The 72,089-nt window shown below is 48.7% G+C and overlaps 1 pseudogene; it reads left to right on the top strand.

The window, feature by feature from the left end:
* Positions 1-43,429: 43,429 nt before the first annotated feature.
* Positions 43,430-44,370, top strand: LOC149334699 (amine sulfotransferase-like; annotated as a pseudogene).
* The last annotated feature ends 27,719 nt before the right edge of the window (positions 44,371-72,089 follow it).

Raw genomic sequence — 72,089 nt, 5'->3', positions numbered from 1 at the left:
ATGTTAACATCCAAGCCCCAACACCCTTCGTGTGAACCTGCTACTACATGTGTACAATGCCACCTGCGACCCGTTCCGAGGAAGGCGGTCGCATAGGAAAAGGTCCTGTTGTGCTCGGTCATCCCTGTGGCTGATAGTGAAATCGTAGAGTATGCATGGCGGCGCAGCTGTTTGCTTGATCCGAGGCAGCCCCGCTAATTTTTTAAACGACACTTCTAACATCGCATAGTGAACTTGGGAAAGGCGTGAATTACGCTTCTTAATACGCGTTATCTTCGTCACAATAAGTTGGCCCAATTCTGTAGCACCTCAGAAGAGGCTTCAGAAGGCCTACGCAATGTATAGAAGCATTGTGACCCGGAAATTATCACTCACTCTGGTCGAGATTTGCCATAGACGAAGCTGTGAAAATAACAAACAAATAAGTTACACGAAAGCAACCGATCTTTAAACATAATATAACTTCTGCTTTATATATGACGACACCGGTCGGAAAAAAACTCTGATTAGCATAGAATGACTGTGAGGACAGTGCTATGTTAGAAAGACTACCTCTGTGGCGCGGAATCAGTGTTGGATGACGCAACAAAAACATTTCACAGAGAAACCTCGTCAGCGCCGCCAGACACCAGGAGGGTCAACGCTCTCCCTTTTTGTAAAGGTGGGGCAACCACTTAAGACGCTTAATGGCATTCGCAAATGAAGGCCCTCAGCATGGCCTTCCGCTACCAACAACTAAAAGGAAAACTAGGCGATCCTCAAAATAAAAATTTCGCCTTAAAGAAGTATTAATACCTAATTTTGGTCCATGTTTTCTTCTCTACAGTGATGCCGAATACATTACTGTGCATGAAACACCATGTGATATTTGCCTACAACCGCTAAATAACTCATAATCGAATGTTCCTGTCCTGCTCTTTGGGTTTCGATTTCAACAGCCGAACGGCAGCGTCAAAGTGTGGCTATAAGTCACGTGAGGCATGAAAATCTGAAATACAACCTCCTGAGACCACTCTATGGAAATTTGTCCAATATATCCGACCTTTGCTATTAGGCGAGTACTCCTACACCGAAGCATTAATCTTCATAAAACCCGGTTGCCCAATACATTGGAAAAATGGTGGTGTCACCTGTTAATCTTTTTTTTAACTAAATTTTTCACAAGGTAGAGCCAATAAGGTCCTTTGGAGTGGCGTTCTACGCCATCGCCCGCAGAAGTAGCATAGTTTCTGCTATTTTTACCTTCTCTCTGCGCATAAATTTGGACTTATATAAACAAAAATATGAGACGAAACACACAGACAGCAGAATTTTAACTCTTCTCGCCTTCACTTTTCTCTTCTTTTAACTTGATTTCACGTGCCCAGTGCGTTGGACACTGGAACTCAACCCGGTTATTTCAACCGTGCTTTTGGTAGTAAGCGTAAACGAATACTCCTGATATTTAATGCCCGCGGACTCTACTGGCCTGCACTGTATTGTACTGGACTGTACTGGCTGTTTTATCGTACTGGCCTGCGTTTATAAATTTTGATGTTGTACCCACTCCTATTTTAGTCCAGCTAAACTGATAGTATGTACAAACGCCGCGGTGGCTCAGTGGCTATGGTGCTCGGCTGCTGTCCCGAAAGACGCGGGTTCGATCCCGGCCGTGGCGGTTGAATTCCTTTGGAGGAGAAATTCGAGGCCCGTGTACTGTGCGATGTCAGTGCACGTTAAAGAACCCCAGGTGGTCGAAATCTCCGGAGCCCTCCACTACGGCGTCTTTCATATTCTTAGTCGCTTTGGGACGTTAAACCCCTTAAACCAAACCAAACTAAATAAATCAGACCTTGTTTCTTTCTAGGAGACAGGCGTCGCTTTCTAATTAGACTCCCGAAGCAGTTTCGGAAAGAATTGCACGAGGCAACTGACTGGCACATCGGGCACTGACCTGTCGGATAACGACGACGACACTCTTGTCGATCAAAACTTCAGTGTACCACCTGACAAAGGCACTGGCGAAAGCAGCGATGACGACGGTCCCTCAATGGTGACCTTCAAATTCATGTTGGCCACCCACAAAATTAGGTGCATCGGGCCCTTAAAATTTGATTTTCTCTGAATTTGACAAATATTGGTGTCCAACCTAATTTGAGTACGGCCAATTCAGTGGTGACCTCCAAATTTAGGTGCGCCACCCCTTAAACTTGGCCCATCGAACCCCCGAAATTTGACTTCGACCGAATTTGACAAAAATTGCTGCCCAAGTGAGCATGGCAAACTCAATAGTGGCCTTAAATTTAGGTAGGCCACTCGCGAAATTTGCCTTCAGTCGGATATGAAAAAATTGCTTTCGAAGCTAATTTGAGTACCACCAATGGTGACCTGCAAATTCTGAGTACTTTTTCGCGCAGCTTTCTCAGCTATATCTCAAGTATTTTGTTGCACGCCCACTGGGTGCCAAAAGTAGGGCTAGAGTCCTGGTGTCAAACATATTCGACATTGTGCTGAGCTTCATCCATCAGTGCTGTTGAAGAAATATCTCTCACTTTTAAACTTTGCATTCCAATTGGCTTCTTCTGAAACACTACAAAAAATGTGATTTAAATTGCACCTGGGTCTTAAGAGGATAATCGCTGCTTCAGTGTTTTAATTCACTACAGCGCTGAAGCTACCCTTGCCTAAGAGCCGGAAGGAGAACGAGTGTAGAAGCACCGATTACATTTCAGTTTTTCAAGAGACCTATAATCAAACTTCAACGTCACATTCATCGCTCAGCTGTGAAAACCAATACCGAAACAGCACGGGAAAAATTCGATAATAGATTAAGTAGCGGTGGCAGGAGCATACCACGTGGTAATCAATGTATAATAATGCCTGGCGCATCATTACAAACAAAACAAGCACCCACTAGTTAGGTATCAATAATGCTTTAAAGAAACGAGGCATAGAAGTAGCCTCGTAGTTGAGCAGATCTGCTTGCGTCACAGATTTTTGCAATGTCCAAGCACATAAGTGCAGCATTCCTAGGAGTTTTGTATTTTTTTGCATGCAGTGCGGTTGTAGTACGCAGTAACGAATAGTGAGTGAGCTGTCGGAGCTGGAGCTTATTTTGGCTTTGTCTCGAGGTACGCTTGATATTAAAGGTGACACCGTGGGGCCCTGAGGTTGCGCAATCCTCGATTAAAAGCAAAGAAGTAAAGACCATTAAAGTTGAAAGCTGCCCACTTTTCAATGAGCTAGCAAAAACTGCAGGGTGGAGAAAATCTACCCGAGAAGGCGCACATCAAGTATCTAAAAATAAAACCACTGAAGGCTTTGCTAATTAGGTGAAGCTAGTTAGAGTAATTGGCACTTGATTCATGCTCTCTCCTGGGAGCAAAAATTAATTGTCGAGTCAATTGATGTTCTAAATCTACACTTGATGTGGGTTCCCTAAAAGCAGGACGACGGACGAAACGCATGCGCGCAGCAACAAGCAAGACATTAGAAATGAAATACATGCTAGGCCTAGCTGAGCAGATCTAGGCAGTGAGGGCAATTTACCTCCGCCTGTTTTCTGAGACTACATATTACCGACAGCGAAAATTTCTTACAGATTAGGTAAATTTGCCGCAGTGTATGTGTCCAGAAACCAACTGCGAGCGACTAATCCTCCAGGAACCAATGAACACGTAAGAACTTTCCACCAGCCGGAGGCGTCCGCGCGAAGTGAGCTTAGGGTGCAGAGAAGCAAGGCCAGTTTGCTACAGAAGCCCGTTGCGAAGCTTCTGAAGCTCATCCACGTTCGCTACACGTCGCGGCCTGCAATCTATGTGGAATCCAACGCCGACTACCAGCTGACGCCTCAGAGGGAGCGCTGACGAATCAACGATTGGATCTCTGCACAGTGGGCTGAGTGGGCTGGTGGTGCACTCGCTACTCAGAGCCGCGTAGTTAAAGGAACAGGAATCACAAAACTCACTCATCGTAGAGGCAGCCTAGAGGAGACAGCTCAAGAGGAAACGCAGTAGAGCGGGCAGCAGGCACGTTCGTTCGCGTGCAAGTCCTCTTCTTCTTCTGCGCGTGCAAGTGCACGTCTTCGTCTTCTTAGTCGGTCGCCCTTCGTCTTCGCCTTTTCTGGGCCACGGAAAGGCGAGGAAGAGGACGTACCAGACAAAAAACTCTAGATGCAGACAGACTGGGTCAGCAACATGTAAATAGAGCAATCAGAACGACAAGGTTCAGCTTTGCGCCGTACAAACGATACACTTACGAATGTCCTGGTTAATGCCGCGTATATAAGACGCACACTTCGGCGGGCTGCTTCAGGCACTCTTTAGAAGCGGCTACGAGCGAAAAATTAAGCGTCCCAATGCAGCGCGGCCTAACGCTCCTCCTGTAGGCGCTCGTTCTGGCGACAGCGGCGTGGATCCACAATTCCCAACGTTATCGCCACTTTGCACTTTAGGGCTTGTCGAGGGCACGGTCGAAGGGGAGGCAAGGCACCACACTGGCGGCCGGAGATGTGTGGGCGTACGCTCGGCGTCGACACTATTTCCCTCTTTCTGTTAAGCTCAACAAACCCAGAGGCTTTTTATTTATTTTACGGGAAGCTCGATGGTCTCTGAGGCAACCCCTGCCTCTCCTCAGCTCTTTCCATTTCAAGTTTTTGTAACCACGAGGAGAATACACTTGGCTCATTGGTTAGGGCACTCTTGGATCTCTGCCCGACCGCCGCCCGACCGCCGCGGTCGGGCTTTGAGCCCGACCGCGGCGGCCCCACTTCGAAGGAGGCGAAACGCAAAAGGCCCAAGGAGCGGCAGTAGCTTCGATCGTCAACGCCCGACAGGCACCAGTCTCCGCGGCAGCCATCCGAGGGCGCAACATAGAGACTGCGGAGGAAGTTGCTATAGCCTTCGCTTGCGTAGGAACAAACGCAAAATTCATAGTAAGCGACGGTAAAAGAGAGAGGGAGAGAGAGCAAGCTTTTAATAAACAAATATAAAGGGTGAGCCGGAGCAGGCAGTCAATGCTGGCATCTTTTTTTGTCCGCGTCCAAGTACAGGATGCGGAATGATCTCGCCGCTACGCGAGCCGGCGTGCAAGGGCAGCTTGTGCCGTCGCACTCGAGCACTCGGGGAGGAAGATCGCCCAAGCATCTTGACCTAACTTTCACTCGCAACATAAGAACAAGCAGACTGGATCAAAACCGAGGACACCCTTGGCAGCGTCCACTGCATCCTCAAAACCACTGTTTGAACGCGCCCCCTAAAGCGCCCCACCACACAAGCACGCATCCCCAATTGGACCATGTTTCGCCAAAATTTCCCGTCCGACGCCAACACGAACATCACAAAGAAGGGCTACACGAACTTTTCCCGGTCAGTCATATTGCACCTTTACTCCCACGAAAAGCAGACACAGCTCACAGAGGTGGTCACGGACATGGACAACCTCCACATCTGCAAAGTCCGCCGCTGCCTTAAGCGCCGCTGGAAGCGCCAGAAACACAAGATGGTCAAATAGCGCGTTGCGTACCTCACCCTGGCTGGCAGCAGAGTACGCGGCCCAACTTGCTGTCTTCTACTGGATAGACCGCTGCAACACGGTGGCGAGGCGGATCCGAGCCTTCATCCACCCAACATAGACCCGCACAGAAACGCAGAACCAACTACACAAAGCATTGCACTCATTCCAAGGAAATACAACGCCGTTGGCACAGGCGCTCCGGGATCGCTGCCTGTGTCCGGAATCGCTGCCTCAGGACGCCCGCAGATCGGCCTACTCCTACGCAGGCAGAGAAAACTCGGAGTTGGACAAGCTTTTTAAGCTGCACGATCTGTGGGCCAGTTTGACCAAAATGAAGAGGGGCACCACGCCGGGCCGGGACAAGGTCACCGTCAAACTTTTGACGAGCCTTCCTGATTCAGCTTACTAGTCAGTGCCTTCTAGAATGCATTAATGCGATCTGGATAGTGGAAACCCCCCTCTCCGTTGACTGGAAGATGGCTCTCGTCACCTGCATCCCGAAGGCCGGGAAACCGATCGACACGGACAACCTGCGCCCCATCTCTCTCACCTCGAGTGTGGGCAAATTGATGGAGACGATGGTGCGGGATCGGCAGTCCGAATACCTCGAACACAGCAGTTTCACGGACACGATGTTCGGGATTTCGCCCAGATGGATCCATACAGGTGTCCTGCTCCAACTTTACCGCAAAATCTTGAACCCCATCACACCCACAAAACGACAAAATTGTCCTCGCGCTCGACCTGAAAGGAGCGTTCGACAACGTAACTCACGGGGTCATACTCACACATTTGAGTCAAACTCATTGCGGTAGCAATACCTTCAATTACGTGAAACAATTTCTCACGGACAGACTGTCCTACATCCGAATATAGGACCAAGAGCACGGACCTTTCCTGCTTGGCACGCGGGGGACTCGACAACACGCCGTGCTGTCCTCTCTGCTGCTCAACATTGCCATGATGCGCCTATCGGCCATGCTGGGTGCTGTCTAAGGGGTCCAGCACGCGCTGTACACCGACGACATCACCATCTGGGCTACGCAAGCATGCCGGGGGGGGGGGGGGGGGGGCATGGAGACCAGCCAGCAAACGGCCGCCAGCATAGTGGACCGCTATGCCCGAGACTGTGGTCTGCAATGCTCCCCGGCGAAATCGGAATTCGTACATCTGTGACCCTCGCGCACATGCCCGACCCAAATCAATCTCTCCTTGCAAAGCGGTCCCATTCACAAATCCAAGGAAATCTGAGTCCGCGGACTCTTTATAAAAAGCAGCGAAGCTGCGACAAAGCAATAGCCAAGCTACGGCAGGTGGGGTACCATGTGGGCTGCATGGTACGCCGACTTTCCTACAGACGCGGTGGGTTACGATACCAAGACACCTTGCGGCTGACGAACGCATTCGTGACCGGTCGAATCTTGTATTCGACTCACTGCCCGAGGATGCCCTCGAGGTCACAGAACGAGCGCTATACCTCCCGGTCTCTACCTCTACCAGCCGCCTGATGGCACTGGTGGTGGTGAACACATTCAGGTAGCTTCCAGAGGCCCACCTCAACAACCAACACACTCGTCTCACTAAGACAGGGTCGGGTCGCCGCCTACTAGCCCTACTTCACATTGAGCACACCCAGTTCACAAAGGAGACATGCCGCCTTCCCGTACACTGAAGACGCGCCCTCCACGTGTGGCCTCTCCCCACCAATATGTCCAAAGAGGACCATAATGGCAGGGGTCTAGCATGGGCGGAAGCCCTGGGCTACCATTTTGTCGCAAAGCAGGAGTCGTCTACGTGGACGCCTCCGGCCCTGAACCGAGGGGATGGAACACGGGCGCGGTCGTCCACGAGGGCAAAACAGTAGACGCCCTTGCTTTCAAGGCACTGTCAGCAATTCACGCAGTAGAGGTTTCCATCGCCCTGGCAGCCTCCGACTCCTCCTCCAAATACATAATCACCGATTCAAGAGAGGTTCGTCGAAACGTCGACCAAGGGTGACCTACTCCCCTGGCTTATCGCTTCTACCAAAATTGTAGCCGAGACTCGGATCCCCCGCACCGATCTCTCGTTTGGGCTCCAGGTCACCAAGGCCTCCACGAAAACGAGGCAGCCGACGCCGCCACCCGCGCTCTCTCTCCGGACATTTCCCACAGGACCCGACACCGACCAGGACTCCGGTTTCAATCCGGTTTACCCTTTTGAGGAAATATGCGATTATTACAAATCCACGCACCAAACTATCCCCACCCCGTGCAAAGGGCTGGGGAAGGCCAACGAGCGGGTACTTCTGCGCCTGCTCACTAACACAATGGTGTACCCGGCAACTCTAAAACATTTCGGTCGTCAATTCGACGTAGGGTGCTTGCACTGTGGGGAGATTTCTGACACCTAACACATGGTGCGGGCCTGCCAGCAGAACCCATCCCAAACCCCAACCGAGAGGACTAAGAAACGATCCTGTCCGGCTGCTGCACACTCGAGGCCCAAATGGCCTTAACGCAGCGCGCCCGGGCTGCGGGAATCGCCAATGGGGTGCCTGTCTAGGCATCCCGCCTAGTGCTAGTAAGGGCGTGAGCCTTCAGGTCACGACCCCCCTCAGCTTCACCAGGGCGGAAATTTGGGCAAGTCGGTAATTTTCCATAACATAAGAGTAGCGCTAAACTAGGACGACGGACAAAAGGGGAGAGAACGCAAACCCACTGGCTTTCCTTTGGCTTTCTTCGGCACAAACCCTTTGGCTTTCTTCGTCAGTCGGAAGTTAGCGCCTGTGTTGTGGGTTTGTGTTCTCTCCCCTTTTGTCCGTCGTCCTGGTTTTGCGCTGCTCTTATGGTATGGACCCTCACAGCTGTCATAATTACATAAATGTTTTCACCACACCACTTCACGAAAATTGGACGATTTTCAGGGCCAAAGTTCCCGAGCTAACAAACAAGTATATTCCGGTGGCTAGTTTCCGTGTTAACCAGCAAAAACCGTGGTTTACTACGGCCCTGAAACGCCTGGAAAACAAGAAAAAGCCTCACTATCGGGCAGCAAAGCGGAACTCAAGCCAAGCATCATGTTAAAAGTACTACACTGCCGAAGCTGATTACCTTGCTGCTATCCGCAACGCAAAACACACCTTTTTCCACTCTGACTTGCCAAATATGCTAATACACAACCCTAAAAAATTCTGACACGTAGTAAACCCGAAGGATACACGTACAATCGTTCTTACTAACGATATGGGTCAAACCATCAGCGATTGTGAATGTGCTGACATTTTCAAAAGCATTTGTTGGGCGAGTTGGTGTTTTCGATGATCCATAACTACAGCGCAAACGACAGGACAGACATGAAGAAGGGACACCACACAGCGCTGTGTGGTGTCCCTTCTTCATCTCTGTCCTGTCGTTTGCGCTGTAGTTATGGCTGACATTTTCAATAGAGCCTTTTCAACTGTTTTTGCGAAAGAGTGTGATTTACCTGCTAACGCCTTCATAAGTTCCTTCACAGCGTCAACCATGGATCCAGTTTCTTTCTTCGCAGATGGTATATCATCTCGTATCGAAAATATCAAGCTAACGTCATCAGCCGGGATCGATGAAATTAACTCAAAATTTTTGAAAAATACTAAGCACATTTCCGCGGCCTACTTATCACTATTGTACTCTCAGTCTCTCTCTTCAGGTAACATACCGGATGACTGGAAAGTGAGAAAGGTCGTCCCAATCTTCAAGTCTGGTAACAAAAACTCTCCCTTAAATTATCGACCCATTTCCCTAACAAGCATTCCTTGTAAAATCATGGAGCATGTAATTTATTCTCAAGTCATGAACTTTCTCGATTCCAACAATTTCTTTCATTCATCACAGCATGGCTTCCGTAAAAACCTTTCCTGTGAGACACAACTGGCTACATTTGTTCATGACTTACATGCAAACCTTGATTGCAACCAACAGATTGATGCTATTTTTTTAGATTACACAAAAGCCTTTGACAAAGTACCACACCAGAGATTACTACTTAAGCTCTCTTACCTAAATATTCATCCTAGAATTCTAAACTGGATTAAGGAATTTTTAACAAATCGAACCCAATTTGTCCTAGTTAATAACGAATTTTCTGATTACTTTCCAGTAACCTCAGGCGTCCCCCAAGGATCAGTGCTCGGACCGTTATTATTCTTAATATACATTACTGACTTGCCCCTTCACGTATCATGTCACATTCGTATGTTCGCAGATGATTGCGTCATTTATCATACTATTAATAACTCTTCCGACCAAGAAGCCCTCCAGACTGACCTAAGTAACGTTCAGAAATGGAGCGACCTGTGGATGATGACACTTAACCCTCAGAAATGCAAGATTGTATCCTTCACCCGTCGCACTAAACCATTTATTTTTTCGTACAATATAGCTCAGATCCCAGTAGAAGCAGTTAACTCATTTAAGTACTTAGGAGTCACGCTATCTTATGATTTATCTTGGCGCACACATATCTCTAATGTAATATCATCCGCGAATAAAACACTAGGCTTTTTGAAACGCCACTTACGTCACGCTCCCCAACAAGTTAAACTCCTGGCTTACCAGTCGCTAATCAGACCGAAACTGGAATATGCATCCCCCATATGGAATCCACATCAAATATACCTCATAAATGCCCTCGAATCCGTCCAGAACCGTGCCACTAGATTCATCCACAATACCTATTCATACCAAGTCAGCGTGTCGTCTTTAAAAGCAGAATCCGCCTTATCAACCCTTGTTATTCGTCGCCGCATTGCCAGCCTAAACCTATTTTATAAGTTATTTTGCAGCACCCACGGTTACACACGCTATATCACATCACCAGCTCGCATATCGCATCGCACTGGCCATATTCTTCAAGTTGCCCGGCCTCGGACCCATACGACCACGTTCGCTGCCTCCTTCTTCCCCCGAGCAGCATTAGATTGGAACGGCCTTTCCCACAGCATCGCCGCTATCACCTGCCCATCCAACTTTTCCAAAGCACTAACATATCATATTGTATGTTGAACCCACATGGCAACCATTGTACTTAGTTTTCTATATAATCCACCCCTTATGTAAACCCCTACGGGGGTCTTTAAGGTAATAAACTGAACTGAACTGAACCAAGCCTCTTTAGTGGGTGTGGGGTGTTGAGAGATGTGGGGACTGTGTTCAAAGGCCCACACCATGTGGGATAGACAGCAGAGCTCGTCACAGTGTGGGCACACAGAAATCATGTTAGGGTCATAGCGAGCCTTCATTGCGGGACATCAGTAGGTGTTCGTGTGTTGCTGTCGCAGAATGCGTTCGTCTGCCTTCGACAGCCCCTTTGCCGATGGAAGAAACTGGCAATGCCAGTTTTTGTAATAGTCGATGATTTCATGAAACCGCAGAAGTGGTCGGCTACGCTGATCGGCTGCAGGAAGGAGGCGGGAGTAGGTGCCCGCAGGATAAGTACTCGGGCAGCCGCATTCGCTGCTTCGTTTCCAGGGAGTTCCGATGGGCCGGCGCACACACGATGCGTACAGGCGTGGGTTCGGCGTCTTTAACGGCGGTGTATAGTATTTCATAGGCTAGAAGACATACCTCGCCTTTGACATAGCTCTCGCCAGCGAACGACGAGTCGGAAATAAAAACCTTGCATATTGGGTCGCAAACCCCCGATGTTACAGTAAGACGGCCATTCAAAATTTTGGACGAGCAAGGATCTCGCCGGAAGTAGCCAAGATCCTCAACCAACAACCACTGAATAGGAAATTTCAGTTTATTTGGACACCCGCATACGCTGCCGTCCACGGTAACGAGGCGGCTCACGGGCTAGCCCGGGTTCTCTACTTCCTGGTGGCCGTAGAGCCGCCCGAGCACTGGGGGAAAGTGAAGGCTCGGCAAAATTACGAGTAAATATTTGACTATTACAAACTGGGATATAGGCTGGAATCCCCGCCCCCAGACTCATCGCCTGGAGGCTGCTACAAAGTAATACATTTATGAACCAGATTTGGGCGTACGAGGTGTGCCCCGACATGAGGTCGCATGAGGGATGCACACACTAAGGGGCGAGAGGGACCCTCGTCCACATCATTTGGGAGTGCCCAAATTCTCCCGGTGCGGGCAAAAATATTCACAGTAGAGGAGCTTGGGAGATGCTGCTTAGTAGCCCGGATCCTGAGCTCGAGCGCAACACCATCCATCTGGCAGAAGAGTCCGCTACCAGTCATGGGCTGCCAGCCAGCCTGTACCGGCGGACGCGCAGCTCCCCGTATCCCACGCCTGTTTGCCGGGGGCGAGGATAAACGTCTTTCGTGATGGAAATCAAAGTGGTTCAGTCAGTCAGTCAGTCAATCAATCAATCAATCAATCAATCAATCAATCAATCAATCAATCAATCAATCAATCAATCAATCAATCAATCAATCCCTGAAGCGCGGTCGAGGTTCCGCCAAAAATTGAGACAGCAACTGCGCCGTTTTTATAAGAAAAAAAAATACTGCAGACTAGGACACGCGACTGGCAACAACCCTCAGTTGGTCTTACGGGGCTAGGGCACTTCGTCTTTTTTTAAATGCTTGGTTACGACCCGCCGCGGTGGCTCAGTGGTTACGGCGCTCGGCTGCTGACCCGAAAGACGCGGGTTCGATCCCGGCTTCGGGGGCGGAATTTCGATGAAGGCGAAATTCTAGAGGCCTGTGTGCTGTGCGATGTCAGTGCACGTTAAAGAACCCCAGGTGGTTGAAATTTGCGGAGGCCTTCACTAAAGGTGTTCCTTATAGCCTGAGTTTCTTCGGGACGTTAAATCCCAATAAACCAAACCAAAGCTGGGTTACATTTAGCTGGGACACCCTGTATATACTGTCCACACAAGAGTACTGTTACCCTCCTGTAGCGTAAACCTGCCCACTGAAAGCTGACCCATGCGGTATAAGCTGTAGCCTTCCTTAAAGTGCAGGCAGCGTCGAAATATTGCGACAGCTCTTTCTTGTGAGGTGGGCTGTGTCGTCTGCCCTCATGTGAAGATACTGGCAGCAGAATGCACACAAAGGATTCATCGAACAATCGCAGAAAGAAACATACCGTCTTATTGATTTTGCCACAAGCTACAGCATATTGCAGCAATGGCCTTGGCAGTCTTCTCTATACAGGGGGGAAGGGGGGGGCAGTATGCACCGTGTATTTGATCTGTATAGAAAAAAAATAAATTTTGCAACTACAAAGCTAACTGGGACGTGGCCATGAGCTTAGTTAGTTTATGTCTAAAATGTAAACTGCACAAAAGGCAATGGTAAAGGAAGACCATAAAAACTATGCCAAAAGTGCAGGCTTCTGTTGATTAATGGGGACAAAAATCAGAAAATACACGCAGAAAAAACAAAACATATCCCAAATGACAGCAAATTGGCCGCTCACATACTAACAAGGACACTGCTTTCTCAGGAAAAAATTCACGCTTTGAATAACAAAACAAAACAACACTGAGTAATCAGAAAAATACAGAATACTGTTCCCAGGTGCAGGGTCAAACTGTAGGCATTTTCGATGCTGAACTACTTCGAGGGTCATGTCGTGCAACAGAACAACAACTGTATGAAACGGAAACGAGCAAAAGGTGAGAAAATGAAATGCAATTTAACAAATCCCTCCCTCCATTCACATGCGTTTAGCCCTCCGTATTTGCATTTGATTTCGTTGTTATATTATGTTTTACTCTCTCACCTGCCCCTCTGCTCTTGTTCCGATGCGTTTCTATTCCATCATCAGAGCATTTTCATTTCTGCTTTGAGAATTTACCTTCCCAGTAGTCTGATTTCTGGAGTGGCTAAGGTTTGACGCTGCCCCTGGTAACAATATAGCTCTGGTCACTGATGCCACTTTTCGTGCTTATGGCGTGTGTTTTTTTCCTGAAAGAGAAGTGTAGGTGATTATCTGAGCGTGAGTGAGTGACATCGCCAGCTGTAATTTTCTCGTGTGTTCTGTTTTCCCTGTGAAGTCATTTCCTATTAGTAAACAGCATGAAGCTTGTGCCTTTGATGGAATTTCTGGGTGCATCCCACTGTCGCTACCTTTGATACAGTTTAAATTCCTGGAGAAAGGCCTGGACATGACACAAAGGCTATGCAAAAAAAATTAGGGTACCACTCCTAGAAAACGAGGAAAAGCTGGTGTAAAGGTGAAATATTAGCAAGGCCAATTTGCACATTTAAATAGCCATCTCCACATATGTGGTAATGAGGTGACGTCATACCCACACAATTTTACGTGCCTAATATTAAAACCTTTTATTCAGGTTAATATGCTCTTTCACACTGCACCTCTACATTATGCTCGTACAGAAGACGTTGGTTTCCAGACAGGCCTTCACTGAAAAACTACAGTAAGTCCAGAAGCAACGTAAATAATTCTCTTTTTAAAGTACTATATTTGCTTGAGCAAATCCCAAACCTCGACTTTTTATATGCATGATGCAACTTCACCTAATCTTTTCAGCATATGGCGCAGTAGTAATTCTCATGAATTACATTTCACCACAACAGTAGATGCAACCTCTATATAACATTTTTCCATATGCTTAGCATAATCAAATTCTTAATACTGTCTGACAGCATGCAAGAATGGCTAATAAAGCTGTTGTCTTCCATAGCTGCTGTCACGTGCAGGCCACCTGAACTTAAATTTTAAGTTCTTTTTGAAAATACAAAATAGCAGGGGTTTTTCATGTGAGCTGTCGGAAATTATTCACATCAGTGAACACCACCTTCCTGCTGAGAAAGAAAGCGTGAGGAGTCTGAAGAAGATTAGAGGCCTCACTCACACAGCAGCACATGCCATTTAGCTTCCTATGCACAAACGGTGCATGCCACCTTGCCAAGCATTACCATAACTTTGCGTTATTCTTTGACTTTTCCAGCACATGAATTGCGGGCAGCGCCTCTCAACGTAACTCAGTATTAAATGTTTGCTGAAGTCCAGCCTACTGGAAAAAAAAACTGCTTTGGTACTTCCCACAATAGAAAGACATAACAATTATTTTTTCACTACTATGTCCTCCAAAATCTCTATAGAATGGCTGTAGCTGCACAACATAACATGCTATGTTAATTTACGGACGTCAAGCAATAATGGACTTGCTACATTGTCACAATTACGTAACAAAATCTAGTCTCCTCAAGCAGTCACCTCATGCATTTTCTCCAGCCTGAGAAGAAGGCTGAGGTCTTTGTTTTGATGTGTTGGGCTTCGCAGAGTATCTTGAATAAACAGCGCGAACGAAGACGAGCACAAAAGACAAGAAAACGGACGACACAGCGCTGTTCTCAGAGTACTTTTCCGCACAAGAACTGTCGTTAGGGGACACCAAACTTTTGAATATTTATACCCTGTGTTTGGCGCATGATAGCCTGGGTTGCTTATGCGCCAAAAAACCCAATACAATACAATAATGCACTAATAAACAAATTGATAAATGAAAAACGAGTCACCTAAGTCACTTTTGCCCTCAGGTTCTGAAATATGCCATACATAGAGTCAGACAGTACTTGATGCCGTCAATCTTCTAACTACTTAAAAGAATTCTATGCTTTAAAGTAACCGCGGCTGTATGCTGCAACTTAGAGGCGGTAGATTTTAGCGTTTTCATTTTGGGATACTTTCGTAGCACAGTCATATTCCGACATATCTCGCCGCAAGTTCACACCTCATTCCCCACACCTACGTAAGCAAGACAGCCGATTGAGAAAAAAGGAAGCTTTTTAGCTTGTGTTTCACCTGCCAACTGTGATGGAAGCAGCGCATAATTGCTCCCTTGTCATACTCATCTCGCTAAAACCCAAAACCGCCATGTAGAACAGCTTTGTTACTCCAAGGAGGCGAGTACTACCACTCAACGCTATGCTGAATATGTGGTTATGCAATTGAAGTCGGAAATGTGGAATCTGAGATCTGCGTGAAAAATTCTAACGCACCAGTCAACAAATGCGACCTCCTGAGAACTAGGATTATCCTCAGTCACGCTAGCTGCGATGATTATAAAAAATTTGCTGTTTGATTTTACTCGAGTCCGACGTTAACAACGACAACTGCCACCGCAATTTGCGTTCCCAAGAAAGTTTAAACGACTCCTCGTAATTGCTATTGTGAGAAGCTCTGAATACAATCTCCGATTTGGCATAGTCACGAATATTGTCACGTTGTAGAGACGGTGGTCCAGCGGCAGGAAGACACCAACAAGTCTTCGAAACGACGCTCTTTATTTGGGCTGACTTGCGCCCGCAAAAGAACTGAATCACTCGGCGGCGGCGTAACCAACAAACGTGCTCGTCAGTCGTCGAACTATGAATGCCCGCCGCTCGCGGCATCGCTCAATTTAAAGCCGACAAGGAAACTTCCAGATAACAGGTCAAGATCATCTGCAGTAATCTGGAAACACGTAGATGGAGCTCTTCATGGCTGTGATCAATCGACATTAATCCGGTCGCTTCTCGCGTCACGAACAAAAATGATAACACCCCTTTCCTGCGGCCTTGAGCGAACGAACGGACACTACAATGACACGTGGCATTACCCCCCTCCCCAAGATGCATCGTCTCGATGATTTAAAATGAAAATAAACACAGATAAAGCAAACTTCGAGTCCCTTAGCATTCATAATAGGGTTTAAGGCGTACGACATGTACGACTTCTGGGCGTGTGCGTCGTCGCTGAGACACTGTCGTGCCGTCGGGGATGACTTCATAGTCGAGGTCACCGATGCGGCGGAGAACCCTATACGGGCCAAAGAAGAGTCGCAGCAACTTTTCACTCAATCCACGGCGGCGAATTGGTGTCCATATCCAAACACGATCACCTGCCTTGTAATGCGTGGCTCGTCGGCCCAGATTGTAGCGTCGGGCGTCGGTGTGCTGCTGGTCTTTAATGCGAAGCCGCGCAAGTCTTCGGGCTTCCTGGGTGCGATGAAGGTAGTGTTGGTTTTGTTGAGTACGCAGGGTGACCAGATCTTTTGGAGTCGCGGATTGAGTGGATTTGGCACGAAGCCAACGGAAGAACACACACTGTCAAGCTGCCATTTATTATTCACACACACACAGAGCAAAGAAAAGGTGAAACGGCGACGGCGCACCAACGGATACGTAGCGCCCTCTCGTGACTGGCCATTACACTACTAACACTCCCCCTTAATGGACAGTCATTGCGCCCACACTTTTGATGCCCAAACATTCACAGTGCTTGAGAGTCATTCTTCCATTTAAGGCCTTAGTGAAGAGGTCAGCACAGTTGTTCGACGACTCGACGTACTGGAGTTGTAACTTTCCCTCTTCGACCTTTTCTCTCAGGAAATAATACTTGAGGTCAATATGTTTGCTTCTATCTGAAGTAACTTGGCTTTTCGCAAGCGCAATTGCACCCTGGTTGTCAGCCATTAAAATCTGTGGTTCGTGCATGAATTCGTGCGCATGAAGTTCCTTCATGAGATTTTGGCACCACATTACTTCTTTTGTAGCGTGACACATTGATACATATTCTGCTTCGACTGTTTACAATGCAGTGCTCCGCTGCTTCTTGCTACTCCAGGAAATCGCAGCACGAGCTAGCGAGAACACGTACCCGCTGAATGACTTCCTGTCAGCCTTGTCACTAGCCCAGTCTGCGTCGCAAAAGGCTTGTATGCACTTCCCAGCTCTCTGGTAGACTAGTGCACTATTCTTTGTACGTTTCACATAGCGAAGAATATGCTTTATCCCATTCCAATGTTCTTCTGTGGGATGTTCATTGAACTGGCTCATGTAAGTAGTCGCAAAAGCCAAGTCCGGCCTTGTGCCTCCGGCAAGGTAAAGCAATGCATCAATTGCATGTCTGTACTTGCGAGGTAGGTCTTTACTTGATGGATTATTGTTCTCTCCTCTTTGGTACTTGCGTCCAGGATCCAAAGGGGACGATGCTGCCTTTGCGTCTGACATGCCAAACGTCTCCAGTATGTCGTTAGCATAGGCCGTCTGGTCCAGCGTCAGTTTTCCATCTCTTTTTCTCTTCAGTCGCATGGAAAGAATGTAGCTAGCCTCACCCAACTCTTTTGCATCGAATACTTGACCCAAGCGGCTTTTGAAGTCGGCAATCTCTTTCTCATCTTCTGCGATGATCAGCAAGTCATCAACGTAGACTCCTACGATAAGGTTCTTCTTCCTGTTAACATAAACACAGGGTTCTGCTTTTCACCTTGTCATCCCTTCTGAGTTGAGCATTTTGTCCAAAGCAAGGTTCCACTCCTTTCCAGACTGTCGTAGCCAGTAAAGGCTCTTCTTCAGAAGGCAGACTTCGTCCTTCTTACAGTCATTCAAAGGCTGCGGTAATTCCATTTAGACGGTCTCAACTGCTATGGCCAGCAGTGTCCTGATGGACTTCAGTTACACCACAGGAGAGAAAGTTTCCTTGTATTCGGTACCTTTCACTTAAGAATATCCACATGCAACCAACCGTGCTTTGTACCGCTCTAGGTCACCATTTTCATTGTACTTCTTGCGGAACACCCACTTGCATTTTACGACTTGTCTGTCTTTCGGTCGTGGCACTAGGTGCCATGTATTGAAAGCTTCGAGGCTGCCCAGTTCACTCTGTATAGCTGCTTTCCATTCCTCCTTGTCAGGTGGAGATAAGGCTTCATGTAGAGTTTTTGGATCTCTTTGGCTGTTTCGCGTGGCTATGCAGCAGCCGTGACAATAATTTTGACGTGGTTTCTTGTTTTCTAGTCTTTCCGACTGTCTCAGTGCCTGTGTACCACAATCTGCTACGCTGGACAGTCGCTGCGTAGCTCCTTCGTCCTGTGTAGTTGCGTCGTCTTCATCAGCTGATGAGCCAAATTGTTCAGCATAGTTGTCATCAGTATGATTGCGATCTGAACTACCAAGATCATGTGGCTCGTTCAAGCTGTCTTCAACTTGTAACATGACAGTGCAATCAGTGTCGCTATGTGCTTCAATCTTGGTACTTGTAACTTGGGTAAGCTTGCATGGGAAGGACTCTTCTTCAAAGGTGACGTCTCGACTTACAAAGAAGCGGTCTTCCTTCTGGTTCCACAGCTTGTACCCCTTCACTCCTTCTGGGTAGCCGACCAATATGCACTCTTCTGCTTTCGGGTCCAACTTGCTCCCCTTGCACCGTCTGTTTCGCACGCTCCATGCTCTGCACCCAAACACTCTTAGGTGGTCGAGTATCACTTCTCCCCCTGTCCATAGAGCTTCTGGTGACTCCCCTAAATCGCCTTCGATGGGCACTTGCTTCTGATGTGACCTGCAGTGACAACGGCATCAGCCCAAAGCCTTTTGGTGACACCTGATTCGATGAGGAGGCACCTCGTCATGTCAAGCAACGTTTGGTTCATTCTCTCTGCGACTCCATTCTTCTCAGGTGTGCCAGGAATGATCAGCTGGTGCTTTATGCCATGCTTGGCCAGGTACTTGTTGAACTCTTTGCTTGAGTACTCTCCTCCATTGTCACTGCGCAAGGTCTTCACCTTCATATTGTGCAGATTTTCCGCCATGCGTCTGTACTGGTCAAACTTCTCAAGTACTTTGCTCTTGGCCTTCATGGGGTACACAACAGTGTATCTGGAGTAGTCGTCTGTGAAGGTAACAAAGTAATTGGAGCCCCTTTTGGTCGTTGGTGTGATCTTTCTAACCACATCTGAATGCACCAGCTCCAGTGGAACCTTAGCCCGTGTTGCTTCGCCCTTTGGGAAACTGCTTCACCTTAGCTTCCCCAGACAACACGTGTCACATTTGTCCTTCACAGGATCTTCACTAGCTCCGCAGAGACGTCGAACAGCATCCTGGTGAAGGTGGCCTAGTCGTCTGTGCCACAAAGCCGTGTCTTTGGTCTTCGCCATCTTCGTTAACATAATCTCTTCTTTGTCAGAGTAGAGTCGTCCTTCTCGAGTTGCAGTAAGGATCAGTTCAGCAGTGTCCTTTGTAACTTCAGCTTTGCCCCTAGAGAACGTCACGTGCAAACCTCGCTCTTCAATTCTTCCGACTGATAGTAGGTTGCCGTTAAACTCGGGCACATAAAGGACATCTTCTAGCGTGAGGAATGACCCACCACACCCTTCAGATAGTTGAATCTGAACTCTTCCTTTCCCCATGACACTCATGGATTCTTTGTTTGAGGTTTCCACTACTGACTCGCAAGGCTTGAAGTCAGTGATCTTTGTCTTGTGCGATGTCATGTGATCTGTAGCACCGCTATCAAGATTCCACGCATGAGGAGGCGCTGTTATCACTTTTTTGGCACATAAAGCCATCTGTGTTGCAATCTTTGCCTGTGATGAGTTTCTCTTCTTCTGGTCATCCCCTTCGTCTTGAAACTGGTCACAATCTTTGGCTATATGACCAATTCTGCCACAAGCAAAGCATCGCACCTTCTTCTTTTGCATACTTGAGGTGCATTGACGAACCTTCTCGTCCTTCTTGACAGTGAGTTGATGATGCACCCTCTCATTGGGTTGCTTGCTCTCCGTCCTTAATCGAGCTTTAGTGACTAGGGCCCTTGTCTGACTCTTCGTCGCTTAACCGATCTTCATCACGACGCAGCTTTCTCTTTTCTTCGATCAGCAGCCTTGTCTTCACTACTTTGGCCGAGAGGGTTTGTTCGTCTTGCTCCAGGTTCAGAATGAGCGGTTCATATGAGTCAGAAAATTCCATTAGCATCACTAATGCAACCTCTCTGTCTGTAAATGCATAGCCTGCACTTGACAACTTCCTATGCAGCACCATCAATCTTTCTAGGTAATCATGCATTGACTCGTCTATCTTCATTTTCACATTGAAAAAATCGCGCATCAACTGGAGTATATGCAAGAGTCCACACTTTGAGTGCATTTCCTGCCGCGTATTCCAGGCTTCTTTTGCAGTTCTGCAGGTCCCGATGTCATCCAGGTAGCTGTCCTCGACGACAAGGAACAGAAAGGTCAGGGCCTTGTTGTCAGTCTGCTTTTCTCGCTCGTTCATTTCTATTCGAGAATCCAGGGTCCATCGCTTCCCAGCATCCCTTCTGTACGAGAGCAGCTCTTGCTCTTATCGACCACGTGTGGTAGTTATCTGATGACAACTTCGGCAGTCTAAACTCGTCTAATGCCATGTTCGGTGATCCTCGAACGCAAGAGGGACAATGCACTTCTTTTTCGTGGCTGTTTCGCAGTTAGCGTACGCGAAAACAATTTTTCAGCCACTTCTTCCCGAAAAATTTCGCCACTAACACCCACTGAAAAGCTTTTTCAGTCACTTCGTCCTGACAATTTTGCTGTACTCACGCCGGACGAGTCGAAGCGCCTTCCGTACACATCCGATACGGAGTCTGCAGCAACGCCGGTGTCGCGTGACGGTCAGTCTTTCTTCCAAAAAAAAACGCACTTCTCCCTTCACGGGCACACACCACTTGTCAGTCACTTCTTCCCGACAGTTTCACGACGCTCACGCCTGTCTAAAATTTCTGAAGACATCGGCACGACATGTTGAAGGTGGTGTGGCTTGACGTTCTCTTCTTCAACGTGGTCGCACCTTTTCATCCCTCAGTCAAGGCAATCAGACTCATTTCTTTCAAAAATGCGGTCGATGCGTCGTCCTGGGCCCGTAACCTGTTGGTTTGACAGGAAAATGGCGCAAAAGACGTGGACAAAAGAGACAAACACGACAGGACCAGCGCCAACTTACAACTGAATTTTATTTCGCACCAAACCCGCCTTTATGTAGGCCAACACGCCCTAACATCCGTGTAATCACGCACAGGCAGTAGAAAAGATCACAGTAAGATATCTAGCACATGAAGCGCAATAGCGACCACGTAACATACTATCATGGCTAAAAAAACAAAAAAAAAACAACAAAAGTATAGCAAACAACACTAAAATGGTCATGGCCAAGCAACTCTTCAACACCAAAAACGATACACACTCATGAGTGATACCAGATGACCAACAAGAAACGTGGAAAAAGGTGAAGAATGAAGCGTTAAGACCAAAGCAGTGTAAAGGGAAAAAAAAAAAAAGGTTGAAATGGATGAAGAGTGCAAACCTTAAAAATTGGAAACCAAAAACCAGCAGCCACATGAATGATAACCGATGACCAACCAGAAAAAAGATGGACGCGAGGCTGAGACCAAAGTCGGCGTCAAAGGTATAAAAACGAGAAAAAAATTGGAAACTTATTTACCTTTGACCTTTAATTGGAAATTTTATACCTTTGACGCCGACTTTGGTCTCAGCTTCGCGTCCATCTTTTTTCTGGTTGGTCATCGGTTATCATTCATGTGGCTGCTGGTTTTTGGTTTCCAATTTTTAAGGTTTGCACTCTTCATCCATTTCAACCTTTTTTTTTTTTTCCTTTACACTGCTTTGGTCTTAACGCTTCATTCTTCACCTTTTTCCACGTTTCTTGGAGAAGTACTATTGGCAGCTAGCCGCAGCCAATAGTACTTCTCCTGGATGCGGTGCAAAGTGTGAGAAATCCCGAGATGCCCTGCGGTCGGCTCATCATGGCATGCCTGCATAATTTCTTGCCTGAGATTTTTGGGCACGAAAAGAAGATGCACAGTCCTGTTGGGCGCAAAGTTCTTCTTCAGGAGGACATTATTGTGAAAGGCGAAGGACGACAGTTGGCGCTTGAACCCTCGGGGAGGCGATGCGGTCTTGCCTTTCAGATAATCAACTAGGCTTTGCAATTCAGGATCAGAGCACTGCTGCTGCGCGAAAAAGCTGACGCTTACCGATTACGATGATGATGAGGTCCTCAGGCTGAATGGCACATACCCACGGCGGGGGATTGGCGCATACCGGTCCTAAGAAAGCGTCGTCGTGTTCCTCTTCGGGTCCTGCATCGACAGGGGCTCGCAACAAGCAGTCTGCGCCGGAATGCTTGCTGCTAAATTTGCAGAGTACAGTTATGTCGAATTCTTGAAGACGCAGGCTCCAACGAGGAAGGCGGCCGGATGGATCTTTCAATTTGGTTAGCCAGCACAGAGCATGGTGATCGCTCACAACCTTGAATGATCGTCCGTACAGGTAGGGGCGAAATTTCGACGTGGCCCAAATAATGGCGAGACATTCTTTCTCGGTCGTCGAATAGTTGGCTTCGGTTTTCGATAGTGAACGGCTAGCGCACGCGATAACTTTCTCCTGTCTACCATTTTTGTGAACGAGGACCGCTCCTAAGCCCACACTGCTTGAATCGGTATGAATTTCGGTTTCGGCGTTTTCATCAAAGTGCCCGAGCACAGGAGAGGACTGTAAGCGGCGCTTCAGCTATTTGAAAGCTTCCGCTTGCGGCGTTTCCCATTTAAAAGGCACGTCAGCCTTGGTAAGTTGGGGCAATGGTTCACCGATGCGCGAAAAGTTCTTGACGAATCGCCCGTAATAAGCGCACAATCAAAGGAATCTGCGAATAGCTTTCTTGACATTAGGCTGTTTAAACTGTGCGATCGCAGCCGTCTTCTGAGAATCTGGGCGAACTCCATCCTTGCTTACGACGTGACCAAGGAACAGCAGCTCCTCGTAGGCGAAGTGGCACTTCTCTGGTTTCAGTGTTAGGCCTGAAGACTTGATTGTTTCCAGCACTGTGCGAAGCCTTCTTAGATGATCTTCAATCCTTGAGGAGAAGTCAACAACGTCATCTAAGTACACTAGACAAATTTGCCACTTCAAGCCTGCGAGCACCGTATCCATTACTCGCTGGAACGTCGCTGGGGCAGAGCAGAGGCCGAATGGCATCAACTTGAACTCGAAGACTCCGTCTGGCGTGATGAACGCAGTCTTCTCGCGATCTCTTTCGTCGACTTCAATTTGCCAGTAGCCGCTTTTAAGGTCCATGGATGAGAAGTACTTAGCGTTGCATAGCCGATCCAATGTGTCGTCGATGCGGGCGAGGGGGTAGACATCCTTCTTCGTAATGCTGTTCAGGCGGCGGTAATCGACGAAAAAGCGAAGGGTGCCGTCTTTCTTTTTCACTAGGACGACTGGTGTTGCCGAAGGGCTCGTCGATGGCTGGATGACGTCGTCACGAAGCATTTCCTCAACTTGCTTGCGATTAGCTTGGCGTTCTAGCGGCGATACGCGGTAGGGGCTCTGTCGCAGTGGTCGGGCGTGTTCGTCTGTGACAATGCGATGCTTGGCAAGGCTAGTTCATCGCACATTCGATGCTGATGAGAAGGAGTCGCTGTACCTCTGAAGAAGACTGCTTATTTGGTCTTGTCTGCTCCGGGTTAATGCTGGGTTGATATTGTCACGTTGTAGTGACGAGAGTCCAGTGGTCAAGAAGACAACAGCCAGTCTTGGAAACGAAGCTCTCTATTTGGGCTGACTTGCGCCCGCAAAAGAACTGAATCACTCGGCGGCGGCGTAGAAAGAGAAGTTTATTTTATCTGTCATAGCATAGAAAATACAACAAAACAGATGAACTTAATTCTCTGATCATTCAAGCACATGCGCAGTGACGCAGCACTGAGCATGTCAGTAATGCAGTAAAAATGCCGATACTCGACCGCCGCGCAGGACGATAAAGTATGTCGACCATTTGCGCAAGAACTCAGCCTCGCTCATTGACAGAGCGTCCATGCATGCTTGTTCAAAGAGGCGCGTGCGCAGGCGCTGCAACATTGGGAACATTGTTCTTTGCGGACGCCCATTTAAGGATGCCACTCCACGCTGCCGCCACAAAACGAACATGCCGACACACAAGAGCATATTTTGAAACACTTCGCGAGAACTAGTGCGCGCTTCCAGGCGGGTTAAAAACATGCGTGACACTAATGTCCAAAAAGTGCGCGCAACTACACACTCAAACATTGCGTGCTGCAAAGTTTCAAGCAGACCGCACTGCGGGCATCGGGCGGAGGGCGCCACGCCCCACGCCGCAAGGCGGTCTCTTGTGGGCAGGACCCGCCAGCCTCGCAGCCAGCCGAAGTCCCTGACATCTGCAGGAAGCGTAGCTGAGGTCAGTTGGCGCCAGCGTGCCCGTCTCGTTTTCTGGAGTTGTTCGCGGGTCAGCGCAGCGACCGTTAGTGCTTCACACATTCTGGAGGGTGGGGTTTCATCAACATCCAGATCGGGCACGCTGGCAGTCAACGACGTCAGTGTGCGACGCACATTAACGAAAAATGCCGGCGGCTGCTCGGCTGTAGGGCCAACCACGTGTTGTGAAAAAAACACGTTACGCGCTGTACCCAGAAAATATGTGAGGAGTGTTCTCCCGGGATAGTCTGGGTTGCGTACAAGATCTCGTACTCCTCGCAAGGCGAGCACATTGCACATGGTGCGGATACAAGGTATACCAAACCCACCCATGTACGATGGAAGGCGCATGAACATTCGTGACACAAGTTCGGTTTTGCCCGCCCAAACGAAAGAGCCACAGGCCGAGGTTAGCCTGCGCGCAAACGTGCGCGGTGGGTTTGCGACGCGGGCGACAAAAAAACATGCGGCTAGGATTGTGGACTTAACTATATAGCAGCGCTCTGCCGTTGAAAGGCGGAAAGTTGACGCCACCGAGAGGCGTTTCTCAGCGTTCGTGCGGAGGTTAGTCCAGGTTTCGCGGGCTACTTCTCCGCTGGCGAGGAATACTACTCCCAGGACTTTCAATCCCTGCACCCACTCCACCTCGCCCGCAAGGTTCGGTGTGAAGGTGCCAAACCTTAGTGCCTTGCTTTTTCCCCTGTTCAATAGGGCCCCAGATATCTCGCTGTACTCGAGAAACAGCCGCGAAAAAGCGGCGCAGCTATCCACGTCCTTGAGGAAAAGCGACACGTCATCGGCGTAGGCCGATACCTTGATTTGGCCCTGGCCAGGCAGAGGGAAGCCGCGTATGGATGGGCTGTCGGTAATGCGCCGGATGAGTGGATCCAGGCACAACACGAAGAATGTTGGGGAGAGAGGGCATCCTTGCCTTATGCCCCTGGTGACTGAGAAGGGAGTGCTCTGGTGGCCCTTTACGGAGAGACGAGCATTCAGGTCTGCGTAAAGTAAGCGCAGCCTGCTGACAATTTGCGGAGGGAATCCGAAGGCTTCAAGGACTCCGAACAGATACCAGTGTTCCACCCGATCGAATGCTTTCGCCTGGTCTAGTGAAACAAAGCACCCGCTGAAGCCCGTCCTGCTGGCAAATGTGAACAGGTCTCTAGTGAGTGCCAATGCATCAAACACAGAGCGGTCAGGCACGCTGCTGGTTTGAGCCCGGTGGATTAGGTGAGGTAGGATCGTCCGCATTCTTGTGTTCAGTAAAGATGTGACTATTTTGTAATCTGCGTTTAAGAGGCTTATGGGCCGCCATGCTTGCGGGTCGGAGGGGTCACCGCCCGCTTTCGGAATGAGTATGATGCGACATTCGCGGAAAGAGTTTGGACGTAACCCATCCGCGAGGAAGCCGTTGACCATCTTCAGGAGCGCTCCTTGGATCTCGTAAAAAAAGTTTGAATAAAAACTTGTTGGAATGCCGTCTGGACCGGGGGCAGAGGCTGCATTCATACTCTGCAGGATGGCGTGCAGCTCTTGGCTTGTGGCTGGTGCGTAAAGGTTTTCATGCAACTCTTCAGCTACTCGTGGCAAGTTTCCAAAAAAACTTTGTAGAAGCCCGTCATAACCATCTTGAAGATGTAGCCAACTGTCCGTAGAGAACAGGTTCGAAAAGTGGCTTGCGAAGATCGTGCAGATATCGGCCGTGGTTTTGCTTTGGGTGCCGTCTGGGAGTGTCACGAAAGGCACAGTAGCGGGAGCGAATTCCTCTGCCGTGCCTGCGCGTACGTGTCGTAGCACAGCCGGGTCTGATATCGGCCGCCCGAGCTGGTGTGCACGACTAGCTGCCCGTGATGACTGGCAGAGCAACACGTGGTAACGTGCTTTAAGTAGATCAGTAGCGTGGCTTTTTGGGCTTGTTGGTACATACTTCAAAGCGCTCGTGGTGTTCGTCTCTCGTTTCTTGTGTCCTCGTCTTTTGCTGCGCTACAGTGTCTTTAAGTAGAGTCAGGTAATCGCTCATGGCAAAGGTTAAGGGTGCTCCCCTTTGCACTATACGGATGCGCTTGAGGGTGTCATTCAGTGCATGAGTTATCCGGCGTCTGCGGTCTTGACCGGCCGCCACCAGGGTTGCTTGCCAACGAGCCTTGAGTGTGTCCCATGAATCAGTCGCAACGAAGCTCCTGCACGATGCTGCCAACGCCGTACGCAGCGACGCCACGCTTTCCGGGTCCGCCAGTAGGCTCGTGTCCATGCGCCACGTAACAGTACGTGGGGTGTCCTCACCAAAGTCGAGCCTGACTGACAAGGGGTGGTGATCGGAAATCACCGGCGTGCCTGCAGGGAACGCGAGAACTTCGCAGCTAACGACAAAAGAAGCGAGCTCTGGTGGAAAATAGAATTTGTCTATCCGACTCGCTGACTGTGCTCTCTCAAACGTCGCTCCAAAGGCATCCCCGTGAAGCTGCACCCACGCGTCAGACAAGCGGAACTGAGTCACGAGATCGCGGAGCGCGGGGGCACCGCAATAACGGCGACCGTGACCCTGTCCGCGGACGTCACGGTCGATGTTAAGTACACAATTGAAGTCACCGACGATGAAAGTGGGGTAGGGATCAAGGAGGAATGAGTCGAGGCGCTCAAAAAAATCAGAACTATTAGTCCGCCGTGCTGGCGCATATACAACCAACGCACGTACCCGCCGCTGGTTTAGTGTGAAGTCGACCGCAAGAGTGCGGCCGTCCAGCCCGAAAGTGCAATGAGCACCCGCGCGCAGGCAGGGGTTTACAAAAACGACACCAACACCGCACATATGAAAATCAGTCAACGAAAAATAAGCAAAAACAGAAAACCGGGTGGTGAAATTCAGCACATCAAGTGAAGTACGGAAGTTGCATTCCTGTAAAAACAGGATGTCGACGCCCCTAGCCCTGGCAAAGTGCATCACCTCTCTCTGTCTGTCTACGGATTGAAATCCCCGAACATTCAGGGAGAGGAGATGCACAACCGCCATGACTGCCAAGAGCACCGACGGCATAGCATACAACCTAAAGAGCGCTGCCATGGGCGGCGCTTGGCGCGCGCGGCACTTTTTTGCTAGAACGTTCGTTAACAGTCCCTTCGGATTCCGATGATTGGGGGTGGGCACGTTTGAAGTCTGGTCGGGAAAAGTCCATGTTTTCGGGGCCGTCGGCGCTTGTGGCTTCGCTCACCGGTTGCTGCGTGGTCTTGGCGACGCTCGCAGCTGAAGCCGATGCCGACGCCAGGGTCGCCGATGGGAGGGTGTGGCTGGCTGGTGACGGGAAGCGCGCGTCGTCCGCACCTCCAGGAGTCGTCGTTCCTGACACCTGGCCGCACGTCAAGTCGCCTGTCAGGCGAAGCGGCGTGACTTTGTCCGGTACGTCCACCAGGTCGCCCGACGCCACGCTCGACTCATCGCCGCTGCTGCTCTCGGTGTTGAAGGAAGCTGTGCGGGGTAGCGGCGGCAAGGGTTCCGCGAAAACAGCACCGAACGGCTGCACCTCGTTTGAAGGCGTCCCCTCGAGCTGCTCCTTCTCGGGCACCTCCGTCGCGGGGGCGGGTTCGGGCTCCCTCGGGCGGCTGGTCGTTGGGTGCTCGTCGGCAACAGGCGTCCGGACGGTTGGTGGGCTCCGCGTTTCTGCGGCCACGTTGTCCTTACTCGGTTCCTTCCTCGAGGCGGCGGCCGCCGCATAGGACCGTGGCCGCAGGCAGTCCGCTGTGGCGTGGCTTCCACCGCAGCGCCTGCAAGCCGCTCCGCATCCGGCCGTGTCGTGGCCGAACACCTCGCAGCGAGCGCACCGCGGCGTTCGACACGCCGCGCCGATGTGGCCGTCCTGCCCGCAGCGGGAACACACCTTCCGGACGCCTCGGTAGTCAAACATGACGCGGTGGCCCTGGACGGTCAAGAAGTTCGGCACCGCCTGCTTCATCTCGATCCGGACCACGCGCGTCCCGTTGCCGACGTGACGACGGCCCTTGAGGACGGGGTGGGTGATGTCCAGCACCTTGCCGAAAGAGCTCAGTGCCGCTGCCAGCGCCGCGTCTCCCACGAACAGCGGCACACGAAAAGCCGTCACGTGGACCACGGCAGGACCCACGCAGGCTACTGGGACGGAAGTGCCGTTCACGTTCAAGGCGCCTTCCACGAGCATCTTCTCCGCCGCCGCAGCCGAGGCCATGGCGACGCAGAACTTCATGCCTCCATGGTGCTGGAGGCTCTCTAGCCCTTTTTGGCCGACAACCAACTCGATGCCGTCGACGATGTCGTCAGCTGTCGCGTCGGATGTAACTGTGAACGAAAAACAGTGCGCCTTTGGGGGCGGCGCACGGAACACCGGAGGGGCAGCAGGTCCCGGGCCTCCCATGACGTCACGGGCGGCCGACTGGGCTGCTGCTTGAAGGCCAGGAAGTTGCCCGAGCACCGGCAAAGGCACGGCGCCTGGGCTGGGAGGCTGGTTGCGGATCCTCGGGGTCGCAGTGGATCCGAGGCCCGCCTGCACTTGTCAAAACGTCTCAGCAAGCCAGCGCCGAAAAAAAACTTCGCTGGTTCTGGACGAGCTCGGGCAGCAACAAGCGTGCTCGTCGGTCGTCGAACTACGAATGCCCGCCGCTCGCGGCATCGCTCAATTTAAAGCCCGCAAAGAAACTTCCAGATAGCAGGACAAGATCATCTACAGTAATCTGGAAAAACCTAGATGCAGCCTTTCATGGCTGCGATCAATCGAGATTAGACTGGTCGCTTCTCGCGTCACGAGCAGAAATGATAACAGCCCTTTCCTGCAGCCTTGAGCGTGAACGAACAAACACTACAATGATATGTGGCATTACCCCCCTTCGAAAGAAGCATCGTCTCGATGCTTTAAAATGAAAATAAACACGGAAAAATGAAACTTTGAGTCATTTAGCGTTCATAATATGGCTTCAGGCGTACGACATGTACGACTTCCGGGCGTGGGCGGCGTCGCTGAGATGCTGTCGTGGCGTCGGGGATGACTTCATAGTCGAGGTCACCGATGCGACGGAGAACCCTGTACGGGCCAAAGTAGCGTCGCAGCAACTTTTCGCTCAATCCACGGCGGCGAACTGGCGTCCATATCCAAACCCGATCACCTGGCTTGTAATGCGTGTCTTGTCGGCGCAGATTGTAGCGTCGGGCGTCGGTGTGCTGCTGGTCTTGAATGCGAAGCCGCGCAAGTCTTCGGGCTTCCTCGGCGCGATGAAGGTAGGCGGCGACGTCGAGGTTGTCTTCGTCGGAAACGTGCGGGAGCATTTCGTCGAGTGTTGTCGTGGGCTTCCTGCCGTATACCAGCTGGAATGGGGTAAGCCTGGTTGTCTCCTGGACGGCAGTATTATAAGCGAAGATCACGTAGGGCAGAATGGAGTCCCACGTCTTGTGTTCGGCGTCGATGTACATGGAGAGCATGTCTGCGATGGTCTTGTTCAGACGCTCTGTGAGTCCGTTGGTTTGTGGATGATAGGCAGTGGTCCTCCGATGGCTTGTCTGGCTGTAGTTTAAAATGGCTTGCGTCAGCTCCGCTGTAAACGCCGTTCCTCTGTCTGTGATGAGCACTTCCGGGGCGCCGTGTCGCAGGAGAATTTGTTCGACAAAAAATTTTGCGACTTCTGTTGCGGTACCACTAGGCAACGCTATTGCTTCGGCGTAGTGGGTCATGTAGTCGGTGGCCACGATGATCCACTTGTGTCCTGATGAAGAGGTCGGAAAGGCGCCGAGGAGGTCCATCCTTATTTGCTGAAAGGGCTTAGTTGGCGGTGGTATGGGGTTCAGGAGTCCGGCTGGTCTAGTCGGAGGCGTCTTGCGTCGCTGACACTCACGGCATGTTTTCACGTAATGGGAAACGTCGATAGCTAGCCGTGGCCAATAGTACTTCTCCTGGATGCGGTGCACCGTGCGAGCAATCCCGAGATGTCCTGCAGTCGGCTCATCATGACATGCCTGCATAATTTCTTGCCTGAGATTTTTGGGCAGGACAAGAAGATGCACTGTGCTGTTCGGAGCGAAGTTCTTCTTCAGGAGGACATTATTGTGAAGGACGAAGGACGACAGTTGCCGCTTGAACCCTCGGGGAGGCGATGCAGTCTTGCCTTTCAGATAATCAACTAGGCTTTGCAAGTCAGGATCCGAGTGCTGCTGCTGCGCAAAACTGCTGGCGCTTACCGGTCCTAAGAAAGCGTCGTCGTCTTCTTCTTCGCTTGCTGCGTCGACGGGGGCTCGCGGCAAGCAGTCTGCGTCGGAATGCTTGCGGCCAGATTTGTAGACTACAGTTATGTCGAATTCTTGAAGACGCAGGCTCCAACGGGCAAGGCGGCCGGAGGGATCTTTCAAATTGGCTAGCCAGCACAGAGCATGGTGATCGCTCACAACCTTGAATGGTCGTCCGTACAGGTAGGGGCGAAATTTGGACGTGGCCCAAATAATGGCGAGACATTCTTTCTCGGTCGTCGAATAGTTGGCTTCGTCTTTCGACAGTGAACGGCTAGCGTACGCAATAACTTTTTCCTCTCCACCATTTTTCTGAACGAGCACCGCTCCTAAGCCCACACTGCTTGCATCGGTATGGATTTCGGTTTCGGCGTTTTCATCAAAGTGCCCGAGCACAGGAGGGGACTGTAATCGGCGCTTTAGCTCTTTGAAAGCCTCCTCTTGCGGCGTTTCCCATTTAAAAGGCACGTCCGCCTTGGTAAGTTGGGTCAAAGGCTCAGCGATGCGCGAAAAGTTCTTGACGAATCGCCGGTAATAAGCGCACAATCTCAGAAATCTGCGTATAGCTTTCTTGTCATTAGGCTGTGGAAACTGTGCGATCGCAGCCGTCTTCTGAGGGTCTGGGTGAACTCCATCCTTGCTTACGACGCGACCAAGGAACAGCAGCTCCTCGTAGGCGAAGTGGCACTTCTCTGGTTTCAGTGTTAGGCCCGAAGACTTGATTGTTTCCAGCAATGTTCGAAGCCTTCTGAGGTGGTCTTCAAAGCTTGTGGAGAAGACAACAACGTCATCTAAGTAGACTAGACAAATTTGCCACTTCAAGCCTGCGAGCACTGTATCCATTACTCGCTGGGACGTCGCTGGGGCAGAGCAGAGGCCGAATGGCATCACCTTGAACTCGAAGAGTCCGTCTGGCGTGATGAACGCAGTCTTCTCGCGATCTCTTTCGTCGACTTCAATTTGCCAGTAGCCGCTCTTCAGGTCCATCGATGAGAAGTACTTAGCGTTGCATAGCCGATCCAGTGTGTCGTCGATGCGGGGGAGGGGGTAGACATCCTTCTTCGTAATGCTGTTCAGGCGGCGGTAATCGACGCAGAAGCGAAGGGTGCCGTCTTTCTTTTTCACTAGGACAACTGGTGCTGCCCAGGGGCTCCTTGATGGCTGGATGACGTCGTCACGTAGCATTTCCTCTACTTGCTTGCGGATAGCTTGGCGTTCTATCGGCGATACGCGGTAGGTGCTCTGCCGCAGTGGTCGGGCGTGTTCGTCTGTTACAATGCGGTGCTTGGCAAGCCGGGTTCGTCGCACATTCGATGCTGATGGGAAACAATCGCTGTACCTTTGAAGAAGACTGCGTATTTGGTCTTGTCTGCTCCGGGGTAATGCCGGGTTGATGTCGAACGTGGGTTGATGGCCTTGGTCTGATGGTTCTGCGGGTTGGTCGAGTAGGGCAAATACGTCTCTGATGTCTGCCAGCTCGTCGAGGAAAGCGATCGTCGTGCCTTTGTTTAGATGCCGGTATTCTGTGGTGAAGTTGGTTAGCAACAATTGGCCTTGGCCATTTCGGATTTGGGCGACTCCCCTTGCGACGGCCAGTCCTCGATCCACGAGTAGCTGGGTGTTCCCCTCGATGACGCCTTCGGCAGTTTCGACGTCTCCAGTACCTATGCAGGCGAGGACACTCGATCGGGGCGGCACGTTCAATGCTTCGTCGAGGACGTTTAAGGCAACGTGATCAGTTGCGTTCGTCGCAGCAGGTATGGCATTCTCCGTGGAAAGCTTGATCGACTTAGATCGAAGGTCGATGATCGCCCGATGTTCGTTCAGGAAGTCCATTCCCAAAATCACGTCTCGCGAGCATTGCTGTAGGACCAGGAAGGTTGTAGCATAGGTTCTCCCATTTACAGTAACTCTCGCGGTGCAGCGTCCTGACGGCGTAATCAGGTTACCACCTGCGGTGCGGATCAACGGGCCATCCCAAATTGTTGTCACTTTCCTGAGTCGAACAGCGAATGGCCCGCTCATGACTGGGTAGTCAGCTCCCGTGTCGACCAAGGCAGTAACCGCGTGACCGTCGACCGTAACTTCAAGGTCACTTGTTCGCGTTTTCGTGCTACACGTGGTCTTCGGTGTACGATCTCGGCTTCGTCGGGTAGTGAGGCTGCGGTGGGCGTACTCCGACGTTACTGCTATGGGCAGCGGTAAAGGCGTCAAGTCTGGTCGCGTCGTCGTCGTCGTCGGTGTTGTCATCGAAGTTGTCGTCGAAGTTGTCGTCGAAGGTGCCGTCGGAGGTGTCGTCGGAGGTGTCGTCGGAGGTGTCGTCGGAGGTGTCGTCGGAGTCATCGTCGGTGGAGGATCTTTGTCCTTGCGCTTAGAAGCAACCTCACCTCCAGAGGCTGCTTTATTCAGTTTAACCTTCGGGGGCTGGGGGAGCGTCCACGCACAGCGTAGCCTCGGCTCGGAGATACGAAGCGCGGAGACGAAGGCGACGGGGAACGTGATAGGTGGCTGGGTGGTGAGCATTCTTCCCGACGCAAAAATTCCTCAATTTCGGCTGGTCGCTGGCCGGGTCGGGGTCGTGGAGCGTCGTAAGAGAACCCTCGGATGCCCAGTCTTCTGTATGGGCAGTGCCGGAGGACGTGACCGGCTTCGCCACAGTGGAAGCATAGTGGGCGGCGCTGGTCGGAAGTTCTCCACTCGTCGCATTTCAATTTCAATTTCAATTTCAATTTCAATTTATTTTCGAATTTCTTTTACAGGAAATACAAACACTTTTTGGACCCATAGCCAGCGGCTAGTTCGGGTCCAAGTACACGAAACACGTAAAAGCAAATTCAAAAACGGCGGACATATACAGAAAAGCGTAAGCGTTGTACAAGATTAAAAGCAAAGCAGTCTAAATAACACTGGTAGATAACATTCGGCGCGGCAAAAGAAAGAAAATAGCTTTGAAAACATGACATGCAAAAAGAACTTTCGGACATCAAGTGTTAGTAAAAACTATCGTGTTACATACAAAGTACATAATAACAGAAAACTGTGACGAAAAAAGAATTTCAGGTTAAATCAATTATTTCAATTAAGTGTTTTTTAAACATACCAGCAAAATTGTGTGAGTTTTTAAGAGAAATGGGTATCGCGTTCCAAATTTTTACCCCAGCAGACTCCACTAAACGCTCACCATATACATTGCGGATGGTAGGGAGGTTGAAATTGCCGAAAGAGAGGTTTCTAGTGGACCGAAGCTGCGCGCGTCGCTCGTAGGACGGGCGGGTTGGGGCGAGTGGACGGCGGTCCAACGCAGCTGGCAGAAGGCGATAGGGGCTTGGGTCCCGTCGTCGAGGGGCAGGACGGCGCACAGCTGCGGCGTAAGTCATGGCTGGGGGCTGCAGAGGCTGCGTGGGTGTCGGCGTCACACCCAAGGCCTGTGGAACCTCGTCCCGGATGACGTCAGTGAGCGATGAAATTTGCGGCTGCGTTCCCGTTGGCAGCAATCGTCGGAGCTCCTCTCGCACAACTTAACGTATAACATCCCGCAGGTCATTGCTGTTAGCGGTGTCCAGGCAGCTTGCTGAGAAAATGCGCTGCTGGCGGTCATAGTGGCGGGCTCGGGCATCCAGAGTTTTTTCCATCGTGGATGCCTCTTCTACAAATTCCGCGACAGTTTTCGGTGTGTAGCGGACGTGGCCGGCAAAGAGTTGCTCTTTAACTCCTCGCATGAGCAACCTTACTTTTTCTTCTTCCTTCATGTTTGCGTCGGCCCGCCGGAAGAGACGCGTTATTTCCTCAGTGTACACTGCAACGGTCTCGTTTGGGTGTTGTATGCGAGACTGTAGCAGCTGCTGTGCTCTCTCCTTTCTCACGACGTTTGTGAAAGTCTTGAGAAGCCGCTCCTTGAAGGTCTCCCAGTTCGCAAGGCTGGCTTCCTCATTCTCGAACCAGACTCTTGCTAGTCCCTCCAGGGCGAAGAAGACATACCTATATTTCATGGCATCATCCCAGTTGTTAAACACAGCCACACGGTCAAACTGTTCTAGCCATTCTTCAGGGTCGGCGCCAGGCGAAGCGTTGAAGGTTGGTGGCACCCGAGGCTTCTCCGGAATGATTGGAGTGGTCGTCTGGGGCAAGCTCATGGTGGACGTTGCTACTTGCTTTCGCTTCCGGGTAGGGTCCGGCAGAGTTCCGAACTCAGGTGCGTCGCCTAGCAGACGTCGGCTTGCGCGGTGGACTGGAGTCAGGTCCACCGATGAATAACTCAGAGGGCTGGCGTCACGACCTGCTGGGGGTGTCCGGTACATAGAAGGCTACCCAGCAGCTCCACCAGATGTCTCGTTGTAGTGACGGTGATCCAGCGGTCAGGAAGACACCAACAAGTCTTGGAAACGAAGCTCTTTATTTTGGCTGACTTGCGCCCGCAAAAGAACTGAATCACTCGGCGGCGGCGTAAGCAACAAACGTGCTCGTCAGCCGTCGAACTATGAATGCCCGCCTCTCGCGGCATCGTTCAATTTAAAGCCGGCAAGGAAACTTCCAGATAACAGGTCAAGATCATCTACAGTAATCTGGAAACACGTAGATGCAGCTCTTCATGGCTGTGATCAATCGAGATTAATCCGGTCGCTTCTCGCGTCACGAACAAAAATGATAACACCCCTTTCCTGTGGCCTAGCGCGAACGAGCGGACACTACAGTTATATGTCGCAATATTATCAAATCTCGACCGCTTTATGCAGTTATTAAAAGTCTGGCCACCAGTGAGCTTAAATAGCCTAATTTAGGCGCTTAGCCCACGTCTGGCTCACACTCCTCTGTACGCCAGTATTAACCGGACTTCAGTGGACGCTAGTGCAACGAAACAGTACCGCTACGACAAAAGCATTGTTTTCACATTACTGAGTTAAGATGTGGGTCCGAAGATCTCTCATGTACCGTTCTGTGTTTGTTCTCGCTTGGCCCGAAGCGCTAAAAGCTAGTGCTTAATGATTCCTCCATTCAAAGATTGTTTCAATATGCCACAGACATTGGCTGTCATCACCTCGGATTTGTTCCGTAACCAACTCCGTTAGTTTTACGGTTGTTAACTTTATGTCAATTAATGTCATGTTAAATTTTATGTTATATTTGTGATGTTTTGTTATGTTTTTGCTATGTTTTTTTTCCATAGATCGCTTCTTGTTCTGAGTCAAATTTCAAGCATGTACAACTTTAGCCATCAATTTTCTGTTGCACAAGTGTGTAAGGGCAAAATACAAAGCAATGCTGATCCCTGATCAGCAAACCATTTGACGGCGAAGCTTGCAAACAGGATATGCTTTATAGCCCATACTAAAAGAAGCAGCGCGCCACCAAGATTGCTTTCGAACGCGATCAGGGAACATAAGAGCGTGTGTCAAAGTGAGCGGCAGTCGGGGACAGCGCCATGTGTCAGTGCTTTCTCTATGATGCCGAGAGAGTTGGCCATCCAGATACGACTGTTGCCTTTAGCATCGGTGGCTCGGTTGAAGCTGCCGGTGACGTAGTACGCAAAAAAAAAAGAACTCCTGTCTGAGCAACTTGTCCCATTACGCCAGCGGTGTCAGCAGTGTCAGCAACACTAAAATCTCCATGCCCCTTGGGAACGACAGATGCGCAATCCGTTCATTTTTCTCTGCCAGGAAAAAACGAAGAAAGCGCAATTAACAATACGGCCCACCGCCACGCATGTGGAATATTTTTTTTTTGTATTTTCGCAGTCAGGGCGATGACTGCGAACACGGCTTTAAAATGCACTGCGATTTTTCTTCCAGCGCTTTTCTTTCACGGGCAGATAATTGGCGTTAAAGAGAAAAAAATTACATACCGCGTGTAAGGGGCATCAGCTAAAACTTATGGCTTGGAGATGCTTCTTGTGAACAGTGGCCAAGTGCTACCAACAAGATGCAGGGCGAGTCGAAAGCAAACAGCTGCGTCCCATCTAATTTCTGGCTAGGGGAATTTAGGGTGACAACAGGAGGTACGCTGAACGTGCAGCCAAATCATAGTGAATTGGCGTTCTTAGCTTAAATGCTGTTTGGAATAAATTATAACACTTGAAAAGAACTTCTCATTCTAGACTTTCCCGGGCGCCAAAGACTAGGCACGAAATCTAGTGCTCTGAAATAAAGAAAATAACTGTAATAACATTTTTACTATTATGTGCATGTAGTCTTTGCATTGTTATATTACCTGTGGCAAGAAGAAATTGCTCCGCTGGCCTGCTGGCCGCAGGTACTGCTGGCCGCAGGTACTACTGGGTATTGCTGCACCAGATAGACACTTAGCATAGAGAAGTCACTTCGTTCTGTTTTTCCGTATATTTGGTGGCAGCAGTGTTGGAGCCATGCCGGTGGAATTGAGCGACACAAGTTATGAAATAGAAAGGGTGGCTTGTGTTATCGGCAAGGCTCAGTCGCGCACAAATACCAGAAGGCGGCCAAGGTGGCCGAACGAGTCGCTAAGGGCGAGCAAGGGAGCACAGCGCTACTGAATGGCAGGCGGTGAAAGCAGGGAGGGATGCTCAGCGCGCTTGGCTGCACAAAAATGAGGAGTGGCTGAACGGGGTGATGCAGAAACAAAAGCACTTTCCGACAGCAAGAGACGCATGCGAAGGTGCTGCCTCCTCTACGTAGGCGCAAAAGGCTGCACGCAGAACGTGCGCGCTGTCCCACTGGCAGGACAAAAGTGGATGATCTTGGCGGCTTATCCAGCAGCCAAGGAACCTGGCCGTTAGCTGAGGGTGCTTACCGTTTTCAAGCCTTCCAAAAATTTGCTAATATTTTCTGGGGTGCGTTCCATTCTTGCTTCTATCTGGAAGACGAGATCGACTGAAAATATTAGTGCTTTCAGTAGACACCACTGCAATTGTCTATCTTGCCTGTCTTGAGCGCTCAGCACTTTCCGAAATCGGGAACTTTACGCAGGCACCGCCTTTAGATGAGCTTCATGGCGCTGCCCATGTAGTGAGTATGCCAGCGTGAGGCCTCCTATCTCACAGACATGAAGCTCCAGTATGGCTAGTATAGAACTGTCCCTCCAAGAGAGTGGAAGGTGAAGGTAGGCAGAATGTCGAGGTCGATCGCAAGCAACAGGCTGCTAAAACGAACGAAGCCGTTATAAAAGATCCCAAATGAGGCAACTGCCTGGAAACCGACAAAACATTCTGCCATATTGTATGGGACGGCACACGACGGCTTTGCGTGCCAAAGTATCTAGGTAGGAAAGAGCGGCTCCTCGAGCAAAAATGCTTGTTTGCTGCTCCTCGCGTACAACTTTGTGCAGAGTAATATTTGCTGCTGTCCTGTGACCTTCACGGCCATGAGCGTGGTCCATCACTCCACCAAATACCGCTGAAGGTAGTGCGAGGCGCAAAACATGGATTCAATCCAAACCCGGTAAGCTGAATATGGGAGTGCCTGGGCAGTTCATCTGCACGATGAACAGAACCGCATCGTCTACACAATACAACAAGAATGAAGGTATCGTAACTAGCACTGTAATATTACTGTGAAGAAGCACCAGTCTCTTCTTTGACAAACATGTGTCAGTGATGTTTAGTCCAGATAACGATGTTAAAAGGCTGCAGCAATATCTGAAGTGATGTTTGTTTGGAGGAAATGGCATGGATTACAATAGTCATTTTTCGAACATCTCTGCCTTTCTAAAATTGGTCCCGGAAAAGTGAGACACATGGTCTTTATCTTCTACAATTGAGCTGTCAGTCGGATGAACAAAGTATCCCCTTCCGCTTTTGTTCTTTTCACAATTAGTGCAGCAGCTGTTCCAAAGGAGCTACTTCGAAATGCGCAGTTGATGTGGGCTGCAACACAATCAGTGGTTGAAGTAAGAACATGCCCGACAAGAGAAAATAGTGAAATACAAGAGTGTACATGATTATTCAAATGGAAGATATGAAATGATACTTGACTGCTCGAAACTCGATTTGAAATTATTTTCTAGAGCACCAACGTATAATAACGTGCAATACAGTTGAAGGTAATTTCAACTACTGCTTAGAAAGAAAAACATTTAAAAGATAAAATCTTCGGATCAGTAAGCGCATCACTCATTTGAAATCGAACTTCAAGCGCCTAATACGAAAAATAACTGGCATGGCCTAAATATTGCCTTTCGTAAAAATGTGCTGTCTACAACTTTTGCCCCAGGGCAGCCTGTGTTATAGCAGCACTGCCGCACGTGCTTGGGTAGAGGTTGATAGCGCCACTCAGCCGCTACAGATTCGAGACGGCGGTGATGGCAATTTATGCCGACAGCGTAGGTTGACAGAATCTCAAGTGCATAACCTCACATTTTTCGAAACGTACTGCTAGTCACGGTGCCGGATGTACAGAACAGAGTGAGCTGACGGGCTAGTTGGTCATTCATAATAATTTCAACACGTATGCTACACACGGGCACGGATGTACAGGTCAGCTTTAAAAAAAGAGTAAAAGATATCCGGCTTTAAAACTCAACACATACCAGATATGTCTAGTTGAACAAAAGATAAAGCGGCAGCTCATACAGTTGACTCATATTTTCACAGACTTTGACATATCCGGTGAGACAGATGTTACGCATGCTTTCGTGTCAAAGTTAGCACCGGATTCAAAACGTCGATTCCGGGTTGTTACAAAGCCCGATACTACTGGGCCAGGGTTTCTGCAGTAGAGCACATCAGGTTGGCGTGTCCCTTATAATGCTCTGAAAACGTCGCCTGGAGGGGGCGCGATAGCTCACAGCGTGACGTATTATTCCATGCCGCCATCCATTTTCGCGAGGGCCAATTGGGATTGCCCACGTACTACCGCCGCTCATGGGCATTTTCGTCCTTGCAGAAGGATATCAGGCATATACTCACGTTAAACCCGGGATTCTCAGTAACGGCTGTACATTGTGAATGGAAAATTCTTCAGCGCTCCATTCAGTTTGGTGGACCGACAGCACAGAGGTACTTCGACTCCTTTTTCACCTCAATTTGATTTGTCGCTTTTTGGTGACCTTGATGTGAAAATTAATGAGAAGGAGATAATATAATCAACAGTTCGACGAAAATACGTCTGGTCAGGCATTGAGTTAAAGGAAAAAGAATACGGTCGCTGACCAAGTCAAGAAATTTTTGAGACGTTTCGGAACCTCGTACGGGTTCCTTGATCACTGAGCGGGACAGGAAGCGCCGCGACTTATATACGCAACATGTGGCGAAACGAGTGTGCGTATATTGGTGGCATATTTCTCTGCATCCGGTTCGTGGTAGCTGGTGTCGACTGGATGATTAGAGATTCCAGCAGCCGCCGAGATGACACGTTCCTTTCCTTCGCGACGACAGTGGCGTGGTCCCAGTCAATCGCGTGACCATGTTCTTGCACATGCTGTGCAATGGCGTTAGTCGCGTGATTATTATTTCTTACGTCACGTTTATGTTCATTGAGCCGTCTCGTGAACTTTCCCGTTTCACCAATGCAAGACGGCTCAATGAAGTTCACAAGACGGCTCAGTGAACGCAAACGTGACGTAAGAAATAATAATCACGCGACTAACGCCACTGCACAACATGTGCAAGAACGTGGTCACGCGACTGACTGGGACCACGCCACTGTCGTCGCGAAGAAAAGGAACGTGTCATCTCGGCGGCTGCTGGTATCTCTAATCATCCAGTCGACACCAGCTACCATGAACCGGATGCAAGGAAATATGCCACCAATCTACGCACACTCGTTTGGCCACATGTTGCGTATATATGTCACGGCGCTTCCTGTCCCGCTCGGTGATCAAGGAACCCGTACGAGGTTCCGAAACGTCTCAAAAATTTCTTGACTTGGTCAGTGACCGTATTCTTTTTCCTTTAATGAGAAGGAGATGCATGGTACCCCTAAAATCGATACTCTTATCCGATTGGTGTAAACTTTTTATGGAATTAGGTACACGTTATTCCTGAAAGGAAGGGTTCAAAGTTTTCTGCTCGTTTTTCTCCGGATCTTCTAGCGCTCTTAAGCAGAGCTACCGCATGCAGGGGCCGTCAAAAAACGGAATTTTCAGTAATGTTTCATAGTTTGCTATTTTCAACCACAGCATTTATACTGGACGCGGTCACGTAGTGCGCGTTCTCGAATTTCTTCAGACACGCACCTCTAAGTTCTCCATAACTAAATTTTCTCTATTTCTTCTTGAAGTGGCAATATGTTCGTGTGTGACGATGCACGTTGCTCTAGTTAAGGAGAAGTGTCTGGAGATAACACAGCTGTAATGATGTTTTTTTTAGTTTCGTTAGAAACGAGTGCACATCGGGGCCTTCTTTACAATAACAAATTGCTGCACGCTATCAGTCTGGGAGATTTTTACTCTCAAGCACAACCGCATCTCATACGTGACCAAATTCTGTCTGAGCCGCCGCGGTGGCTCAGCGCTTATGGTGCTCGGCTGCTGACCCAAAAGACGCGGGTTCGATACCGGCCGCGGTGGCTAGAATTTCTTTGGAGGAGAAATTCTAGAGGCCCGTGTACTGTGCAATGTCAGTGCACGTTAAAGAACCCCTGGTGGTCGAAATTTCCGGAGCCCTCCACTACGGCGTCTCTCATAGCCTTAGTCGCTTTGGGACGTTAAACCCCATAAACCAAACCAAACCAAATTCTGTCTGACTTCGAAAATTTATTCGGGTGTGCCTCTTAGCACGGCCATTGGCTATTTTTTCGTACCTGAGAGCTTGTTAGGACCATAACTGGTCGGTTTCATATATTTATTTCATGTGCGATAAGGGGAAATAGTGATATACAAGAGTGCAGATTGTTATTGAAATGGAAGAGATGATTTCATAGTAGACTGCTTGGAACTCGGTTTGGAAATATTTTCAAGAGCACCAACGTATAAGAAATATGCAATACAGTTGAAGGTAATTTTGACTACTGCTTCAGTGTATTCATCCTTAGAAAGAAGAACGTTTAAAAGCTGAAATCTTCGGATTAGTCAGCGCAACACTACATTGAAACCAAGCTTCGAGCGCCCAATACAGAAAAGATACGGAAAAAGTTGTAATGTGTGTACTGACAAACTTTAATGTCATCTATTATGACATTGATATCGCAATTACAACCTCTTTGTATCGACAGCCTTCGACAGCTTGTGAAAAGTCACCCGCAAGAATTTCGTAGTAATATTGACGCACTCATGAACCTATTACGCAGGTTGTTGACGCCAAATATGCCATATGTCATGAAACGAGCAATCAACATTGGTAATTTCTTTCAATGTTTGTTGTTGTGCATGCTACTCTTGAGTTTTAGTGCGAATAAGATTTTAGTAAAAGTCAAATTTCTAGGATAATACTTTTTTAGTTACTGAATTATAGCAATTTAGTAATTTTATCACAGCCTTCTGACGTGCACTCGGTCCGGAGAAACACCGCTGTTAATTGCACCTGAGCCCTCGTACTGGGCACCGACACATCAGTACAAGTATTCCTATTTTTTGCGAGCTAACACGCTATGGAAGTCGATACCTGAATAGGTGCCTGGAAGCAAAAATGTCGTAAATTTGGTTTTCAACATTCGGCAGCCTTCTCTATCGACTCAAGCCCAATATATTAAGTTTACCTGCAGTAATCAATGGTGATTATTCACTCGATGTAATTAAATTCGATTCCTGTTGAACTTGTTTTCTAGAACTGGGGCCTTATTGCACAAGCTGTTCATTTCCCGTTGTCCATTTCGGGTACATTCGATCCTTTGTCAGTGACCACTCAGATATAGGGGCTTTTCAAGCGTCTTTGGCAAGCGACCTGGCCATTGAGTGGTCGGCTTCCGCACAGTACCATTGGGTGCACGTTGTAGCCAATTGCAGCCAGTGGTTAGGTCGGGTCACCTCCTCTTAAGAGAGCGCGGTGGTGGGCCCCACCATTTGACGCATATTTCATTGAATTTCAGCCAACGGCGAGGTCCGGTCAGCAACCACCGAAAGGCTGGGTCGCTTGGCACTGACGCCTGAGAGCCGCGGGTGTATATGTGTGACCAGTGACAGAGAACCGAATAAACGCAATATGGTCAAAGGAAACTAGATAGCTAAGAGAGTACGGTCCCACGCGTACAATCCAAAAATCTAGACAGAATGTTTACTACGTTCGAATCAATGTGAAAGCATCGATTTGTGCTACGTAACAGACGACAATGAGCGTTCAAGGCTGCGGAATATAGCGCTCAAGCTAGGCCAGCTGCGAACACAAAAAGGAGCCGTCAACGGAAGATTTTTCTCGGATTTGGTGCGATCGGAGTAGTGTAAGCTTTTTGTTCAAGTGACCAGTGCCCGACACCAGTGAAAGCTACGAAAGTTCTGCCCGTAATTCACATATCTAGGCTTACAGATGTGGACATTACAGTTGCAAATAATGCTGCACAAAGGACTGTCGGATGCACAGTCATTCCGAAGAGAGGCAGACAGGGAGAGAAAAAGTGTGAGCCCAATTTGACTTGTGATCTTCTGCGTACGTGTCTCTCGATAGCGCTTTTTAAAATGCACCTTCATTTAGACCCAAATATATAGACGTACACTCCAAAACGTCAACTAAATACGAACCGTAATGTAAGCACAGAAGAGTACTACTTTTGTTTATATATATCCTACACACATGCAGGTGAAAACTGAATTCCAAAATTAATTGCGTAAATCTAATTATTCCGTTCATTTTCAGGAGTGAAGAACGTAAAAACTGAAGCAATGGCGGCCGAAATTTTTCGAAATATTCAAGGAATCTACATAGGCAAGCACTACCCGGATGATTCAATCCTCTCTACCATATCGTACAAGCCACGACCAGGCGACCTCTTTTTAGTGTGCTACCCGAAATCCGGGTCTTGCTGGACGCACCGGATTATGTACAACATCTTGATGGATGCCGCAGATCCAGACGACCCAATGGACCCCTTCCTTCGGATTCCATTTCTGGATATGCGAGGCGCGGATGCCGCCATCTATGCTCCCCGACCAGCGGCCTTTAAGACGCATTTGCCTTTCCACAAAGCTCCTTATTCACCAGAGGCAAAATATATTCACATTGCAAGAAATCCATACGATGCCTGCGTTTCCTTCTACTACCACACGAGAAATATACCGGCGTACAATTTCCAGAATGGTACATTTGACGATTTCTTTGACATGTTTCTTCAAGGTCGAGTTGATTTCGGAGACTACTTTGAGCACGTTCTTTCCTGGTTTAGACACCGCAACGACGCCAACGTTCTTTCTTTAACCTACGAGGAACTCAAAAAGAACACACGTGAACATATTTTTAAGATCGCCGCCTTCATCGACCCCCGGCAAAAGAAGAAACTGAAGGAAAATCCCGAACTCGTTGAACGCATTCTCGAAAAGACCAGTATTGAAAACATGAGGAAGGTGTTAAATTATAATCCTAAGCAGCTGACTCTAACGGAACCATCGCTTTTGGACAATGTTAGGCCGGAGCTACGGAAAGGGCTTCGCACTTTCATTGATTACATAAATTTGCCCATGAGTGACGACTTCGTGCGGAAGGCTCAAGTAGGTGACTGGAGAAATCACTTCTCTCTCGAACAAGTTGGAAGAATGAAGGAGCGATAGCCCAGGCGACGGCCGGCACAGATTTCATGAACCTATGGAAGGATTTCGATCTTCCATGAGTCTTGATTTTGTGTTCCTGTGATGCCAGGCGATCTTGGACGATTCAGAAAAGTGATCATACTTCACTACCGGATGCCTTCCTATAAAACAGCAAAATGTTTTCCTTTTTCTGCACTGAGGTATTAAAGTGGTTCTTCTGATGCATGTATCTTTATTTTTTTTATAAACGAAGCATGGTAATGGGTATGGCTTATTTATTGTAGCGTGTAGGGCCTTTTACGATACCCTTCGTCATGCTTTCGCGTCCTCACATTTATTGTATTTACGGGAATATTTGTTCAATGGCCGCAATATTTAGCCTAAAATACCAACCGGAAGATTTATATATGGAGTGATTTGTTTTCTTATCATCCGTTGAAATCAAGTGACCACGCTTATAAGGATATGTAAAATTTATAAACGTATTTATTGCTAAGGAAGTAATTGCTCATTAGCATGCAGCTGAGCGAACGTTTGGCTAAGAGGATACCTACCAATATTCCAATATATTAGTGCAGGGCACCAAAAGGTGGTGCAGATCCTCGGCGCACTAAGGGATCAGAACTTCCCCAGTCATCTGGCTTGGACCGGAATTCGATAACTGAGGGGCTCGAAGGACATTAGAAGACGGGGAAAGTATGAGGGCATAAATGGTGCAGTCGGCCAGAGTTGGATAATCAGCAAACAAAATACATTTGCGGTCAAGTTGGTTCGACTTGCTGAGGTTAAGTAACGCAAGGTAGGAGCCATTGTGGGTGACGCGCACTTCAGTGTGGCGAAGACCAGCATCGGTAATCGGGCAAGCCGCCCTGTCGCTGCAAAGAAAAGGAAGGGTATATGCTTGGGCTTGTTGGTTCATAACTAAAATGCGCTACGTTTTTCACCTTTTAGTAAAGAAAAGTGGTGTTTGTAGTGGTGTTTGTCCCTTCCTTAGTCCTGTCTTCCGTGCGCTGTGCCTTCAGTTTTAACAATGTACCGACTAGCCCAAACAAATACCTTAGTGAAAAGGAATAAAGCGCGACATCGAGAGGTAGAAAACCCATTCAGAGGGCGAACTCCGTGGGGCGATGTCGACTAGAACTGGAGGAGTTATCACAGCATAGGGGCAGGTTCCGCCGAAAAACGCCGTTTGAGCACTCAAAAAGGGCAAAGTGAGCTTGTAAAAAGCAATTGATTGCGCTGTGATCTTCACGGATATCAGCAATATGGTCACTGTGTGGAGCACATCATGAGGAGACTGATAATATTCGGTGAACAGAGTCGACATGTGATGACGAATGGCGCTTATACGATCAGTGCACATTCCAGTTACGCACCTGTGCTATCATAGACAACATGAACTGGGGACGAAGCGACAGGGGTCATCGCTGTCTTAAGACGGCGGCAGACAGATGCGCCGAGGACCGATACTTCAGCGACGGTGTCAGTTACAGCGGCGACAGGAACATCATCTGCCAGCACTCAAGGAGGTTAGAGAGGAGAGCAATCCAGCAGAAGCCACGGTACTCCTCTGTGGGTTTTGAATCATACAAGCACTTACGCGAGGTAGAATACATCGTTTGAAAGCGTGAAAGCCTAATTGCAGCGTCTCCTCCGGGAGCTGCATCCGCTAGTTTCCTTAGAAGTGGCAAGCGGACGACGGGGAGAAACGGCTGCCAGGAAGAGAGGAACGACAACCACGGGCATGCATGGCAGGTGAGCGACTGCACCCAAGAGCAGGCGAAGCGTTCTTGAGGCAGCGTGGCGCATAGCGGCGCCAAAAAATTTTGCACGGTACGAAGACGCGACGATGATCAACGGGGAAAGGCAGAGGGCTGTCTTTCCCCGCGACAAACTGTTGCGGCGGTGACGAGAGATGTGACCGATGCGCAGGCGCGTGAAACAAATGGGTCGATCGTTAGGTTTACGCCACTCCTCATGATGTTGGCACTGGTTACGTGGCGTGAAGGTGTCAGCGGGCATAGTAGTAACTACCAAAGAAAGGACAGGTTCCGAAAACAGGTTTTCTAGTGCGTGGCTAGAGCCCATGCCCATCTTTACAAGCTCTAGGCGCACAACTGCTTGCGGGAGAATGTCGTCGTCGCATTGTCCGGCAATGGCGGTGTGTATACAAAGGGATTCAGTGCCTCTAATTCAAGGCGCACGAAATGAGTAAATTTTTCAAGGTTCGAAGGCTGCTGCAAGGTGGGCAAATTCTCGCACGATCAGTTGGAAGATGTGTAAAATAGACGGTCACAATGGTGTTCACTTTCATTTCATTTATTTTTCTTAAAGGCCCGGTGAGGGCCATTACATAAGGGGTGGGTACAATATTCGTTGGCGGCAAGTGTTAACACGATGACAAATGAGCATGAAGATTATCAGTTCCAGAAGAGGGCAAATACGGGCTGGTTGGTACATGTTTTACGAATTGGAAAAACAGCGCAATCAAAGACGAGACACAAGAGGAAACACAGCGCCTGTGTTTTGTCCTTCTCTTGTGTCTCGTCTTTGATTGCGCTGTTTTTCCAATTCGTAAGATTATCAGTGAAGGTCGCGGAGCACATGATGGCTGCAATATCGCTGGGAAGGTCGTTCCAGTCCACAATGGTACGGGGGAAAAATGAGGCTGCAGAAGCAACCATGCGGGCACGTGGTCGAGAAACTTGGAAAGGATGAGAAGTGCGATGAGATATGCGGGTTGGCGGGACGATGTAGGGTGCGCAGGAAAGTGAACTGTGGTAAAATTTGTAGAATAAGCAAAGGCTGGCGATGCGACGACGAGCTGAGAGGAGTGATAAGCCGGATTTTCAGCGCCGTCCTTGTTGTCTCTTCTTGTCCTTGTCTCCTTGCGCTGCTATTTATTTATCCAAGTCATGTACCAACACGCCCAATTTTCCGCGTTTATCTTTCAACCCTGACACACTTATGTCGTAGGAATATGAAGAATTAATGAATCTGGCTGCTCTGTTTTGTACTGCTTCAAGTGCGTTGATAAGGTAAGCATGATGCGGGCTCCAAATAGGTGAGGCATATTCTAATTTTGATCTGACAAGTGTTTTGTATGCTAGTAATTTTACATGATCGGGGGCATGGCGAAGATGACGTCGTAAAAACCTAGTGTTCTATTAGCAGATGAGATAATATTAATGATGTGGGCACTCCAGGACAAGTCGTTACACAAGGTGACGCCTAAATACTTATACAATAGACAAGTCTGTACAGGGACATTACTAATTACGTATGGAAAATCAAGCGGATTATGGCGGCGGTTAAAAGACATACGTTTACACTTATGAGGGTTAAGTTCCATTAACCAAACATCACACCATTCCTGAATGCGGTTAAGTTCTTCCTGGAGAAAATTTTTGTCATTAATGGTAGTAACTGAGCGGTAAATGACGCAGTCATCTGCGAACATGCGAATTTTAGAATTGATGTTGCCTGGCAGGTCATTAATATAAATTAAAAACAGAAGTGGACCGAGTACAGAGCCTTGAGGGACACCAGATGTTACAGGAATGGAGTTAGAATTGTGATAGTTAACAGTGACAAACTGCGTGCGATTACCGAGAAATTCTTCTATCCATTTTAAAATATCAGTAGGCAAGTTCAAGTATGACAGTTTCAGTAGTAATCGTTTGTGTGGTACCTTGTCGAACGCTTTAGCATAATCTAGGAAGATGGCATCGGTCTGCAGGTTAGTGTCAAGATTAGCATGCAAATCATCAAGAAAAATAGCCAGCTGTGTTTCACATGAGTGACCTTTTCTAAAACCGTGTTGTGACGGATGAAAAAAGTGGTTAGAGTCGAGCAAGGTCATGATGTTTGTGTAAATGACGTGTTCCATGAGTTTGCAGGGTACGCTTGTAAGAGAAATCGGTGGGTAATTAAGAGGTGAATCTTTCTTGCCTGATTTGAAGACATGAACGACCTTACCACTTTTCCAGTCATCTGCATTCGTCCTGATGAGAGTGACTGTGAGAAAAGTAAGCATAAAAATTCAGCAGAAATATCCCTGGTATTCTTCAGGAGCTTGGAGTTAATATTGTCAATACCGGATGAAGATTACAGCTTCATATTTTCTATTAAGGACGAAATACCTGATGACAAGAAAATGACTGGTGGCATAGCACAACCTATTTGGGAATGTAGTATCGAAAAAGGCCTTTCAGTCTCGTTAGTAAATACAGATGCGAAGGCAGCATTGAAGATGGTGGCACACTCGGCTTCAGTGAAGACTGCACCTGACTCATCTGAGAGCGTTATCTCAGTTGCATGATGTGGGTTTATGACTTGCCAAAATTTTCTCTGGTTACTTTTTAACAGATTGGGTAGGTCTGAGTGAAAAAAACGTATATTTAGCGTAACGAATAGCGGAGAGATATGATTTTTCGGCCTCGTGGTATTTTGCCCATGCGCAATTCGTACTGCGAAGCCTGGCTGAATGGTAAAGACGCTTCTTCTTGTTTTCTAAACGTTTAAGTATTTTAGTAAACCACGGCTTATGGGAACTTTCCTGAAAACTAAAAAGGGGAATGGACTGACTGGTTAGAATTTCTACTTTATTTTTGAATAACGACCAGTTTTCTTGAATAGACTGACAATGAAAACGTGAAGCAAAAACTCGAAAAAACGCATTGAGTTCATTATTAAATCATGTCATAATTTCCTTTGTCATAAAGGCGAATAGCTTTATTGAGTTTTCGTCGGCATGTGAGTTTGAGGACAATGTTAGCATGAATAACTTTGTGGTCGCTGATGTCAGGCAGGTAAGTAATGGGCTGAACACTGTCTGGGTGATTTGTCAATAAGAGGTCTAGGATATTCGCGCAATTATCAGTTACTCGGGTGGGTTCTAGTATAACTTGAGTGAGGTTCATGTTATTGCAGAAATCTAAGAATTCCCTTGCTGCGCTATTATTAGCTATGGGTGTGGTATGGTTTTGCCAATCAATAATCGGAAAATTAAAATCGCCAAAGAGGAAGACGTGCGAATTAGAGTGCTTTGTGATCAGTCGACTTAGTGTGTTATTAATTTGGCGGGAAAAATCAGGGATGCTGTGAGGTGGCCTGTAACAAACCGCCGTGTAGGACTGTGTTAGGTGCAGTGTGGCAGTGTAGCCATAACATTTCTAAACCAGAAATATCATCTATTAGTGAACATGAAAGTTCATGGCTGACAGCTATAAGTACGCCCCTCCGCATCCATCGCTGCGGTCGTTTCGAAAAAGTTGAAAATTTGGCAAGTCAGCTAGTATTTCATTATCTGAGACGTCACCGTTAAGCCAGGTTTCAATTAGTATCAGTACATTACTTCGTGATGATGAAACGAGACTAGAGACATCTCCCGCTTCGAAAGAAAACTGCGAATGTTAGTGTATATAACGGAAAACGAGATACTAGATACGGGACGATTATTCAAACGGGTGTTCGAAGGTGCATGGCGGGATGGTTGCTAATCTGACAGAGACTGGGTGGCAGCTACTGACTGAGAATGGGCGGCAGCTATTTCTTGTACTGTTTCTGAGCTTTCATCAAACATGTAGCGTCTTGAACCGATGTGCAAGTCTTGTAATTTAAAGCGAATTTCGCGGACTTTTCTTTAGCAAACGCGATTAGCTGCTTTCGAACGTGTTCAACTTTCTTCGAAAAATCTTTACCGACGCTAAAATCGGTGTCTTTAAATATACGGCCATTCGAAAGTATAGTGTTTTTAATTTTGTGTGAATTAAACTTGACAATGATTGGACGAGTGCGTTTAGGTGTGTAACGCTCAAGGCGATGACCGCGTTCGATGCTGTCTGGACTGATTGTTAAGCTCATGTTAGCGATGTCAGTTATTGGCCTTTTCCAAGCGTCGGCACAGCTGTAGAACGGAGCAGTCCTTAGAGAAGAGGAAGTTGAACGCGTCGACGGCAATAACATTTAAAGTATGTGCCCCACCTTGCTTCCTTGAAGGCTTTCTTGTCAGCTTCCCTGCTCAAGGCCAAGATGTCCGTGTGGGAAATACTGAACTCCGAAGACGGTCGGGCATGAGCTGCAAGCTCCTTCTTAGCAGCGAGCTGCCGCCCAGCAGGCTTCTGGAACTATTCTCAGAGATTCTGCTCGCGTACGATTTAAATTGTAAGATCTTCGTTTGTTCTGAATCATATGCGCACTTACTCAACGTAGAATAAAGCGTTGGCAAGCATAAACGTAGAGTCCCACCTTGTTTGCTTGCTGACGCTCCCTAAAAGCTACAGTCAGTCGTCAATACCACGTCCTCCACTTCACTTCACTTCACTTCACTTTATTACCTTAAAGACCCCACTTTGGGGTATTACATAAGGGGTGGGAGTACAAATATAGGTTGAATATGATTGCTTACATGATATTTATGAAATGCATATTTAAATTGTTCACAAAACTTGATTGGCAGGTGATGGCATCAACGTCGTGGGGAAGGCCATTCCAGTCTTTAGCAGTGCGAAGAAAAAAGGATGCGGAAAAAGTGACGGTGCGGGCGCGTTGGCATGACACTTGCAGTGGATGGCCGGTGGATGAGATATGCGAGCGGGCGGTTTGATGTAGGGTGGTTGTCCAAGGGAACTGTAAAAAAGCTTATGAAACAGACTAAGAGAAGCAATGCGACGACGATGGGCAAGAGTTGATAAACCTGATTGTCGTTTAAGTGACGATACACTGATGTCGTATGAATAGGCAGAATGAATGAACCTCGTGGCGCGATTTTGGACAGATTCTAGTGCACTGATGAGATATGCTTGTTGCGGGCTCCTGATAGCAGATGCGTATTCTAGTTTTGGTCGAATGAGTGATTGGTAGGCGAGAAGTTTCATACTTTGAGGGGCGTGCCATAGATGACGTTTCAAAAAAGTTTAGTTTAGTTTAGTTTATGGGGTTTAACGTCCCAAAGCGACTAAGGCTATGAGGGACGTGGTAGTGGAGGGCTCTGGAAATTTGGACCAGCTGAGGTTCTTTAACGTGCACTGACATCGCACAGCACACGGGCCCCTGGAACTTCGCCTCCATCGAAATTCCATTGCCGCAGCTGGATCGAACTCGCGTCATTTGGGTCAGCAGCCAAGCGTCATAACCACTGAGCCACTGCGGCCACGGTTGTCACTTGTCACTTAGCCCTCATTATTTCACCAGTTATCTTTTTAGCCATCAGTGTTAGTGTAGCAGCCGATCAACTCTTCACTGAGATGTGTTTCTCATATTAATGTTTCTACAAGTTTTAATACAGCATAACCCTGTTGATGTACTCCTCACGGGACTAAAAAAAAATGGCTGTGGCTTAGCTCAGCTATGCCAGACATACGTAGCGAGAGGTAATGGACCTTCTGAGGCTAGGCGAACTTGTCAAGCTGCACCTTCACGGCGTCGCTTATTGAGACGTTTTGCGCGTTCTTCCTCGGTCTCGTCGCCTTCGCCTTGTTTCGTTCCAACAGCTAAGCCTGGTTTGTTTCAGCCTCTCCGACTCGCTCTCCATCTCTGGCCACAACAGCTTCAACGAACCGCCCTCTTATACAGGCCGCTACCTGTGCCTGCTGCTTATTCATTCATAAATCTTTAATCACAAGGATGACCTGAGGCCTAAGGGGGAAGTGGGTTGGTTAGGTGAAGGTGAGGGTGTCGGTCTCTGACATGAAGTCTAGCAGGGCACTGAGCTTGCGCTTGGCGTCGGTACTGGGGGCCGTCCAGTCTTCGTATGTCTGGATGTGGTAGGCAGAGGTGTAGCAGGCGCAGAGGCTCGCAGTGCCAGGACAGGTCCAGATCAGGTGGTGCAAATCAACAGAGTCAGCAGGGCAATTGAGGCAGCCGATCCTGGTTCGGTGCCATCGACTCGGGATGTCCGGGGTGTACGCTGCACCGGCTCGCACCTTGTGAGCGAAAACTTGGGCCGGGCGAGAAAGTCCGGAAGGAATGGATGGAATAATGTCTGGGACAGAGTCCCACGACAAACCCCTCTGCTCTTGTTAAAGGCGTGTGATGATAGAGTCAGGTATTATGAGCGGGATGGGAGAACAGTAAGGGTGGTCCGAGTTGGTCGGCTCACGTTAAGGCAATGCCGACGGTCTTCCTCTAGCTGCGCGCCAGCAGCCTCGTGGGCAGTCCTGTTCCCGGTCCCTTGTGCGTGATGTCTGGGTGTCCAGTGAATGCGTACGTAGACTTGGGAGGTCTCTTGCTGTGCCTGCTGCTATCTCTGGCTCTCCTCCTCCTCTGACGTTGCACCAGATGGTGTGGCTCCATCTGGCAACGGTTGCTAGGCAACGGCGCAAGAAGCGGTGTGACCACGGCGTGACCACCGCCGCAGTGAAAATGCTACTTTGCGACCAATAGCTCTTGCTACAAAAAAAAAATGCAAGAGCGAGGAAACATTAGAGGCAGGAAGTAGGAAAAATTGAAAAATGACAGGAATGAAGAACTAAACACATTTATTGCAGTGCTGGAACTTGAAAAAATCATGCAGCATTGTCTGCTGCATTTTCTTACGTCCGGTGAGGACTACTCATTTCTCCAGAATTTACGGGGCTATGTGGCTGTTGCGATCGTTGCAAACATACTTTCTGAAGTGCAAGATGCCGGGCTAGTTGGTAATCCAGCGCCCGTGTCTGTGTCTTCTTCCTTCGTGTTTTCGTCCCGTTCCTTGCGCTGTTATTTCATCATACTTTCTGAGAATGTCTAATGCCGCTACAGCCAACATAATGGTTGGTTCCAGCGGAGGCTAGCCCTCTTCCTCTTTGTTGCCACTGCTGTGTGCATCCAGAAGTCACAAAAAGATGTGATGAGGTGCGGAAGGACAAAATCAATCGCGCCAGCCACAGTAACACTAGCAGCACAATTACAAAGAAACAAGGATAGGTGAAGAAAAAATTAGCTGTGGTTTAGCTCTGATTAAACATGGCGAGAAGCGGTAGCTTCATGTGGCTGCCCTTTGCAAAGCTTTGTTTGTTTCTAGTTTCTCGGCTTGTTTAAAGATTGTTGTTTCTTTGGACTTTGCCGCACGTAGCTACGTGAAACTACTGCTTCTCACCAGGTTTAACCGAAGCTAAACCACAGCTGATTTTTTCCTTTACCCGTGGTGTTAGATTTTCTGCGTGTGGAGCGCTAATCTTCCTCTTTGTATTCTTCGTCTTCCTCTTGTTATTCCTCTTCTAACTCCTCCCGAAATCGCCTGTCACTGATCAATCATGAATTGCTCGAATCACAAATTACCATGATATTGCATGAGCGGCTGCGTAACCTAGCAGTTAGTATACAAGCACATATACAGGGTGTCCCAGCTAAAAGTAACGAAGCTTGTAAAAAAGAGGATGATCCCTAGCCGAGTGAGACCAACTGAGGGTTGTTGCCAGTCGCGTGTCCTAGTCTGTAGTATTTTTTTATTATGCAAACATGATTAATTAGCAGAGCCTAATTAGCTAACTTTTTAATTATTGCCTACAGGAAGAAAGTGTCAATGCAGGAGTTGTAGATCCCATAGAAAAATAACCGTTTGCCGTGTTTCCAGCCAAGTACCACTGATACAACTTCTTTTATTTTACTTAAAAAGCCCGCGAAATACAAAAACAGCCACGCGATAGGGAAGCAGTTTCAGCGCTCCCAGACGACGGTAATAGGGAAGCAGTTTCAGCGCTCCCAGACGACCGGCCAAGCAAAGACATTCGCTTATCTTTGCAACGTTGTCCCGAACGGGTTCGGCGTTTTGCGATCGTTGCGAGATATACGCCAGCAACTCTCGTATCGGCGCTAGGGCGACCGTTTCTTCAGCGCGTGAAGGTGCAAGTTAGCGGCACGGCCACATTCCTATCACTCGAGGCGAGGTTACGCGTGAAAAAGCGCTCCATGCGAGCCGCGCTTCACTTCTTTGAAAAGCAGCACCCGCTCACTTTCCATGATGCATAAGCAGTTCCTGGCGCATATCTCGCCACCTCCTCAAGACGCCAAACGCTGTTCGGGACAGCGTTGCAAACATAAGCGGATGTCGTTGCTAGATCGCTCGTTTGGGAGCGCTGTAACTGCTTCCCTATCACGTGGTTCTTTATGTATTTCGCGGGCTTTCTTTTAAGTCAGATAAAAGAAGTTGTATCAATGGTACTTAGCTGCAAACAAGGCAAACGATTATTTTTCTATGGGATCTACAACTCCTGCATTGACACTTTCTTCCTGAAAGCAATAATTAAAAAGTTAGCTAATTAGTCTTTGCTAATTAATCACATTTGCATAATAAAAAATACTGCAGACTAGGACACGCGACTATCAACAACCCTCAGTTGGTCTCACTCGGCTAGGGATCATCCTCTCTTTAACAAGCTTGGTTACTTTTAGCTGGGACACCCTGTATATCTCCAGTTTTATTGAATTGTCACGCCGTGGGTCTGAAGCTTAGTGGTTAGCGCACCTGGCTCTCGCCCAATGGACCTGAGTTTGAATCCCGCTGATGGTGAGGTTTATTTGTTTGTTTATTTTATTTGTGGCAGACTTGAAGGTCATGTTGCGTACATGGCGATCTCAGCCGTGCACCTGTAGCAGTGAAGCTGCTGCTTCAAAAGAGTGCAACCACTGTTGATGATGATGGCACAGCCTGTCTGAATGCCGTCTGCCTAACACAGTGGTGCTAGACATGCCAGGCCAAGTAAAGCCGCTTTAGAAGTAAACATATGACCGCCCCCGTTTCTCATTTAGGCTGGCATGGGGTGTTATTTCACAAGTATTACTGTGTAGGAATGTGGCCGAAGTTACATTGCAACGAACAGCAGGGTTTATAATGTATGGAACCCTATTATCATCATGCCAGATCTAGACCACTACAATGTGTAGCAGCCAGGAAAATGCAGCACCCATCAACTCAGCAGCGAGGTTCTACTGTGCAAAGCTTTCACTGTTACCTTGAGAGCAAAATACTTAATTTTTTTCATTTACTTGATAGCCCACAATGTCAAACTGAACTCAGTTTGCTTTTTGCTTATATGTGCTGCTGAGGTGTATTGATATTTGTGTACTTCCTTTTCTTGTCAAAAAAGTATGCTCAGCCGAGGAGATGCAGAGCGACGCGAACTGCCAGCTCCAGCTGCCTGGTGGGCAGGACACTGTGATAGGTTCTGCTAGGGATGATGGAAAGGTGATTGTGCGTGTTCTTAAGTCATATAGTGTATCAAATACCATAGTAGAGTGAGTGAATGATTCTTAATTAAATTGGGGCTGGTACATAGTGAAATGGGTACAGTTTAGAGGATGATGCTAGCTTACAGTAGAAACTTATACTAGTCCCAGTAAGTGTGCCGAAAAGGGTAGTGTGCAAAGCATAGATGTGTGGTTTCAGACAATATCATGTAAGGCACAGGTCAGCATTTCTAATTTGTCATTTTTGTACTTCATTACCTGACGATGCCATAATGGGTTTGCAGTTATTCTTGTCCTGAGGAAATTCTTAGTACACAAATAATTTTTTATCATGAGGAGGCTGCCTTGTTCTGTCAGGTATGCCTAGTTGTTGGTATGTGAAATTTATTCTTATTTCTGAAGTTTGTTTGAATTAGGGCAGAGAACATCATTTCAACTTTTGGCGGTATTTGACTCGGAATGAAGAGAAGCTAGAACTGTCAGAAGATTGTGCTATATATTTCATGTTGCACGCAAGCAATTTCTTTTTTTTTTCGAATTATAAGGCTAGAAATAGAAAATATACTGATTTTGGACACTGCTCGCCGTAAAAGAGTGCATTCATGCCTACATAATTTTTATGTTTTTCAGCTGTTTGTTTTAAGTTATGAAATATTTAAAATCCCTTGATTCATTAGTGTTAATGTGTACAAATGCAAAATTCTCCACGTTTGCTGCAGGTCTATGCAGGCAGTGGGCTCTGGATGGAGCCTGGTGCCTGGCAGATGCTCCTGAGAGCACCAACAGACTCAATGTTCTGCCGCGGTGCTACTCAGGTGTATTGGACACCTGATGAGCTGAAGAGCCGGAGCGTGACTGGCGTGCTTTCAAATAAGTGCCGGTCTCTTGGCAGAACAGAGGCGAAACCGGCACTCACACCGGAAAAAGTCTCTTCTCTGAAAGGTACTAGTGCTTTTTTTTTCTTTGCTTTGAGTAACACCTAGGCAATCAAACTTTGCTTCAGCCAAATACAGTCGCGCTCACTTACAGAAAGCGTGATAGTCATGGAGATCCTGTTCATTGTATCCGAGGTTTGTAACAACTGCAATGTCCTTATTGCAGCCAAAACTGCAAAGTCGAGCAAAAGTGACGTTTAGTTTTTGCAAGGTGTGTTATGCCCATACGTTTCGTCATGCAGGCTCTATCACAGCGCTTTCAGAGATCTCCACACTGTTTGTGTGGCTCTCGCTAAGATCCGTTCTGCCAGTAACCTGATTTATCTATTTGGTTGTGAAATTAGCGTTCTCAACGACTGGTGGCAAGTCATTGTGCGCGTTCTCCGATCTTGCTGCGACAAAGATAGTGCAATTGACATATCTGCACAGAATGTATAAATAGCATTGCCCGTTGTTTCGAGTAATCTCTGTCTTTGGTTTTCATGCAAGCATCTCAATGCATCCAACAACACACAGCAGACGCGGAGTGGGTAGGCCCATGTGTCGTCAGCAATCAGAGGTTGCCAGACAAGCAGTCAGTTCGCAAAGGAAATGAAAATCGTTTTAAAGATATCTGCCGCACGGAATCAACTGAAAGTTTTGGGTATTGTAATTTAATGTGTTGGGAATTAAATGCTACAACAAGGGTATGCACGAAAGCAGGCTTCATGGCCCCTTTAATGGTGAACATTCGTTTCTGTATTCTTTACAATGAGAGTGGTAATTCTGAATCTCACTTTTGCATTTATCATGTATCTAGTTGTGTTCAAATGTGGCCTATTTTGTGTTCTATTGTGCAGCTCTGTTTCATATCTACATGGGAGACATACCAAAGGAGCTTGCAGAGAAGAGACTGAAATTGTAGGTACGAATTGCGCACAAAAGACACACACGAAAACACACGAGAGAGACTGAAAGAAGTTCTTCTTAACTAAGAGACTGAAAGCCGTGCGCAAGCACCTCTCACAGAAGCTGGGGGACGTGCAACGAAAGATTGGAGGTCATGATGTATAAATTTATTTTGCCACTTACCTACGCCGAAGCCGTCAGGCGTCCCTGCCCAGAAACGTCCGTTTCGTACCAGCATCCACCGCAGTCGACACCATTTCGTCCTGCCTGGCCACCACCGCAACGTTTCCGTCCATGGCGGACACCGGACACCTACCCCATTTGTTATGCCTGCGGCATTCCTGGTCACGTGATGCGTCACTGCCGCCGCCTACTGTTGTCCCCGGCTGCCGATCCCGACCCTCGAGGTTACGCCTACGCCCCTCCCCAGCCTTTTCACCGCACTTCGCCTTCTGAGACCACTGCTTCCTCCGATCTCAGGCCGTCTATTCGCCGCCGTTCGCCATCTCCGCGTCGTCGCTCGGTTTCCCCGATGCGCCGTCGTCCCTCTTCCCCTTCGGAAAACTAGTGCCCGCAGTTCTGGAGGCAAGAACTGCTTGTTCGTCGCCAAGCTCAAGACCTCGACTTTCTCCGACAAATTTGATCGCGGTTTCTGTAGAGGGCACCGATGCTTTCGCGCTTGTTGACACCGGTGCTGCTGTATCTGTACTAAGTGAGAAATTTTGTGCCGCCAGTTACGAAATGTGATGACTCCGCTACATGGTTTTATGCTTCGCGCCGCTAATTCGCAACTTATTGCGCCTTTGGGGGCATGTACAGCCCGAGTTACTATTCAGGACGTTCTGTATGTTGTTGAATTCATCGTCTTCCCATGGCGGTGTCACGACGTCATCTTAGGCTGGGACTTTCTCTCCCAACATGGCATTGTCATCGACTGCACTCGTTCCGAAGTCGCCCTTCTTCCCTTCGGCGACGACTCTGTGAACGCTTCCACTAACTTGTGCTCCAAGCTGACTTTGGCTGATGACGTCATGATGCAGCCGTGCTCTGCTGTGCTCGCCTCTGTTTATTGCGACTCTGGATCCAACGGCCCTGTCATCTTCATCCCGTCCGACTCCTTCGCTTCTTGCCACTGTCTACCCCTGCCATTCGCCGTGCTTACCGTCTCAGCCGGCTGCAGCGCCTTGCCCCAGACGAATCCATTCCTGTGCCCCTCCACTCTTCTTCGCGGTGAATGCTTGGGATGTGTCCAGCCTTTCGCCTCCGTCATCGCCTGGGACCCTTCTGAGGACGACTCCTGCCGCTTGCAAGTGTCGTCACTTACTTCCCCCCCCCCCCGTCTCCTGATCCCGCTCACGAGGCCGTCTTTGCGGGCTCAATCGACGCAAATCTTTAGCCACCGGAGAAGACCCAGCTTGCGGCCCTCCTGGATAAGTTTCGGTCATCGTTTGACTTCTCTCACCACCGTTTTGGTCGCACTTCAGCTGTTACCCATCGGATCGACACTGGCACACATTCGCCGTTGCGCCAACGCCCATATCGCATCTCGGCCACCGAACGCCAGGTTATCGACACCCAGGTCAATGATATGCTGCAGTGTGGCGTCATACAACCATCACACAGTCCTTGGGCTTCCCCGTCGTCCTTGTCACCAAGAAAGACGGCTCTATCCGCTTCTGCGTTGACTACCGGCGCCTCAACAAAATCACCCGAAAAGACGTCTATCCGCTACCCCGCACCTCCACCAAGATGTAACGGCCTTTATTGACAGTTGTGAAGGCCGGTTAGAGCGGGCAAGGACAGGTCCGGTCGCGGAACAGTTCACGCTCTAGTCTCGCGCCGCGCGTCGGCTCTGCTGCTTCAGCTGCCGGTCGTCGTCTTCTCGTCTCGCGCCTCGCCTTGGTTCTGCTGCTCTGACTGCTGATCATCTTCCTCTTTACAGGTTTCTTTATTTTATAATAAAGCTTTCGTTTGCCCTAAATCTGGTTGTCAGTATATATATCGTAGGGCATTACAGACCCTTTTGGCCAGCTTAATTGGAAAATATTATTAGTAGCAGGCGCCGCCTTTTTGCAACAGCTTGCGATGCACTAATCGAAGAAGCTATGTAATCATGCGCAATGTGCAGCACACATTTCTGAGTGATGAAAAACTTATCTATGGTGCGCCATTAGGACTGGCGTCCCTCATTAGGCCTAACACAATCCCGATACCTGCAAGCAGGATCTGTGCCAACAGGCCGACGCCAATAGAACCAACAGGTCCATCACCATCAGGCCCATCACCATCAGGCCCATCACCAACAGGCCCATCACCAACAGGCCCATCACCAACAGGCCCAAATTACGGGTTCCTTCAGCCTTCAGACCGATAGGCTGAAGGAATTTTTGACTGGGATGGCAGGCATGGCAGGCAGGCAGGCATGGCAGGATGGCAGGCAGGCATGGCAGGCACGGCAGGCATGGCAGGCATGGCAGGCATGGCAGGCATGGCAGGCAGGCATGGCAGGCATGGCAGGCATGGCAGCCATGGCAGGCAGGCATGGCTGGCAGGCATGGCATGGCAGGCAGGCAGGCATGGCAGGCATGGCAGGCATGGCATGGCAGGCAGGCATGGCATGGCATGGCATGGCATGGCATGCAGGCATGGCATGGCATGGCATGGCATGCAGGCATGGCATGCGGGCATGGCATGCGGGCATGGCATGCGGGCATGGCATGCAGGCATGGCATGCAGGCATGGCATGCAGGCATGGCATGGCATGGCATGGCATGGCATGCAGGCATGGCATGGCATGGCATGGCATGCAGGCATGGCATGGCATGGCATGGCATGCAGGCATGGCATGGCAGGCAGGCATGGCATGGCATGGCATGCAGGCATGGCATGGCATGCAGGCATGGCATGGCATGCAGGCATGGCATGGCATGGCAGGCATGGCATGGCATGCAGGCATGGCATGGCATGCAGGCATGGCATGGCATGCAGGCATGGCATGGCAGGCATGGCATGGCATGGCATGGCATGGCATGGCAGGCATGGCAGGCATGGCAGGCATGGCATGGCAGGCATGGCATGGCAGGCATGGCATGGCAGGCATGGCAGGCATGGCATGGCAGGCATGGCAGGCATGGCAGGCATGGCATGGCATGGCATGGCATGGCATGACATGGCATGGCAGGCATGGCATGGCATGGCATGGCAGGCATGGCATGGCATGGCTTGGCAGGCATGGCATGGCATGCAGGCATGGCATGCAGGCATGGCATGCAGGCATGGCATGCAGGCATGGCATGCAGGCATGGCATGCAGGCATGGCATGCAGGCATGGCATGGCATGGCATTGGCAGGCATGGCATGGCATGCAGGCATGGCATGCAGGCATGGCATGCAGGCATGGCACGGCATGGCAGGCAGGCAGGCAGGCAGGCAGGGCAGGAAGGCAGGCGGGCGGGCGGGCGGGCGGGCGGGCGGGCAGGCAGGCAGGCAGGCAGGCAGGCATTCATTCATTCATTCATTCAAGGCCAATTGATGGCAGTTTATGTTCTTTGTTCTGTTCCCAATACACCGATCGATCTTTCACGATGGTGAAGCACTCGCGAAGAGGTCGTTGGCATTCTCGTAAAACATGCACATACACCACTGATACTTGTACCGATCTTCGGTCGCCCGGGTACAGCATCTCCAAAACCAGGTTGGATTCGATTGCTCCGCAATAACTGCTCGGGTACCCCAATTTTAGTTGGCGAAGACATAAATGACGCTCACACAACGTGACCCTTTCGATCACATTGATGACCCCTTTCTAGATGATTCATTTCACTTACTACATCAGCGCAAACTTCTTCGAGAAGGCTAGACCCATCTCACGGCTCCGTAACGCATGAGTGAGCGTACCATCCATCGCGTGAACATTACGCATCGAGTTGGACTATCCAGATAAGGGAATCTTCGCGGCGATTTTCAACTCACTCAAAGGCCAACAGCGCAACGACGCAGACAAAGTAGAAGAAAACACAGAACAAGCGCTGTACACTCTGCACAAGAGTTTGTATCTTTATGATACGAATACCTTACCGATTCTTTTATCACAATTACATAATAGAATATATCGGTGCGTTTCGCGGGTACAATATTTCCAATGCAGCAAATTCACCTCTTCCGTAGATTGTCTCGTGCTATTGAATGCGCATTTTGCATAGGTCGTACGTTTTCAGGTCTTATTTTTCCGGAATTCTGGGGATATACTTTGCGCGATATGTTTCGAGCACCAACTCGGGTTTTTAGTGTCATTTTCAGCAGCACGAGACAGTTCTCTAAAATCGTTCATTGTCCTGCTTGTCAAACGGTGTGCTATATTTTGCTCATTCTGTCACAAAAAAAGAGAAATTGAGGGTCCCACGAAGAATTATAGACCGAATAAAACTTTTTGTTCTCGTCTGTTGAATATATTTTTTCGCGTTTAAATCAAACTTCTGCCGAGTACTCCCGCGTCCGAGCATCCTTACTTTACCTCTGCGATAAGCTCTTGATAACCGCAGATAACTTTTGCTGCGCCCTCTTAGCTTTGTAAACAACAATGCCAACATCGCCTGGAAAGCTCATTTTTGAAGAAAAATCGGATTGATCCCTATTTTCCCGAATTCCGTTCAAGGATGCTAGGGAAGCAAAGGTAACATACAATGGATCCTTGACAACATGATTATTAATAAGCGCACAATCGAAGTGCGCATGGAGACGAAAAAGCCGATTCAGCTGCCTTCAGGAAAACTGAACCGGTTAGGTCAAGGCGCCTTGATTTGAAACAAGTGAGACTAATGGAATGGTCGCCATTTCACTATATTGTTTTTTCGATTCTTGCCTCATCATACAGAGATGCACCGAAGATGCGGATGAAACAGCGCCCCGGACACTGTTCTTGGACCCGAGGAAAGTATTCTTCCGCGTGCTAAGCGAAAGACCGTCGGCCACGATTTTGTCCCTCAACCAGAAACGAACTCGACCTCCCGAATGCCGGACAGTCATGCCAATGATGACATATTCTCACAAGAGGTAAGTACGTTCTATTGCTTTCAAAGAGCCTTATTAACTGATCACTCTGGTGAATAACCACTTGCACGAAAGCTTCCCCTCTGGCACGACGTTCTTACGGGGATTGGTGCTGGTGAAAGAAATGGTTTAGCACCACGTAGTTTTATTCAGCTGTGAAGTGTACTCTTGTCTTTTATCTCCTTGTTTTCAGATGGTGGCACAACAAAAAATTTAACTAAATATATTATCCTACTACTGTTCTGACAATAAGCAAAAAAAAGAGGTAACCGATAGAACTCTGTGACATGGTAGCTTTGTGCACAATTTAAAATCGGCTGAACTGAGCAAGACTGCAAATAGTTAGGCGAATCAGAAAAATAACAAAATATAAATCGCACCTCGCCAGGAACACCACCTCATCTAGCATACGCCACACATCACTGTGGGATCATAGCCTAAAATTTACTAAAAGTGTTATTGGTCCATATTGCACTCGTGGTCGAACAAAGTCTGTCTGCGCATTAGGCGGAATTCTAAGGGAACATTTTGCTTTTACGCAGTCGTCTGTCTGTTGTCCAAACTCTGCTTCGTGAAGCTACCTATTTGTAGCCTTGGTACAAAACCCTCAATTTCGGTGTGCTCTGCATTCTCCTTTATTATAGTGCTTATACGTGTCATGCAATCAAGAGATGCACAGGAGTTGTGGATGTTTGTGTCTTGAATGCGTTGTGTCCCATTTCTACCTGGGCCAGTGTGCTGCTTTATAAACTTGGCCGCTTACATTTTGTGTACCTCGAATTTAGGAACTCATATGGTTTGGGCTGGCTATAGGGTGTAGGGCTTGAGATATCAAGATCTTCATGTGGGACTTTGATAGTAGTTGCACTTCGGCTCGAAGATATTGCTAATTCTTCTCTATCGGTGGACCTCTAAATGCCTTGCAAACGAGATGAGGTTGCTTTTGGGCAACAGGTGTGAGATTATTATTCAAGACTTAGTTCTTAGAGCTCGTCTCTTAGAATGTCGTTTTTCATTCCTATGCATTGCAGACGAAATGGACTATCGAACCGGTATTTTTGAGCGCGCAAAAGGTGGTGGATCGCTTGATACGGGAACGCAATGTTCATTGGCTGATCGGGACCCGCATCGTGCTGCAGTTCTCGCCGGAGACGCTTTTTCTACCTGTATCCGTCGCGGATCGCTACTTACAGGTGAGCAATGGATCTGTCAATACACATGAACCGTGTTCACAAGCAGCGCCTCAAACGAAAGTGCAGTATTAGAGAATTGGATGCCGATATAAATATCAACGAATTCCGAGATGGATCAGGCAAATGATACCATAGCGTTACGTTTCATTTGATATCGACTTGAGACTTGCATCATACAGAACTCGAAGGCGTTCCCATGCGATTTCTACATTAATTGACTCATTTGTAGTGCTTTTCCCCATTTAATTCTTTCTTCCAGCTATACCTGTGTGTTAGAAAAAGGCATCAGCAGATTTTATTCTTCCTACTTCTGCATCCTTAAAGAACCGAGCTGTGATACACTTTGCCATAATCATGGTGCTTGTTCACCCTTTGTGGCTGTGTGAAAGCACATCGCCACTGCTAGTTGGTAGTCGGAACTATGGATGCTGCAGATTCCGTTAGTGCCTCTTACTGAAGGCATTTACTGGAAAAGAAGGTTGCAGCTGCAGGGGTGCTTTAATCTGTTATGCTATCGATGAATTGGACTGTTCGATGCGTTTCGAGCTTGAATTCGAAATAGCTTACGTCCTAAGTATATACTTATATGAATATAGTCAAGACCGAACCGTCTATACAAACGCAAGCTGTCGCTAATAGCTCCATGTCATTTTTCACATCGCCTACTCTCCATTAGCGATTTTACGCTATAGCACTACAGATGCAGACGCGATCTCCAGCTAGGCAAAGTGCATATGAATAAGCTTTTAGGCATTTGTTGCTGCAGTTTTGTGTCATTTAGAATCTGTACGTTTGTACAAGTTTTGCTGGCGGCTATGAAGGAGGACCATCTCCTGACTGTTGTGTGTTCCGGTCTCTGCTACTTTTCCTTGTGCAGATGCGCGCCGTGAAGAAGCGCCAGACGGAGCTGTTGTGGGCGGCAGCGCTGTGTGTTGCGGTGAAGCACGAAGAGCCCGAATGTCACCTGCTCTACCGTTCCTACCTCGCATCGACTAAAGGCACGGGAGAAACCACGGAGAGAGAACTATTTGACCTGGAAGAGAACATTTTCCGGGCCATAGATTGGTCCCTGAACCTGCCGTTGCCCCGGCACTTCCTGCGTCGCAACTGCAAGGCTGCCAAGTTAAGTGCACTTCGTGCTTTCGGTTATATTCCTGGCTTATTGTGGTCGCGGAGTGTGTTGCACAATGACTGCTTTTCAGAGCAGGAAATATAGAAGCTTTCAGAGTGTTGGAGTGGTGTGTTCATTTATTTGTCGATGGCAATAAGTGGGTCATGTTGCTCGCCATCTAGGACGTGCCTTCGCTGGGCAATAAGTTGGATAGGTGCTCGATACAAGCGAGCTGTTAGAACAGATACTAGTCTGCCGTATTACTGGCACCATTATACTAACTCTGTTTTGAGATTCCTACGGGAGCGGTGTTGTTGTGGGGCCTCATGTAGAGCATGCAAAGGAGGCAAGTGATATTCAGACGCTTAACTCCGGTCGGGTTCATGGTGATGTGCCTTCGAAAGCTTGAAACTTCATTCATTAGTGTATATTTTGGTTCAGTAAGCGGACTCTATACTTCGTCTCACAAGATGTTTGCAGCACTACGGAAGGCACAGCCCCCTCGTCCAATCAGGGCTGCAGGAACACAAAAAATAGTTCTTGGAATATTTGAGCAGTGTAGGACTATTAATCAAACAATAAGCACAGCAATTGAAAACATAGTTTGGACTGGTTGATTTAGATGGTATAGAGTGCTTCAATCACTGGTGAAATTAACAGACAAAGCCCGTTCGAACACAGCTCTGCGGAGGCTTGCTGCGACGTAGTGATGCGTCACCATTTTCCAACATGGCGCCGGCCGAGTCGGTTGTGTCGCCAGTGTGCCCTACACCGAGAGTGCGCCGTTTTTCCAAGCAGGCCATCGCAGTTGGCTTCTTGAAGTGTTTCGCGTCGAGAACGGGGGCAGTTCAAGTACGAATGCACTCATCAAGAGGACGGCAAAACTCGCTCAGGTGAGCGAGCGAACGCTTCACCTGTGGACAACGCAGACGTTGAAGGTGGGCCGAATGTTGTCCCCGAAGAAGCCGGCAGCGTTACAGTGGTGGACAACACGCCATATCATTCTGTGAAGCAGGATAAAGTGCGGCGGATGACTAGCCTTAAAAAAGGGACATACAGGGTTGGCTGCCCGGTAAACGTGTCGCGTGGAGTAGCGACATGGTGAAGGCCAAGCTCATGAAGCTTGTCAAAAACATGAACACAGGTGGGGTCCGACACCGTGTGGACTGCATCGCCGAAGCTGCTGGCCGTCTCATTGTGCGCTTGCCACCCTACCACTGCCAACTGAACCCGATAGAGCTTGTTTGGAGTGCTGTCAAGGGCTTCGTCGCCAGTCAAAACAAGACGTTTAAGCTGTAAGACGTGGAGCCACTGGTTTGGCAAGGCATCATGCAAGTGACGATCCAGCGATGGCGTAGAGGTAGAGCATCCGCCTCGAGTGCATGAGGACCGGGGTTCAAATCTCGGTGCCACGCAATTCTCCACCGGATTAAAAAAAAACTCCGCGTGTCGATGGAATTCCATAACCTGGTTTGGAGTGCGGCCTGATTTAGGTGACCAGAACCGACAACGCACTTCCTCACCAGAACAGGATTTGGCCACCCTGGTGTAGTACTTGGCCACAATCTTCTACGAACGAACCAATTAACCCTCGGCCCTCAGTCCCCAGCGGCTGCGGAGCAACTGACCAAGGCGGCGGTCAGATCTGTGACGCAGCGGAGGGTGCCAAGAATCTCTGGCTCCGGACAGGCCGCCATTGGAAACTGAACCTGGCAACGTTTAACGCAAGAACCTTATCAAGTGAGGCTAGCTTAGCAGTGCTGTTGCAGGAATTAGCCGGTATTAAATGGGATGTCATAGGGCTTAGTGAGGTTAGGAGGACGGATGAGGCGTGTACAGTACTAAAGGGCGGGCATGTACTGTGCCATCGTGGATTAGCAGATAGGCGGGAACTAGGTGTGGGATTCCTCATAAACCAGGATATAGCTGACAACATCGAGGAGTTTTACAGTATTAACGAGAGAGTGGCAGCTATCGTAATTAGGCTTCATAACAGGTACAAGCTGAAGGTGGTGCAGGCCTACGCGCCTACATCAAGCCATGATGACCAGATAGTTGAAAGCTTCTATGAGGATGTGGAATCGGCAGTGACCAAAGTAAAATCACAGTACACTGTACTGATGGGCGACTTTAATGCAAAGGTAGGTAAAAAGCAGGCTGGAGAGAAGGCGGTACGTGTATATGACATAGGTTCTCGGAACAGTAGGGGAGAGTTATTAGTAGAGTTCGCAGATAGAAATATTTTCGGACTATGAATACCTTCTTCCGCAAACGAGCAAACAGGAAGTGGACGTAGAAGAGCCCCAATGGTGAGACTAAAAATGAAATAGACTTTATAGTGTGTGCTCACCCTGGCATCGTAGAGGATGTGGAGGTCCTCGGTAAGGTCCGTTGTAGCGACCACAGAATGGTAAGGTCTCGTATTAGCTTAGATTTGAAGAGGGAACGGAGGAAACTGGTGAAGCGAAAGGCTATTAATGAGTTAGCATTAAGAGGGAAGGTAGAGGAATTCAGAATGTCGCTACGGAACAGATTTTGAGATTTAACTGAAGAAGACGAGTTTAGTGTTGAAACAATGAATGATAATCTCACAGCTATCGTTACAGAGTGCGCCGCAGAAGTAGGTTGTAGGATGGTTCGACCGGATACCAGCAAGCTATCTCAGGAGACTAAAGATCTGATTAAGAAACGCCAAAGCATGAGGACGTCTAACTCCACAGACAGGATGCAACTAGCGCAGCTATCGAAGTTAATAAATAAGCGCAAGGTAGCCGACATAAGAAAGCTTAACATGGAGAAAATCGAGCATGCTCTAAGGAACGGAGGTGGCCTAAAAGCAGAGAGGAGAAAACTAGGCATAGGTAAAAACCAGATGCATGCGCTAAAAGACAAACAGGGCAATGTCATCAGCAATATGGATAAGATAGTTGAATTAGCCGAAGAGTTTTACACAAATCTATACAGTAGCGAATGTAATCATCAAGTTACTGAGGGAGGCAGTCGAGCACAGCAATGGGACATCCCGCCAGTAACGAAGGAGGAAGTAAAGAAAGCCTTGGGAGCAATGCAAAGAGGGAAAGCAGCCGGTGAGGATCAGGTAACAGCAGATTTGTTGAAGGACGGAGGAGAGATTGTGCTACAAGAACTAGCCACCCTGTATACGCAATGCCTTGTGACGTCGAGAGTACCAGAAGCTTGGAAGAACGCTAACATTATCTTTATTCATAAGAAAGGAGACGTCAAGGACTTGAAGAATTACAGACCGATCAGCTTATTGTCCATTGCCTACAAGGTATTTACTAAGGTAATCGCTAATAGGATCAAGGCAACCGTGGAATTTAGTCAACCAAATGATCAGGCAGACTTTCGTAAAGGATACTCGACAATAGACCACATTCACACTATCAATCAGGTGATAGAGAAATGCGCAGAATATAACCAACCCCTATATACAGCCTTCATTGATTACGAGAAAACATTTGACTCAGTGGAAACTGTGATAGCGTCAAGTGCATGACGCGTCACTCTGCCATGACGCGCACTGATAGCAGCAGCGGATAAGCAACCGCTGCTTACGAAAGAAGTGTCAGACCAATAAACGCTGATTCCTTGTCCTGCACCGGTCTTGGCTGGTTCTCTGCTGCGGCCGCTCGGCTGCCGCACGCTACTATATTTCACTGGCGACGAGGATGGGATCGAGGCGGCTGGCTGCTTTCTTCGGTTGCTGCTGAAGACGACTGCCTGGCGGATGCTGCAATGGCGAAGGTGGGAAAAATTGATACTTTTGACGAAAGGAGCGACAGCTTCGAGTCCTACTTGGAAAGATTTGAGCTTTACGTCTTGGCAAATGATGTGGCTGAAGGCAAGAAGCTAGCCGTATTCCTGACTGTAGTAGGACCTCGAGTGTATGAAGTATTGAAGAACCTGCTACTTCCAAATTCCCCTGGCAGCAATACGTATGACGAGGTCACGGCGCTACTGAAAACCCACTACAGTCCCCGAAAGGCCGTGATTGCGGAAAGATGCCGATTTAACCGAAGATTGTAACTTCAGCAAGAGGCTGTAGGCGAATTCATTGTGCAGCTGAAGCACCTGGCCAGAAGTTGCGAGTTTGGCGAATTTCTCGACGAAGCGCTTAGAGACAGGCTAGTCGCCGGGCTACGCTGCGTCGACACTCAGCGTGAGCTGTTAGCAGCTGAAAAGCTGTCGTTAGAAGAGGCGTGCAAAATTGCGTTAAATCGAGAACTAGCTACCACCCAGACTCAAAAAGTAAAGCTAGAAGAGCTGCAAAGTATACCACAAAGGCGCTGGGGACTTGAAGTTGATGTTCTGAACCATGGCGACCGTGCTAAGGACAACTATCGAAACAAGACTGAGCCCGCAGAGTGTTCCCGTTGCGGTAAACGCCATGCGGCCAATAATTGCCGATATCGCAAGTACAAGTGTCATAACTGCGGTGAGCAAGGTCACTTGAAGTCAAAGTGCAGGCAGCGCACAGGCAAACCGAACGCGCTTAATGCGATCGATAGCTCGACCGATGAGTCTGACGAAGAGCAAGAAATGTACAGTATGACAACAAATAAGTCTGCATACTATGTCACAGTTCTCGTGGAAGGACAAGCCGTAAGGATGCAAATAGACACAGGGGCGTCCGTCACCGTCATGCACTTGACGCTATCACAACTGCCGAAATCAGTATTTCATCGCAAGCTTCCCCATCCGACAGTAACGACGGCTACGGTCCCTTTACGAACGTACACAGGAGAACTAGTGCCGGTCGTAGGGTCGGCTGATGTGCGTGTTGAGCACGCTAATCAAACTAACGTTCTACCTGTTCTGATAGTAGATGACGGTGGGAAAGTGTTGCCGTGTCTGCTTGGCCGGAACTGGATGAGGAAGGTGAAATTAAACTGGCAGGAAGTTCAAGCTATACAACAAGACGACGCCATGGAGGAACTTAAGAAGAAGTTTCAGGCTTTGTTCTCCCCGCAGATCGGGCTGATAACTGGCTACAAAGCACAGGTCCTCTTGAAGCCAGACAGCAAGCCAGTATTTTGCAAGGCCCGTCCCGTGCCTTTTGCACTCAAGCAAGCTCTGTCTGAGGAGCTAGACGCCTTGGAACAGGCGGGGGTACTGAAAAGGGCCACCAGAAGCGATTGGGCGACTCCTTTGGTAGTGGTACCGAAAGATGGAGGAGCAAAAGTGCGGTTGTGCCGTGACTGCATGGTCACGGTGAACCCTGTGCTGCTGACTGAGCATTACCCGCTTCCCTTGCCAGAAGATTTGTTCACAACATTGGCAGGCTCAAAAATATTCTGCGTCCTAGACCATGCTACCGCTTACCAGCAAGTGGAACTTGCCGAAGATGCAAAGACGATTTTAACTATAAACACCCAACAAGGCCTCTACCAGTACCAGCGGCTCCCTTAAGGCATCGCAAGTGCTCCTGCCACATTCTAGTCGCTCATGGACGGGCTTCTCAAGGGTATCCCTCAAGTAGGGTGTTATATTGATGATGTCATCATTGGAGGTTCAAGTGCGAATGAATGTCGGCAAAGGCTGGAAGAAGTTTTGACATGATTGCAGGAGCACAATGTGAGGCTGCGCATGGAAAAATACAAGCGCTTTTGCAGTGAAGTCCGCTATCTGGGCCACAAAATTTCAGCGCATGGAATAAGCCACTGGGATCGAAAACAAGGGCAATAGAGCATGCACCGGAGCCTACAAATGGTACTGAACTGAAGTCTTTCCTGGGAATGGTAACATTCTACTCCAAGTTCCTATCGAACTTAGCGACTGTGGCTGCGCCGCTCTACGAGCTTCGGAAGAAGGGCACTCGTTGGAAATGGGCAGGTGAGTGTTCTCGCGCGTTTCGAAAAACAAAGAACTTGCTCACGACCAGTTCGGTACTTGCTTACTACGACCCGAAGCAACCCTTGGCTCTAAGCTGTGATGCGTCGCAGTATGGGCTCGGCGCGGTTCTTTTCCACATACTTCCAAGTGGCCTAGAAAAGCCAGTCGCTTTTTCTTCCAGGACGTTATCGCAAGCTGAGCGTGGCTATGTCCAGATCGAGCGAGAAGCGTTGGCAATAATCTTTGCTCTCAAGAAGTTTCATCGCTACCTATATGGGAGGGTATTCACGTTGTTCACAGATAAACCATTACTAGGCATCTTAGGGCCACGGAAGCAGGTCCCATCTTTGGCGGCTGCTCGAATGCAACGGTGTGCGTTAATCCTGGCTTCTTATCGCTATGACTTCAGATATCGGAAAGGATCTCAAATGGAAGTGGCGGACGCGCTGTCCAGACTGCCTGTTGCAACCGAAAACAGCGTTGCTGAGACACGCTCGCTGTTTTTGAAACTACGCCATTGACGGCTAAAGACGTTGCCAAAGCTAGCAAGTATGACGGCATTCTCAGCAAAGTCTACAGATATACACTTGAAGGATGGCGAGCACAAACCAAAGATGCTCAACTTTTACCGTACTATAACAGACGTGCGGAGCGGTCGCTGGAAGCTGGATGCGTCACATGGGGAAGTCGTGTTATTGTGCCAACAAAGCTGAAAAATGTAGTGTTGAATCTGTTGCACACGGAACACCCCGGTGCTTCACGCATGAAGATGCTCGCACGTAGCTTGCTCTGGTGGCCAGGGCTAGCATTTGCCAACAACTTTTAGCATTTGCCAACAAATGCAAAATAGCGCCCCCCGTTCTCCACTCGAGCCATGGCCGTTTCCCGCCCGCTGTTGGCAGCGAGTGCATGTGGATTTTTTTTACTTTGAAAAAACGACATTTCTTTTTTGCGTGGACTCGTTTTCAAAGTGGATCGAAGTGTTCCCTATGCGCTCTACTACAGCTGCGAAGACTATCGAGCGCTTGCGGAGTCTGTTTGCTGCTTACGGATACCCTGAGCAGCTGGTTTCTGATAACGGCCCCGAGTTTTCAGCGCAGGAGTACCAGGACTTCCTCGATGCCTGTGGCATCCGACGCACGTACAGCCCCCCATACCATCCGCAGTCCGACGGGGCTGCCGAAAGGTCGGTGCAAACTGTAAAAAGGAGTCTTCGCAAGCAGCTTTTGCACGACAACAAGGAAGGTAACAGCAGATCAATGCGGGACAGACTGGACCACTTCTTGCTGGCGGATAGGACAACCCATAACACGGCAACAGGCAAGTGTCCAGCTGAACTGTTTCTAAAGCGAACTCCGCGCACTAAACTGTCATTACTAAGGCCGTCATTTCGGGATGACATGCAAAGTAGGCAAGAAGTGCTGAAACAGCAGCATGACCAGCGGAGATCAACTTTTCGTTCGTTTAAGGAAGGAGACTGGGTATACCTGAAGACCGTCCGGCAAGAGAAGGTGTCATGGACGGAAGGGCGTATAGTGCAGCTAGTCAGCCCCGTGACCTATCTCGTAAAGACTCAGAACACAGTTCGGCACGTTCATGTT

This window comes from Amblyomma mixtum, chromosome 8 (assembly GCF_055824585.1).
Source record: "Amblyomma mixtum isolate Tamu chromosome 8, ASM5582458v1, whole genome shotgun sequence".
Classification (NCBI taxonomy): domain Eukaryota; kingdom Metazoa; phylum Arthropoda; class Arachnida; order Ixodida; family Ixodidae; genus Amblyomma; species Amblyomma mixtum.
Note: the sequence above shows the minus strand (reverse complement) of the source record. Positions and strands in the feature narration are given on the sequence as shown.